Source organism: Somniosus microcephalus, chromosome 16, assembly GCF_052327205.1.
Source record: "Somniosus microcephalus isolate GS21.2 chromosome 16, FLI_Smic_1.0, whole genome shotgun sequence".
Classification (NCBI taxonomy): Eukaryota; Metazoa; Chordata; class Chondrichthyes; order Squaliformes; family Somniosidae; genus Somniosus; species Somniosus microcephalus.
The window spans coordinates 50,228,685-50,300,773 of record NC_141002.1 but is presented as its reverse complement, the minus strand read 5'-3'; the positions used below and the strand labels follow the sequence as shown (position 1 = coordinate 50,300,773).

Genomic DNA, 72,089 nt, shown 5'->3' with positions numbered 1-72,089 from the left:
GGAAATCCTGTCCCAGGAGCACATCACTGCATAGGTTTTTGAGCACCCCGAACCGGGTGGAGAAATAAGTGCGGCCATTGAGAATAAGGTCGACAAGACAAAAGCCGGAAGAGTTGGTGGTCAGTGTCGTCAAAGCCATGCAATTTCCCTGTCCGAGGGGTAAATACGCAGTTTTAACTTACTGACAGTCCGCTCACTAATGAAGCTGTCAGAGCTGCATGAGTCGATTAGTCGTGTCCATTTACCGAAACCTTCGTGGCTGCTTGGGACAGACTTTGGGGAAAAACAGCTGTGATGGGAGAGGAGCAGTTTTACCCTTGACAGCTGTAACCTTAGTAGTGGTTCTTGGGGGAGGAGCAGTTTATAGATAGTAGCTGCAAAACTAACCGGGGCTCTCGACCGGTATACCTTAGAAAAGTGGCCTTTCTTACTGCAATGATTGCAGGTTGCATTACAAGCAGGACAAAATTTCCTATAGCAGAATGCACCTCCACAGAAGAAACACTTCCTTCCAGATTGCCAAGATGCTGCTAGGGCAGGGTTGTCATCAGTGAAGGCTTCTAGGGTAGGGTTGTCATCAGTTAGGTTAGAGTCATCATCAGTGAGGGCTTCTGCCCGAGGCCTATCGAAGGTGTCACTAAAAGTGATAGCAGCAGCCCATGCACATGGTAAAAGATAGGTATCTGCATTCCTCTTTGCTAAGTCCAGAGAACATGCCTGGTCATAGGCAGCCTGTAACTCGAGGGTTTTATTCTCCAACAGACGCTGGCGTATGAAGGGTGACGCAATCCCATTAATAAAGGAATCACGAATTAACTTCTCCTGGTACTGCTCAGCTGTGAAAGCTTTAAGATTACAATCCTTGCTGAGCCTGCGAAGCTTTTGAAGGAATTCGTCAAGTGATTCCCCGGGTTGTTGTCGAGTTGTAGCCAGTAGATGCCGAGCAAAAATTTTGTTTGGGTCCTTAACCTATAGTCGCTGTAATATTAGGATAGCGCCGTCATAGTCTACACAGTCTTCGATATAGTCAAACACATGAGGAGATACATAATTGGCAAGTATCTCTAATTTATCAGGAACAGTTTCACCACACACCCTGAGGAAGTTGCTGAAGGTACGATACCAGTGTTTCCATACCTTAGCGGTTGTAGGTGAATTCGGGTCCAGGTCAAGACGGGCGGGTCTGAATAGTTTGTCCATGATGGATTGATTACTACGTCGGAGTTCCCTTCTGCAGTTGAAGTCGTAGCTGGCTGTTCCCGAAATCACTCAGAGTGTGGAGCCGATACACAGTTGATTAAATTGACGTAAGAAAACTACTAAGCACTTGGTTTGAGTATAAAACAAGGCTTTAATCAACTGTTTCACAACCATGAGTTTCTAGTTACATCACTAGTTCCTGGTTACAAAAACGTCCTGAGCAAGCTGGGCCCACGTCCAAGTATTTATACTTTTCTTGGACGGCGCCACCAGCTGGCCGCCCAGTGTTATCTCATGAGTCATTTCTACATGAATGGTAAGATTCATGACAGCCACTCTTGTACCTCCCTGCTTTCAGATGGTGATTCACCAGCTGAGGAGACGGGCCCTCAAGCTGCCAGTGGGAGTAAAGCTGCAGGCGAGGAGGAAGAGGAAGCCGGAGCATCAGTGCCACCCTCTCCCGAGGAAGCCCATGCCCACACTGGGAACACGTCTTTCCTGGAGGGGAGCAGGGGGGAAGGGTCTGATGAGGGTGAAGCTCCAGGACCCAGCGGGCTGCAGCAACGCGATGTGGCTAGGGAAGCTCGGGGGCCTTCTCCCCGGAGGGAGAGTAGGCCAGTGAGACCTGCTGCACTGGACGCAGAGGAGGAACGGCTCATGGCTGAAGTGAACACCCAGATGGTGGACATGCACACTCAGCTCATGGGTGCAGTGGGAAGGGTGCCCGAATGCATTGATGCACTGGCAAGGAGTGTGGAGCATTTCGCTGTAGCACAGGCGGATGCCACGCTAAAGCTTAGTGCTGCAATTCAGTCACTGGCTGCCGTGATCCAATCTCAGACTGCTCTCATGCAGACTCAGATTGAGGCCACGCGAGCACTGACTGCTGCCATTGTCGCTGGTTTGGACACATTTCCCCGGGGCTCTCACCGTGCCGCAGTAGGCCAGCAATCTGTGCTCCAGCAGATTTCTCCGGATGCTGAGGTGCTGCCCCGTGGGAGTGCCAGTGTTGGTCGAGCAGGGAGTTGCTGTCCTCTCTCAAGATGACAGCATTCCTGCTCCCACCACTGTCACATCCCCATTGTACATGCCACCGCCTGTAGCCCAGACTGCTGCCGCCCATGCAGAGTTGGTGAAGTCTGCAGCTGGGCCCTTCAGGCCTAGAGCTGGTCGAGGCCGTCCTTCAAGGGCATCTGCAGTCTCAGGTTCTGACAATCAGCAGCCTTCCGCCAGCCTTGCTGCAGCCACTGTGGCCCCATTACGGAGGAGCAGTAAGGTGGGAAGGGGGGAAGTGCGCAAGGGAAGGAGATCACCCTCGAAGGGCAAAAAGTAGGAGGTGTGACGAAATGTTGGTCAATTTTTTATTAAAGGCCGAGGTTCGCGTTCAAACTTTTGTTTAGTGTTTTGGACATTATCTCCAGGTTGTGAGAACCAGTTATGTTAATGAATGATTTTTTGTGTTTGTTTCTATTAGTTTGTCATGAAGAAATGACACACACAGAGTTGGTAAAATAAATAAGTTTTTGTATTCAAAATATACATGTTTGGTCTTTGGAATCATTGCTGCCTTGGCCGGCTTTGGGGTTGTGGGTTGGTTTCATTCATGTTGTTCTCCATGCCAGAAGCCATTTCCTCAGCAGGGGCCTAGAAGCGGCTTGTTATCAGCCGTTGACGGACGGCCCATGCAGTTTCAACATTGTGGGCCTCCCTCCCGCCTTGGTGCTGCTGATGATCATCCTCCTCCTCTTCCTCCTCCTGCTCCTCTTCCTCCTCCTCTTCCTCCTCCTCCTGTTCCTCCTCCTCCTCCGGTGGTGCTCCAAGGCCTGGTGACATTGGCTGGGCCCTGAGGATTGCCAGGTTATGCAGCATGCAGCACACAACTATGAAGAGGGAGACTCGCTCAGGCGAGTACTGCAGGGCTCCTCCTGAGTGGTCCAGACAGCGGAACCATTGCTTGAGCACGGCGATTGTCTGCTCAACGATGTTCCTGATGGCGAGATGGCTCTCGTTGTACCGCAGCTCAGCAGGGGTGTTGGGGTTACGGAGCAGTGTCATCAGCCAGGTGCACAGTGGATAACCCTTGTCCCCGAGGAGACAACCACTTGGCTGATGTGGTGCCTGGAAAAGTTCTGGCACAGCAGTCTGGCGCTGGATGAAAGCATCGTTGCTGCTGCCAGGATAGCGAGTATCAGCTGTCTGTGGTCACAGACCAACTGGACATTTAAGGAGTGGAACCCCTTGCGGTTACGGAAACCCTCTGCATTCTCATGCAGTGTACGCAATGCCACATGCGTGCAGTCAATGGTGCCGTGCACCATGGGGAAGCCCGCTATCCTAGCAAAGCCCAATGCGCGTTCATGCTGTTTGGCCCGGGTCATCGGGAAAGAGATGTACTGGCGTCTCCTTTTATAGAGGGCATTTGTGACCTGACGGATGTAGCAATAGACCGCGAACTGGGAGATATTGGCGATGTCCCCAGTAGCTGCTTGAAAGGAGCCGGTAGCATAAAAGTTCAGAGCCACTGTGACCTTCACTGCCACCGACAGAGACATCCTGGTCCTCAGTTGAGGCTGCAGATCTGGCTGCAGCAGGTGGAAGAGCTTAGTGACCACCTCCTTGCTGAAGTGCAGCCTGCATAAACACTGCTTCTCAGACAAATTAATGTATGAGAATTGTTGGTAAAATACCCTGGGAGGGTAAGGTCTCCTGTACAGAGGCCTGTTGGCCCTCCTCCGTCTGGCCATGATTGCCACTCTCTCTCTGCGTCTATGTTGCCTCCGATTCTGCAGGCGCAGGACGACGCCCCGAATCAGTGCAGTCCCCACAGTCTCTTGGTAATCAAAGTAATGAAGGTCAAATCAAAAAGTACCTGCAAAGTGATGCTCAGTAGCCAAAACTACTTCACACAGCGTTGACTCTATGCAGAAGTCTCTCCTCTCTCTCAGAATCTCTCTCTCTGTCAGAATGAGTGGTGCAAAAATGTCTACCACAGAAAAAGCCAGGAAGAGGCCGCCTTTAAATAGCGCCCCCCCCCCCCCAGCCCCTCACCGACTGGGAAACGTTCCAGCCTACCTGTCGTTGCTTGCGCCAGGCGGGAAGGAGGGGGGCGCCACTCAATATCCGGTCCGGGGCACCACAAGGGCGTTGCATGCTCGACTGACGTCAAGACCTGCGGGCGCAGGAGATCGGGGCGGTAGTGTTTAGCGCCGCTGCAAAATGTCTGGTCAATTTCACGAGCAGCGCAGACATAGCTGCGCCCGGGCGCTAGTTGCTTTGCGCCCTATTAGCGCCCTCTTCAGGCGCTAACGGGAGGTGCAAACCAACTGAATTTTTCCCCTTAGAGGTTTAAACATGTGACTCAAAAGGTGGTGTGGGAGGAAGGGGTTTCGGTTCATGGGGCACTGGTACCAGTACTGGGAAAAGCGGGAGCTGTTCCGTTGGGACAGGCTCCACTTAAACCAGGCTGGGATCAGTGTCCTGGCGAACTGAATAACTAGGGCAGTAGATAGTGCTTTAAACTAATGAGGGGGTGGGGCGGGAGGATTCAGGAAAGAGTCAATTTAAAAGTAGCGAGAGAAATGTCAATGCTCTAGAGCAGAGTAGAGTTTTGGGTAAAAATAAACAGAGTGGGTCAGGAAGGGTCAGAGAGAGTAACAAAGGTAATAAGGCATCAATGACTAAGGTGACATCAGGGGAAAAGACAATTAAGTCAAAGCTAAAGGCACTATATCTGAATGCGCGAAGCATTCTCAACAAAATAGATGAATTAATAGCGCAGATAGAAACAGGTTTGATCTAATAGCCATAACGGAGATGTGGTTGCAAAGTGGCCAAGGTTGGGAACTAAATATTCCAGGATTCATAACTTTTAGAAGGAATAGGCAAAATGGAAAAGGAGGAGGGGTAGCCCTGATAATAAAGGATGGGATAAAGATAGTAGAGAGAAAGGGGGAAAAATTTGTTTGCTTTGCGGCTCCCGTTGGCGCCCCAAGAGGGCGTTAATGGGGTGCAAAGTAACTAGTGCCCGGGCGCGGCGATGTTAGCGCCGCTCGTGAAATTGACCAGACACTTTGCGGTGGTGCTAAACACTACCGTCACGATCTCCTGTGATGTTAGTCGAGCATGCAACGCCCCGGTAGCATCCCGGACCAGATATTGAGTGGTGCCCCCTGCCTTACCGCCTGCCGCAAGCAACGACAGGTTGAGGGGAGCGTTGTGCAGTCGGGAAGGGACAGGGGGAGCGCTATTTAAAGATGACTGCTTCCTACCTTTTTTTGTTGGCGACATTTTTGCACCACGCATTCTGAGAGAGAGACGTCTGGAGAGATTCAACGCTGTGTGAAGGAGTTTTGGGTACTGAGCAGCATTTTGCAGGTTCATTTTGATTTGACCTTCCTTGCATCGATTTAGAAGAGTCTATGGGGGCTGCACTCTGAGCTCTTTCCCTGGGTCTCTCCATTGTTCTTTCCAGCTGATTTGATGTACAGGTCTCTCCAGGCTGAGATTCAAGGCTGCAATGATGGAGAGCAAGATCGACCCTCCCCTTTAAGAACTGGCCGGCGCCAGTGTGTCTGTGTTCCATTGCTAACTGACATCACATGAGTTTCGCCAGCTCTCTGAGGTAGCGCCTCGCTCCTCAGCGTTAGTGCCTTAAGAGAGGTGTGTTGTGCCTGATTTAGCACTCCAATCACCTCCAGGGGCGATAGAAGCCAAGTTTGCAGTCGGAGGCGATAATTAGCGCCAGGCGCTAAACTTTGCGCCCAGCCAATAATTACGCCCCAAACGGGGCGATACCGAATTTCTCCCCCAAAGGATCTTAGCTCCGAAAATCAAGAAGTAGAATCAATTTAAGTGGACCTAAGAAACAGCAAGGGGCAGAAAACATTGGTGGGAGTTGTTTATAAGCCCCCAAACGGTACTTGTAATGTAGGGCAGAGTATAAATCAGGAAATTAGAGGCGCATGTAACAAGTGTAATACAGTAACCATGGGGGACTTTAATCTACATATAGACTGGGCAAAACAAATTTGCAGTAATAGTGTGGAGGACGAACTCATGGAATGTATACAAGATAGTTTACTAGATCAGCAAGTTGAGGAACCAACTAGGGAACAGGCTATTTTAGATCTATTATTGTGCAACGAGAAAGGGTTAATTAATAACCTTGTAGTAAAGGGGCCTTTAGGGAAGTGTGACCGTAATATGATAGAATTTTATATTGAGTTTGAAAGTGACTTAGTTAAATCCAAAACTATCGGTGGATCTTCAGGTCCCGCTGCTGTGTGACTGGGAGTGAATTCTCCTGATTCTTCCTCTCACACACACACACTCACCCACACCTGACATTAGACACAGAAGCTGTCCCTCACGCCATGCAATTCCTCACTGGATCACCATGCTACATTATTTATAGACGCAGTTCCCTTACAAACTGTGCTGGCTTTCGCCTGTGCACTCCAAAAGTGCATCACTTCACACTTAGTCGCATTAACTTGCATCTGCCACATGTCTGCAGCATTTCACCAGTCTGTCTATGTCCTCCTGAGTTCTGCTGCTATCCTGCTCACTATTTATTACATTGACAAGTATTGTACCATGCACAAACTTCGACATTGTACTCCCCGGCCTGCAGTTTGCGCTGTTTTCTTCAGCGTAATTCGTCCAAAGTCAGCCGAACCAGCGCAAACGTTCGAGGAATTTCAAGCACAAATTGCATCCAGCGCAAATCGACTTTCCGCGATCTCTTGCACTACTTTAAAACCGTCCACAAAACTAGCCTCGCAGACAGATTGAATTAATCACCCTGGCGAGTTTCCGCTAATTGCGCCTGTTTGCGGGCCTTCAAGGAAGCTCTTAAAATTAAGCTTTTTTTAAAGGCGCAGGGACACTAATAGGCGCAATTTAAAAGCTTTTAAGTATTAAAAAATATTTGATTTACTAAGAAACGGACGACTGTACACCAATGAAACGTCAATGGTTCTGTGTAGTTTTTTAAATCTCTTTCACTTATTTAAAATCAGGTTACTCACAGGTGGTGGACCTTATTAAAAATGCTTATTTTTTGTGATAAACCCATTTCCAGCAGTATTAATTAAACTGCACCAGGTTACCACTCTTAAATATATCAAGGAATATTTTTAATGCAATAAAAATAAATTAAAAATACGTTATAAAACGCTGCCCGATTGCACGGGTCCAAGGAAGGGACACTCACCATTTAAAGGGATACTCACCATTTAAAGGGATACTCACCATTTAAAGGGACACTCACCATTTAATGGTCTTTGCTGCTGGAGCTGTGAAGAGGACCTCTGAAACACATCGAGTGACTTTCTGGGACACTTTGTCGAGACTTCACCAACACTCGAGCAACAGTTATTCTGCAAATTCTCTGAGGTCTTCACCTAAAAAGAGTGCGTGTTGTGCTATTCCACCTTATTGGACACCTTATAGGATTCACCAGGAGAAAGGGGTGCTTGGTCATCGGCACCTTGCCAGGGGTCTCCCTTGGTCTGGACGAGCAATGAGAGGAGGACATGAGGCCTGGCAGATCAGCACCGGCTGCTGCAGGAGGGAGGGAGAGGAGGGCGAGGTGGTGTCCTTGGAATTGAGAGTGGAGGGGACAGGGGAGAGGGGTTTTAAGAAGACTGTTGGTAGTGGAGAAGAGAAGCTGGGGTTATCTTTGCATTCCAGGATGATCAGTTTTAGCAGATCCTAACCCTAACCCTAACCCTAACCCAATAGAGCTTGATGTGGTCCAGCCAGATCTGGCGATAAATGGCTAAACGGGTTGTGCATCAGAGGAATTGGGAGGCTGAGGAGGGAGGCCGTGTAACATTTGCATATTGAATTATCATTGGCCCGTAGGCATCTGTAAGGAATACCTATTATATTCACATGTGATCACATGCTGAGTTGTCATTGGCCTGCAGGCATCTGTAAGGACTACTATTGTTTTGAAGACCCAGGCTAGGGGTCCTAATGCCAGGCTTTCCCCATGGTGCTGCTATGAATAAGATCACAGACCTAATGCTTAAATAAAGAGTTAAACTGTAATACTCCGTTGTCCTGCAATTTATTATTTTTGTACAAAGTGTGCAAAACAAGACATGGTGTCAGAAGTGGGATTTCAAATGGACATCGTTGGAGCTCCCTTGCCTCGAATGAATTGGGAATCTTTGAAATTACCTGGAGAATGTCGTAAGTTCAAGCAACACGTGGAGTTGATGTTCTCGGGTCCGCTGAAAAGCAAAGGGGAGGAAGAAAGATGCAGCTACCTACTCCTGTGGATCGGAGAAAAAGGGGGAGACATTTTTAACACATAGTCTCTCACCGCGGATGAAGCAAAGGTACTGAAAAGTTATTTTGACCGTTTTGAATCATATGTGATGCCCAAGACAAATACGATATTCGCTAGGTACAAGTTTCAGGAGAAAGTACAAGGAACTAGTGAGTCGTTTGAACAGTTCGTGACTGAGTTAAAGCTGCTGGTAAAAGACTGTGAATATGCAGATAAAGATGAGATGGTCAGAGACCACATCGTGTTTGGAATACATTCAGCTAAAGTGAGGGAGAAACTTTTCAATGTTGGGTCTGGGCTAACGCTGGACAAAGCTATGGACATAGCTAGATCGCACGAGATAGCCCAAGCACAGTTGAAAACCATAACCGGCGCCACGAGCAGCTCATGTGAACATACAGTGCACGCAGTTAATAGACACACACCAAAGAACACCGCCCAGAGAGCATGTTTCAGAACAGAAAGAACAGAGAGAGTTCTAAAAATGAGCGACACAGACATAAAACGCTTCAAAAACTGTGGATATTGTGGAAACAAGGTGCATGGGGAAAAGGGGCACTGCCCTGCCAAAGGAAGGCAATGTGCTAAATGTGGTAAACGGAACCACTTTGCTAAAGCTTGCAAGACTGTTTTTTGAAAAGCAGTACACACAGTGAGTGACAGCCAAATGCCAGATAGAGAGCCAAATGTAGAGGAACTGTTTATTGATTCTGTGTCACAAAAAAAACAGATTTCAGAGACTGAGCAAGCATTTGCAGATATTGAGATAGGAAAACAGGGCACAGAGCTTAAGTTTAAACTAGACACTGGAGCTCAAGTTAATGTAATTCCTCTGAGTGAGTATCACAGCTTGAAGGATGAGTGTGAGCTACAGCCCACCTCACGCAGACTGACCAGCTATGGGGGTGAGCAGCTCATTGTGAAAGGCACATGCATGATGAAATGCAAGTACAAAGAAAGCGACTTAATGTTGTTGGACTTTTATATTGTTGACACTCGAGCACCTCCAGTGCTAGGTCTAAAGGCATGTTTAGACATGGACCTCGTCAAGCTAGTGCTATCATTGACAGTACCAGTTGAGAAGTAGACAGTCATGGAGGAGTTTGCTGATGTTTTCAAAGGAATCAGACTATTCCCAGGTGAATGCACTATTCACCTTGACCCAGCAGCAACCCCTGTGGTTTGCCCACCGAGAAGGATAACTCTTGCTCTACGTAGTCGCCTGAAGGAGGAGCTGCAGAGCATGGAGAATACAGAAATCATCGTCCAGGAAACAGGACTGACAGCGTGTGTCAACGCGTTAGCAGTGGTTGAGAAACCACATACAGGCAAGCTCAGAGTTTGTCTCGACCCCAGAGATTTCAACAAGGCTATCAAATGCCCTCACTGCCCTCTACCAACGCTAGATGACATCACACCCAAGCTAGTGGGAGCACGTTACTTCAGTGTAATGGACGCACGATCAGGATACTGGACTATCAAGCTCACGGAAGAGTCATCTAAGCTAACAACGTTCAACACACCATTTGGACGCTACCGATTTCTGCGTTTACCATTTGGTCTTATCTCAGCTCAGGATGAATTCCAGCGGAAGATCGATGAAACCTATGAAGGCCTCGACGGAGTAGTTGCAATCGTAGATGACATCCTCATCTATGGCAGGAATAGAGAGGAACATGACAGGAACCTCCGTGCGAAGCTACAAAGATCATGGGAAAAAGGTATCCGGCTCAACCCCGAGAAAAGCATAATCGGATCCACCGAGATCAGTTATTTCGGGCATCGCCTCTCAACTGATGGCATTAAGCCAGATCCAGAGAAAATCTCCGCCATCAAGAAGATGGAGCCGCCGAAGAACCGCACAGAGCTAGAGACAGTACTAGGCATGGTTAACTACTTAGCCAAGTTTGCCCCAAGCCTCTCCGAAATCAACGCACCCATGCGTCAATTGCTCAAACAACCAATGAGTTCCTGTGGGACAAACAACATGACACAGCATTTCAGAAAATGAAAGTCCTAATCACCAGAGAACCAGGACCAGTTCTTGCCTACTTCGACCCCAACAAAGAGTTCAGACTACAAGTGGACGCTTCAAAGTACGGACTAGGCGCAGTATTACTGCAAGAAGGAAAGCCCATTGGCTACGCTTCCAGATCTCTCACAGGCAGTGAAATCAACTATGCTCAAATCGAGAAAGAGCTATATGCAATCCTGTTTGGATGTAAGCGTTTCCACCAGTACATCTATGGCCGACAAGTCATTGTGGATTCCGACCACAAGCCCCTCGAGTCAATCATGAGGAAACCACTAGCCGCAGCCCCACCAAGGCTACAGAGAATGATCCTTCAGCTACAGATGTACGACTTCACAATCATTCACCGTCCAGGCAAAGACATTCGTGTCGCAGACACGCTCTCCAGAAAGTCTCATAGCTACCAGGACAGCAGCCTCAGTGAAGGCATGGATGTGCAGATGCACATGGTGTACAACAGCTTACCTGTGAGTGATTCAAAACTGAAGGAGATCTGAGCAGGAACAGAGAAAGATGCACAACTCACACTGCTGAGCAAAGTCATACATGAAGGATGGCCTGAGGAAAGGAGGAAATGCCCTCAGAGCATATCTGAATTCTGGAACCACAGAGACGAACTGTCACAAATCAACAGAATTGTCTTCAAAGGGGAGAAAATCATCATTCCTACCAGTCTCAGAGAAGAGATGTTGACAAAAGTTCATGCTGGACATATGGGCATGGAAAAATGCAAACAAAGAGCACGTGACATTATGTTTTGGCCCGGAATGTGCAAACACATTGAGGATATTGTTGGAAAATGTTTCATTTGTCTAGAACGCCGCCCATCAAATGTCAAAGAGCCCATGATACCTCACCGTATCCCAGACAGGCCCTGACAGGTCGCAGCAATGGATCTGTTCACATGGAACCACGAGGACTACATAGTGACTGTTGATTACTACAGCAGATTTTTTGAACTGGACAAGCTTCACAGCACCACATCTGCAGCTGTGATCCACAAGCTAAAGGCAGCCTTTGCCAGGCATGGCATGGTAGAGACTTTAGTCTCAGACAATGGGCCCCAATACAAATCAAAAGAGTTCGAGTCGTTTGCCAAGGCATGGGATGTCACACATGTCACATCAAGCCCACATTACCCTCAAAGTAATGGCCTTGCTGGAAAAACTGTCCAGATTGCAAAAACACTCATGGACAAAGCCAAAGCAGACAAAAGAGACCCCTACATCAGTCTCCTTGAGTACCGCAACACTCTGGTTGACAACTTCAAGTCACCAGCACAGCTGTTGATGAGCCGCAGACTTCGCTCAATCCTTCCAAGCACCAACCAGCAGCTGCAGCCAGAGGTCGTCAGCTGCAAGCAAGTGCATGCAAAACGTGTACAGAGACAGCAACACCAAAAGAGATACTATGACAGGTCAGCTAGACTACTGCCGCCGCTGCACAATGGAGAATCCGTCAGAATCCAGGAGCATGACTACTGGAAGCCAGCAATCGTCATCCTGACACTGAGCGATCATATCACGTCCGCACCCCAGAAGGACAGGTGTACCGCCGCAATCGCAAGCACCTCCTGAACACCAAGGAACAACACCATCATTCCGACATGAGGATCATAGAGTCATAGAGTCATAGAGTTATACAGCACGGATAGAGGCCCTTCGGCCCATCGTGTCCGCGCCGGCCATCACGCCCTGTCTAATCTAATCCCATATTCCAGCATTTGGTCCATAGCCTTGTATGCTATGGCATTTCAAGTGCTCATCCAAATGCTTCTTGAATGTTGTGAGGGTTCCAGCCTCCACAACCCTTTCAGGCAGTGAGTTCCAGACTCCAACCACCCTCTGGGTGAAAAAGTTCTTTCTCACATCCCCTCTAAACCTCCCGGCCTTTACCTTGAATCTATGCCCCCTAGTTATTGACCCTTCTACTAAGGGAAAAAGCTCCTTAGTATCCATCCTATCTATGCCCCTCATAATTTTGTACACCTCAATCATGTCCCCCCTCAGCCTCCTCTGCTCCAAGGAAAACAAACCCACTCTGCCCAGTCTCTCTTCATAGCTGAAGCGCTCCAGCCCTGGTAGCATCCTGGTGAATCTCCTCTGCACCCTCTCCAAAGCTATCACATCCTTCCTGTAGTGTGGCGACCAGAACTGCACACAGTATTCCAGCTGTGGCCTAACCAGTGTTTTATACAGCTCCATCATAACCTCCTTGTGTAGTGTATGTACCCGTCTACCTTTAAGGAAACTATTGTATGTAACCGTTCACCTTTAAGAGAACTACTTTAGGTGTGGCACTACTTGTTTGGCTTCTGTATACTGTAATACCGACAGTGACCACACCAGTATATAAGTGTTGTGGCAGGATTGCTGGGGCAGATTCGCCCTGACCTTCGAATAGTAAAGACCTGTTTGTTTGTTACTCCTGAAGTCTGTGTCGTTATTAACAGTACAACCCACAGACTTTACAGTGGCGACGAGTCCGATCGTACCCTGCGGCAAGACTACCAAAGCAACTAAAGAGCGTCGAAGAGAGGCAACCGCCCTCGTCGTTATGCTGGGAGAAAACACGAGGCTGCAGCAATAGAAAGGAAGAAGACTTTAGCAACAAAAGCTTCCAGCAGCAACAGGCACTGACTACCCTTCTACCACGGTGCGGAGTGAGCCGATCAGCAGGAAACAAGGCGGCCGCGGAGACTGTGAGTAGGGGAAAGTGTAACGAAATCCGGAGGATAAGGGCTGTGCACTCGACCACGGTCGAGGGGGAGCAGAGCTGGTCAGGAAGTCGGGTCCAACGGCGTCGTGAGATAGCCGGACCGCGATCGGCGGGAAAAGCCGGGCAGCGACCGAAGCCACGAAGCGCTGAGACCGGGAGCAGGCGCGGGAAGAGAGAAACTCAGCCGCAGCCGGGGAGGGAAGCACCGGACTGCGTGAGGGCTGGGAGGCGAACGGGAGCCGAGCGTGTGGGAGAGGCAGAGCCGACCAAAGGAGGCTGCGCGAGAGCCAGTCCAGCGGCTGAACTGTTCTCCACCAACGGGGTACCCAGCGCCGGTAGAGCCGAACGTGTGGGAGAGAGACGGAGCCGAGCAAGGGGAGAGGGACTGCGTGAGAGCCAGTCCAGCGGCTGAACTGTTCTCCGCCAACGGGGTACCCAGCGCCGGTAGAGCCGAACGTGTGGGAGAGAGAGACAGAGCCGAGCAAGGGGAGAGAGACTGCGCGAGAGCCAGTCCAGCGGCTGAACTGTTATCCGTGAACGGGGTGTACCCAGCGCCGGTAGATCCGTGCGAGCGGGAGAGAGAGACAGAGCCGAGCAAGGGGAGAGAGACTGCGCGAGAGCCAGTCCAGCGGCTGAACTGTTATCCATGAACGGGGTGTACCCAGCGCCGGTAGAGCCGTGCGAGCGGGAGAGAAAGACAGAGCCGAGTAAGGGGAGCTGTGCGGAAGCCAGCCAGCGGCTGAACCTGTCCACTGTGGGGAAAGCGTACCCCTTCCACCAGGGAAGAAACGCGGGAAACCGCCATTAGGCGGAGAAGACGACAGAAGCGGGAAACCGCCATTGAAGTGGGCGGAGAGAGAAGGAAAGAGTGGGAAACCGCCATTTTCACGGGAAAAACCGCCATCTTAGAAATAAACAAATAAATAAGAATACTTACAGAAATACTTGTGCTGCTCCCAAGGAAAGAAAGATGCCTAAGCGAGGGAATATTAACGATTTTAATTCTGAGATAGAAGACTGGGCCACGTACGTGGAACGCATAGAGATTTATTGTGAAGCCAACAAAATAGAGGAAGACGACAAGGCGATAACATTGCTAAACTCGATGGGGGCAAAAACATACGGGCTCTTGAAGCATCTAATAGCACCAGATAAACCGGCGGATCAGACTTTCGAAGAGATTGTGGCTGTGCTGAAGGACCACTTGAACCCCACACCGTTGATGCTGGCTGAACGTTTCAAATTCTATGCAAGAACGCAGAGGAAAGACGAAAGTAACGCGGAATACTTGGTCGAACTGCGTAGGCTGGCGAAATACTGCCAGTTCGGAGGGAATCTGACAGAGGCACTGCGAGACAAGTTCGTATGTGGATTGTCCAAAGAAGGGACGCAAAAGCGACTACTGGAAGAGAACGACCTCACACTAGACAGGGCTGTTCTTATAGCTGCATCGCACGAAGCCGCAGCGAAAGGAACGGCAGAAATGCAGCTGAAGGCGGCGGCACTCGGGGTGGACCAAATTACCTCGAATACAACAAAATGCTATCGTTGTGGGAAGGCAACGCACGACCAGAATCAATGCTGGTTTAAGAACCAAGAATGTAGGAAATGTGGCAAACTGGGTCACATCGCAAAGGTATGCCGGTCAGGGAAGAAGACCAACAACCAAAGGAAGCCACCACAAGAAAAGTACAGCAAGGTACACAAGGTGGCTGAGAAGAGTTCAGACGAACAGAATTCAGACTCAGACCCAAACAACCAGGAGCTGGGTAGTCTGAGAATTCACAATGTGGGGAGGGAAGCTGATCTACAAACTATCTGGGTCATGCTAAGAATAGCTGGAGTCCAAGTAAGAATGGAGTTGGACACTGGATCAGCTCTATCAGTCATCAATCGAAGGGACTACCACTGGCTATTCTCTCACATACCCTTAAGGAATACCAAGTTCATATTACAGACATACACGGGGCATAAAGTATACCCCATGGGGAAGATAAGAGTCAAGGTGAGAGAGAGGGGTAAAGAACACCCAAGAATGAACTTGTACGTATTACCTGAGGGAGGACCACCACTTCTAGGACGGGAGTGGATTAAGAAAATAGACATGGAATGGCACTATCTAAAAGCCATCACGAGTGAGGACTCGGTACGAGCAATCAGCTCAGATTCTGGAACGGATGACGATAAGACTAACTCAAATATGGAAGACAAGGCTGAAATGGACTTGCCGACTATGGTGGAGAAAACGAAGACAGGCATAAAGGCTTATGCTACCGAGAAGGATAAAGCTTCAGAGCAGAACTCCAGGTTGACAGAGAATTCTGAGCCTGTCCAAGTTAAGGACTTATCCACGACGGAAGAACACAGAGCCCGGACTCAAACGTATCGCAAAATACAACAACAATTAGAACAGTTGAGTTACCGTCTCGTACAAGAGATGAAAACAATGGAACAATTCTGGGACACCGAATGGGAGAACCTGGAAAGACAGCAGAGGCAGCTAGCTCAAGCTGAGAGCGACCATAGGGCCATCATGGCTAAGTATCGATCACATCTCCCTGATGCTGTTCAAGAGTTAGAATATTTGCAGAACGAAACAAGTGAAGAGGAATCTTCAGGCAGCCAGGATTTTATCCCAGTTCCTCTCTACGACTCCTTACAAGCAGAGTGTAAGAAGTTGAAAGAACAGTATGAACAGGCCCAGGCTACAATTCTGGAGGGGGTTAACTCGGCAACCTCCGAAAAGCTAGTTTTAGTGAAAGCATATGAGCAACTAAAGGTTGAACATGAGCAAGAAGTCCAAAGGATGCAGGAAATGTTTGAGGAGCTCCAGGCCAAGACAGACTCATCGGTAGAGATTCCATCCATCGATGAAAAATTGGAGGTGGAAGACATGGCAGAACATGGAATCCAAGAGGTTCAAGAACTCATAAAAGTACTGAAGGAAACCCAAGACAAATATGAGGCGGAAATGACCAGGGTTCAACAACTTGAAGAACATAGTCAACTGGGAATCCGGGCAGTGGAAGGAAAGGCATCTGGAAGAGAAACAGAGACTGGAAGAATGGCCCCTGAACTGGAGCTAGAGAGCATCAAGGCGCAACTTCTTCGAGTGCTTAAAACCCAAGCACCAGAGGGAAAGGTGGATGAAATAGAGAAGAAGCTGATCCACAGTGTCCCCGGGGAAGAGTTAACGACCAGCCAACTCCTTCACAGGCGGAGTGACAAGACTCCACAAGGGGAACACGAGCTTCAGGCTTCAAAGGGAAGGAATTCGGAGCTTCCAAAAGGGATGGAGATAGCTGATGTGGCAACACAGCTTTTACAAGGATGCCAAAAGGACGCTGAATTACGTCAAATTGAACAGAAGAATGGGGAAACAGCTACTCCAGTAGAAGGAGTAAATAGCCGGATAACGCAATCCCCGATGGAAGGGAAGGTATTGAACTCACAAATGAGGACAGTAGTGAAGGAATGGCAGACAACCCAGGAAGAGCGTGATGAATATGAATGTATGAGGAAGTCTTTTCAAGAAAGATGTCTAGGGAAGGAACCACAGTTGGCTAACGTCCAGATGGGTAAGGAGGAAGTAGAAGGCCCTCTCGCTGGCCTAACTCAGGACGACCCCGAATATTACCATGACCTGTTGAGTGACACTGAATATTATGAGGATCTGGTCTGCCCAGTTTGTGAGGAAAACTCCCAAAGTGCTGAAATCAGGATGAAACACTTAAGGTCTAAGGAACATAGAGAGTTGGTGGCGCTACAGCTGGCAGCCGAGAAAGGAGCCCCGAGAGTCTCAAAAAGGCAGAAAAGAAAAAGAAGAGGCAGAAGACAATAACTATCTAAAATATTATCACTTCTACCAGCTCAGGAGGGGACCTACGAAAGGAGCCAAATTAGTTGAAAAGTGGGAAATTATCAAGACAGCCAGTTGGTTATAAAAGTCGGCACTGCCGGTTCAACAGGACGAAAGTTCAAGCTGTTACGTCAAGGAAAAGGCTATGGAGGAGTCACACTATCCATGTGAACCGGCTACACCAAAGAGATGTTGTTCGGACCAAGTCAAGATCGGAGACTGAATCTGTGAACTGTTCCCGCAGAGACTGACTTTGTGAACTGTTTCCCACCGAGATAATATCTGTAAAGTGTTTTATATGAAGTTGAAGATATGTATGTTAATGGGACTCTGTAAGTAATAAGCTAAAAAGGGAGGATTGTAGTGTATGTACCCGTCTACCTTTAAGGAAACTATTGTATGTAACCGTTCACCTTTAAGAGAACTACTTTAGGTGTGGCACTACTTGTTTGGCTTCTGTATACTGTAATACTGACAGTGACCACACCAGTATATAAGTGTTGTGGCAGGATTGCTGGGGCAGATTCGCCCTGACCTTCGAATAGTAAAGACCTGTTTGTTTGTTACTCCTGAAGTCTGTGTCGTTATTAACAGTACAACCCACAGACTTTACACCTTGCTCTTATATTCTATGCCTCGGCTAATGAAGGCAAGTATCCCATATGCCTTTTTTACCACCTTATCCACCTGTTCCGCCGCCTTCAGGGATCTGTGTACTTGCACACCCAGATCCCTCTGACCCTCCGTCTTGCCTAGGGTCTTACCATTCATTGTGTATTCCCTTGCCTTGTTAGTCCCCCCAAAGTGCATCACCTCGCACTTTTCCGGGTTAAATTCCATTTGCCACTGTTCCGCCCATCTGACCAACCCATCTATATCGTCCTGCAGACTGAGACTACCCTCCTCGCTATTTACCACCCTACCAATTTTTGTAGCATCCGCGAACTTACTGAGCATACCTTTTACATTCATATCCAAGTCATTAATGTAGACCACAAACAGCAAGGGACCCAGCACCGATCCCTGTGGTACCCCACTGGCCACAGGCTTCCAGTCACAAAAACAACCTTCGACCATCACCCTCTGCCTTCTGCCACTAAGCCAGTTTTGTATCCAACATGCCAAGGCACCCTGGATTCCATGGGCTCTTACCTTCTTGACCAGTCTCCTGTGCGGGACTTTATCGAAGGCCTTACTGAAATCCATGTATACCACATCCACTGCATTACCCTCATCCACACACCTAGTCACCCCCTCAAAAAATTCAATCAAATTAGTCAGACAGGATCTTCCCTTGACAAAGCCATGTTGACTATCCCTGATTAATCCTTGCCTCTCCAAGTGGAGACTAATTTTGTCCCTCAGAATTTTTTCCAATAATTTTCCCACCACTGATGTTAGGCTCACTGGCCTGTAGTTCCCCGGTTTTTCCCTACTCCCCTTCTTGAATAATGGAACTACATTAGCGGTTCTCCAGTCCTCTGGCACATCCCCTGTGGCCAGAGAGGTTCTGAATATGTGTGCTAGAGCCCCCGCAATCTCTTCCTTTGCCTCACACAGCAGCCTGGGATACATTTCGTCCGGGCCTGGGGATTTATCCATTTTTAGGCCTGCTAAAACCGCCAATACCTCCTCCCTCTCGATGTTAATATGTTCGAGCATATCACAGTCCCCCCGCCCTATTTCTATGTCTACATCGTCCCTCTCCATAGTGAAAACAGATGCAAAAAATTCATTTAGAACCCCTCCGACATCTTCCGGCTCCACACACAGATTTCCACTTTTGTCCCTAATGGGCCCTATTTTTTCCCTAGTTATCCTCTTACCCTTAATATACTTATAAAACATCTTAGGATTTTCCTTTATTTTGCTCGCCAGTGTTATTTCATGGCCCCTCCTTGATCTCCTAATTTCTTTTTTAAGTATCCCCCTGCACTTTTTGTACTCCTCCAGGGCTTCCTCCGTCTTTAGCCTTTTGTATCTGCCAAAAGCCCACCTTTTTTTTTAAATCCATTCTCGTATATCCCCTGACATCCACGGTTCCCTGTGGTTTTTGCAACCACCCTTGACCTTTACGGGAACATGTTGCCATTGTATGATCTCAATCTCCCTTCTGAAAGCCTCCCATTGCTCCGATGCGGATTTTCCTACAAGTAGCTGATCCCAGTCCATTTTGGCCAGATCCTGCCTTATCCTATTAAAATCGGCCTTCCCCCAATTTGGAACCTTTATTTCCGGCCCATCCCTGTCCTTTTCCATGACCACCTTAAATCTCACCGTATTATGGTCACTGTCACCAAAGTGCTCACCTACTAGCACTTCTTCCACTTGGCCGGCCACATTCCCTAGAATTAGGTCCAGTACTGCCCCCTCTCTTGTAGGACCTTCTACATGCTGGCTCAAAAAGCTCTCCTGGATGCACTTTAAGAATTCTACACCCTCTGTGCCTTTCACACTCTGACTATCCCAGTTAATATTGGGGAAGTTGAAATCCCCCATTATTATTACCCTATTATTTGCACATTTCTCTGAGATTTGCCTACATATCTGTTCCTCTATCTCCCCCTGACTGTTTGGAGGCCTATAGTACACTCCCAGCAAAGTGCTTGCCCCCTTCTTGTTTTTAAGCTCCACCCATCAGGCCTCATTAGAGGAACCTGCTAATATGTCATCCCTCCTTACTGCAGTAATTGACTCCTTAATTAATATTGTGACACCCCCTCCTCTTATACCCCCCCCCTCTGTCTCGCCTGAAGATTCTGTACCCCGGAATATTGAGCTGCCAGTCTTGCCCCTCCCTCAACCATGTCTCCGTGATAGCAACAATATCATACTCCCATGTGTTTATCAACACCTTCAGTTCATCCACCTTATTTGCAAGACTCCTTGCATTAAAATAGATGCCATCCAGCCTTGCCCTTGTATATTTGCCCTGTCTACCAAGCTGACTTGTTTTTTTCTCTATAATTGGCAGCACATCACCCCCTATTTCAGCTCCCCTCTGTATCCCATCCCCCTGCCAAGTTAGTTTAAACCCCCCCCAACAGTGCTAGCAAACCTCCCTGCAAGGATATTTGTCCCGCTCTGGTTCAGGTGCAACCCGTCCGACTTGTACAAGTCCCACCTTTCCCAGAAGCAGGCCCAGTGATCCAGGAAAGTAAAACCCTCCCCCCTACACCAACTCTTAAGCCACGCATTCATCTGCTCTATCCTCCTATTCCTATACTCACTAGCACGTGGCACTGGGAGTAATCCAGAGATTACAACCTTTGAGGTCCTGCTCTTTAATCTGTTACCTAGCTCCCTAAATTCTTGATGCAGGACCTCATCCCCCTTCCTACCTATGTCGTTGGTCCCAATGTGGACCACGACCTTTGCCTGCTCACCCTCCCCCTTAGGAATGCCCTGTAGCCGCTCAGTGACATCCATCAGTTCAACAGAGTGTGATGAACAGAGCAATACACAAAACACATCATACTTACCTGAACCTAAAACTGAACCTGATTTGTTGACCGATTCAGGAGCATGCTCAGTTTCATACCACACAAGGTCGGGACGAGAGGTCAAGCCTAGAGTTATCCTTGACTTGTGAACTGTCAAAGGCTGTAGGCGGATCGCTGCCCTAAAAAAAAACTGTACATTGTTATTGAAACGTTGAGATGTTTTCAGTGCTAGTTAAATGCTGAGTTTACTTACATGTTTATGCTACCAAGAACATTATGTAGAAGAAAGGTTTAAAATTAATGCATAACATTTTTCTTTTAAAAGAAAGGGGATGTAACATTTGCATATTGAATTATCATTGGCCCGCAGGCATCTGTAAGGAATACCTATTATATTCACATGTGATCACATGCTGAGTTGTCATTGGCCTGCAGGCATCTGTAAGGACTACTATTGTTTTGAAGACCCAGGCTAAGGGTCCTAATGCCAGGCTTTCCCCATGGTGCTGGTATGAATAAGATCACAGACCTAATGCTTAAATAAAGAGTTAAACTGTAATACTCCGTTGTTCTGCAATTTATTATTTTTGTACAAAGTGTGCAAAACAAGACAAGCCATACCAGGGGAAACAACCAGGGTGGAACAGAGTAAGGATTTTACTGGGGACAAGGCATCAAAGGCATTCAAGGGGACTTATTATTTAAATTAGAGCCAGGACATTCAGGGGTGAAATCAGGAAACAGTTTTTCACACAAACGGTAGCGGAAATCTAAAGCTCTCTCCTCCAAAGGGCTGTGGATTCTAGGACATTAGAGCTTTCAAGACTGAGATAGATAGAATTTTAATAGGTAAGGATATCAAGGAATATAGAGCAAAGGCGGGTAAATGGAGTTGAGGGGCAGATCAGCCGTGATGTATGTGAATGGCGGAGCAAACCCTAGGGACTGAATGTCCTCCTCCTGTTCCTATGAGAGAGTTTTTTTGCAGGGGTGGATGCAGAAGGAAGTAGGGTTGGAAAGAATTAGAGGGTTTTGGGTGATACAAGGAATTGGCCGGAGATGACCTTGTCAGTGATTGAGAAGTAGTGAAGCCAGGGGAGATGGCAAAGTTGAGGCAGTAGCCATGAATATGGGTAGGAAAGTTTAAAGGATGACAGGAGTGCAGTAAAATCAGAGGAGAGAGGGCAAGGGGAGCTGAAATGGAGATTGAAATGATCGAGGATGAGGAGTCATTGAGTCCAGAGGCTGAAGGAGGAAAGCAGGGAGGATGTGTGGGTGAGAAACCTGATTGGTTGGCAGTAGAGAACACGGATTTTAAAGGAGAGATGAGTGGAACAAGTGCTCTGATGTCACAATGGACTACTCTGATGTCACAACAACTTCCTCATGACATCATGAAGCAGCTTCAATCCCTTTAGAGTTTACTTCCTGTCAACAACAACAACTTGTATTTATATGGCTCCTTTAAAATAGTTAAAATATCTCAAGGCGCTTCACAGGAGCATTATAAAATAAAACTTGACCGAGCCACCAAAGGAGATATTAAGACAGATGACCAAAAGCTTGGGCAAAGAAATAGGTTTTAAGGAGCGTCATAAAGGAGGAAAGAGAGGTAGAGAAGCGGAGAGGTTTAGGGAGAGAATTCCAGAGCTTAGGACCTTGGCAGCTGAAGGCACGGTGACCAATGGGGAAATGATTAAAGTCGGGGATGTTCAAGAGGCCAGAATTAGAGGAGCGCAGATAAAGACAGTGGTGTGGCGGTACCACTGGTTGTCCCTTACATTGAGACACATAATTCCCTTTAACTTACCTTACTGTATGTTTAACTTACCTTTTGGGGCCGTTGCCCTTTTAACTTACCTGTTGGGGCCATTGCCCCTTTAAGACGCGCCCTAGCGCGCTGACGTCACGTCACGTACAACGTGATATGCGTGCGCCGGCACAGCCCAGCCTAGCGTCTTCGGCCTCAACGGCCAGCCGACGAGAGCGACGCGATCTTCCGCTCCCGCGGCAAGCACCGGCACAGCCCGGCCTAGCGTCTTCGGCCTCAACAGCCAGCCGACGGGAGCGACGTGATCTTCCGCTCCCGCGGCAAGCACCGGCACAGCCCGGCCTCCCGACTTCGGCCTCAACGGCCAGCGACGCAACGACGCGCATCACGTGACGCCCTAAGCGCGGGAAACGCGAACAACGTGATGACGTCACAACACAAACGCGATGATGTCATCACGCTCCCCACAGGACTGCGAACTGAGTCCTCGTGGAGTCCCCGCTGGGACAAGACCTACACCACGGTGCTCCTACAGTCAGCCATCTTACCTGCTATCTTACCTGCTGTAATTAGCCTGTTCCTGTAAATAAACAACTTATTTATAGTTTGTCGAAGTCAAACTCTCTTATTTAGTGGCGATCTACACGAACCGCTACAGTGGAATCATTTGTTTAGACAGTGATGAACGTACAAATGCACAACCATGTTTACTCATCCTTTCTAGTCAAATACAAATAGCATCAGACCCATTCCATATTATTTGAGACTATCCTAATGGAGTGAAGGAGTCTTATTGTTCTCCCATATAACCCTGGAATGATCTCATGAATTCAGATCTTTTATTTCTACTGTATTTAAAATTGATTTGAGCCACATGAACATCCCAATTTGGGGGCAATTCTGCTAGTAATGTTGGTCCTACACTCTCATTTCTACATCTTTTGTCACATGTACTTTGAGAGTCTGTGCTGCAGTGGGTGCTTTATTAGGAACAAACAGCTGCTCAATCCAATATGGCTGCCAAGGGTTGCAAATGTTGCCTTGTCCGTATGGTCTGTATCTCAGGTCTGGGCCTTCACCCCCACCACCCAACTTAAACTGCCACAAACAGCTGGCAGGACATATATGGTCACATGACCCAGGGCCACATCACAACTGAGGGGTTAGGTAACCTGGCGTCACAATGAAAATCATGACAACACAGAAACCACAGGGGTTGGACAAAACACAGCAAAGTGGCACAAACTGTGCATTTGTGCATGAGAGAGCAACAAGGGGAGAGCCTGAAGACAAGTGCATTCATCAAATCTATCCAAATATTGGAAGATCACCGATAGAAAATTGGAAACACTGTGGAAAGGAACAGTGCTAATTACTGGAGAGAAAGAAGTCAGAGAGCAAAGTGTTATCCAAGCAGAGATCTGATTTCACACGGTGAGTGAGTGAACACAGACTGTCTTTAATGGATCCTTACTTACAGAAATTCTTTGGTTAAAATGATGCTTCATATTGAAGAGTAGTAGAATTTAGAGTAAAGAGCAGGACGTAGCAGCTGAGAGTGTATCGGAGAGTTTAGTGAGAGGGCAGTAACAATAATACTGAAGTGAGCAATTCTAACTTTCCACTGAGCTCTGGAAAGACGGCTAAAATGGACCTCAATGTGGAACCATTCTCAGTGGCCCTTGGGAAGATGGTTGCTGAGGAAGATGAAAGTTGTCAGCAGAAAATATCAAAGAGCCTCCAGACACTGGGGCGTCAGCACCCAGAAACAGTGTGAATGAGCTGCCATGACTATCTGTGTCACCACACCACGCGGACAGCTCCACACGGTGTTGTAGTATTGGAGACCATGGCGATGATTATCAAGGATACCCTTGATCAAATTAGCCAAGCACTTGCTGAGCTAGTTATCTCTTTGGCTGCAATGTAGATGACGATGTTAACTGGCTGGCTTCCCACGGGTGCAGGGCTTCATCGACTGCACACATGTGGCCATCAGGGCACCCCCACATCACCCAGGAGTGTTTGTGAACCGCAAGGTCTTCCACTTCCTCAATATGCAGCTAGTCTGCAACCATAGAAAGATCATCATGCATGTGTGTGCGGAATTCCCTGGCAGCTGTCATGACCCTTTCATGCTGCACCAGTCCCCCCTCCCTCAGTTCTTTGCACCACCAAACACACTTACCGGCTGGCTGCTTAGAGACAAGGGCTATCCACTAAAGACATGTCTCATGACAGCCTTGAGGAGGCCAAGCAATGAGGCCGAGGAGCGTTATAATGAAAGACACATGTCCACCAGATCAGTCATAGAGCAAACAATAGGCATGCTGAATTTGTGCTTCAGATGCCCTTGACAGGTCTGGAGGAGCCCTCCAGAATAGTTGTTGTCTGCTGCTGCGCGCACAACATAATGCTGCAGCAAGGATTAGAACTGCATGAGGAACAAGGCGCAGAGCACACAGCCTCTTCAGAGGAGGAGGAGGAGGAGCAGGAGGAAGCTGATGTCTAGATGGCACCAGCAACGGAGCACATTACTGCCCGGGAGTTCAGGGATGGCCTCATCATGACCAGATTTATTTAACTTCCTACATTGCACCCATATGGCTTCCACATGCTATGCCAAGTTCTCTCCCTCAACAACACCATACAGCATCCCTAAAATGACCAAGCCATTCCTTTCACACTGACCCCCATTGCTGGAGGTTACGTAATGTCTCACCATTCATTCCAACTCACAAAGCCACTTCCAAGGTAGCAGACAAAAATAGGTCTGATCGGAAAGTGGTGAAAATAAATACTTTTATATGTGTGATAACATTAACAGAACCTTAACAATAATCTTTCTTTATACACCCATGTGCATACTCTTGTGCAATTAGAATTGTGGCTTTTTTCTTTTACGCGTGCTTCTACGTGGTGCTACCCCTGTGGCTGCAGCCAAGGTAGAGGCAGGCTGCTCACTTCCCTGCTATGACTGCGTAGACATTTTTGGCGGATGTCCTCTGGGTTTTGGAGCCTGTGAGTGCCCTCCGGAAGACTGCTCCTCCTGTGACTGTGCTGGGGCAGACTCGACCATCGCAATCCGAGGAAGCATTTGAGGCTCTGACTGAGGGGTAAGCAATGGGGGAGAAGTGGGAGCACTTTGAGAGGAGCCCCCACTTTCATGTCCCCTCTCACTATCATCCCTCTCATGGGCCACCCGCACTTCCCTGCTAGCAAGGAGCCGGAGAGCACCTTGCTGTACAGCAGTGGGGCTACGAGGACCCAAGTTTAGATCCCTCCTCGAGAGCGGGTATATGGGCCTCTGCCATCTGTTCTCCATAGTTTGTAAGTGCATGTGACTGGCGCATTAGTTGCTCTATACAGGTGGCCATCCTTTCCATGGAACAGCACATCATCGCCATTGCCTGTGACACGGTGTTGCTCATGTTGATTATAAAATCCTCCATTCTCTGCACATTTACAGACATTGCAGCTGCACAACCTGTCAGAGTCGCCTACATTTCTTCCTGCACCTCCAGGAACGCCCTCTTTCTCCATGGCCCCCGAGGCTCAGCATCTGCATGCAGCTGAGCAGAGCTGGGAGCGTCCTGTGCCCTCCGGCGAGGAGTCTCCAAAGCTGTCCCTGTCAACACCATCTGCTCTTGCTCACTTGTGAAGTGTAAGACACCTGGGTCTAGAAATTCGGTGCATTTGTGCCTCTCGTTAGCTTCCCTGGGCGGCACTAATGGGGCACAAACGAATTTTTGCCCGGGCGCGGCGCTGCTAACGACTCCCGCTAAATTGAGCGGGAGTTTAACGGTGGCGGTAACCGGTAGCGTCCCACTCCGCTGTGCAGGTGATGACAGTCATCACCATGCGCAGTGCCCCGTTTTCACCCCACCTGCAAAATTGACCCGCGCCCCCATAATCTGCGCCGGGTGATGACAGCGACCGATTCAGGGGGCGGGAACAGAGCGCAGGAGGCTCACGGGCTCTAACTAAAGGAGAGGTGGTGGGCGTGGAAATAAAAATGTCCGGCTTACTTTTTGCGGCCCATTGCGTCTTTGAACGCAGGCTCCGTGCCGCAATCTGGCAGCCCGGCTCTCCTCTTGAGTGCCGGGCTGCTGGCACGGCACCCCGCACCCCAGTGGTCCAGGTAGGGCCCCGCAGAGTTGTGGGCTTGGGCCCTCCCCTTTAATGAGGGGAAGAGCCCTTCCATGCGGCAGCGCAATGGGCCCAGTGCGTAGCGCTGCAGAACGCACCACCCCGATATTCAGGTTAACGCTCTGAGAAGGAATTGGAGCGCTTGAATTAATGCTCCACCTCCCTCTTGGGACGCTAAAACTGAAGTTAGCGATCACCAGAGCTATTTAGCGCCCAGGCGATGTTCGTGACCAAAACGGCCGCTAATGAATTTTTCCCCCCAGGTGACAACACTACTCTACCTCGCGTAGGACCCAAGAGGTGTACGTATCTGCGCTAGTGCTGGGTGTGCTTGGGTCTGCTAACACTGCACCCTCAGAGGCTGGAGGCTCCTCTGAGGAGTTGTCTTCCTCTTATGGCTGGACAGTGGGGTGGGGGTGTGTGGGTGTCACTTGACGGACCTGTGGGATAGTAAGGAGATGATTTAGAAATGTTATATTAACAATGGGTAACAATACCATTATGCACATGATGAACATTCACTGGCTGCGGACATCAGTCACCATATGAGTCACTGCTGTATGCCATGTGGCTGTATGAGATGTAATTCTGTCACCAGGTTGCTGAGAGGTACCCCTCTCTGTCTCCCACCGCCAGCTGCTCCGCAGCTCCTATCACCTCCAGGACCACCTCCTCTGCTGCAGTTAAAGTGGTGAAAGATGGAAGGCCACCTCCGGTTCTCTCCCTCTGTGCACTCCCAAAGTGCATCACTTCACACTTATCCGCATTAAATCATCTTTTTACTCTCCCAGAGGTCCATCAAGAGCCTCCCAGTCGGAAGAGGAAGATGGCTCCTTAGAGGAGACTCCAGTCTCTGAGGGTGCACCGTCACCAGACCTATGTGCACCCAGCACCAGCGTAGATATGCATACTTTGGTGGATCCTGCACAACATAGAGTAGTCTTGTCAGCTGGTGTCTCATAAGTCACAAGTGAGCAAGAGGAGATGGTGGAAACAGGGACAGCAGTGGAAACTCCTCGCCGGAGGGAGCAAGGCACTCCCAGCTCTGCTCTGCTGCATGCAGACGCTCAGCCTCGGGGGCCATCGAGAAAGAAGCGATCCTGGAGGTGCAGGAAGAAGTGCAGGAGGCTCTGACAGGTTTTGCAGCTGTGATGTCTGTAAATGTGCAGAGAATGGAGGAGTCCATCTCCAACATGAGCACCACCATCTCGCTGGCGATGGGGACGGTGTGCTGTTCCATGGAAACAATGGCCACCTGCATGGAGCAGCTAATGCGCCAGTCACATGAGCACATGCTATCTATGGAGAATAGATGGCAGAGCCTCATAGCCCTCCTCTCGAGGAGGGATCTAAAAGTAGACTTGTGTTCTCACGGCCCCACTGCTGTGAAGCAAGGTGCTCTCCAGCTCCTTGCTAGCAGGAAGTGCGGGTAGACCATGAGAGGGATGATGATGAGAGGGCAAGGAAATGGAACACGTAACGTTACGCATTCTTCCCATAAGACTTCTAATTCATGTCTTTACTCTCCCACAGGTCCATCAAGTGCCCCCCCCCAACTGTCCAGCCGGAGGAGGAAGTCGACTCCTCAGAGGAAGCTCTATTCTCTGAGGGTGCACTATCAGCAGACACATGCGCACCCAGCACTAGCGCAGATACACACACCTCGGTGGGTCCTGTGAGAGATGAGTAGTGTTGTCACCTGGTGTCTCTCACATCTCAAGTGAGCAAGAGCAGATGGTGGAGACAGGAACAGCAGTGGGGAGTCCTCGCTGGAGGATGCAGAACGATCCAAGCTGTGCTGAGCTGGATGCAGACGCTGAACCTCAGGGGCCATCGAGAAGGAGGGTGATCTTGGAGCAGCAGCAACAATTGCGCGAGGCTCTGGCAGCTTTTGCAGCCATGATGTGTGCAACTGTACAGAGAATGGAGGAGTCCATCTCCAACATGCAGGTGATGGCGACGATGTGCTGTTCCATGGAAAGGATGGCCACCTGCCTGGAGCAGCAAATGTGCCAGTCCAACGAGAACATGCTTGCTGTGAACAACAGATTGCAGATGCTCATTGACCTCATCTCGAGGAGGGATACTAACGTAGACTTGGGCGTTCATCACCCCACTGATATACAGCAAGGCGCTCTCCAGCTCCTTGCTAGCAGGGAAGTGCGGATGGCCCATGAAAGGGATGATGGCGAGAGGGGACATGGAAGTAGGGGCTCTTCTCAAAGCGCTCACACTTCTCCCCCATTGCCTCCCACACAGTCAGAGCCCCACATGCTGCCTTGGATCCCGATGGCCGAGTCTGTCCCTGCACGGTTGCAGGAGGAGCAGTCTTTGGCAGGGCCCTCACAGGCTCCAAAACCCAGAGGTCGTCTGCCAAAAGTGTCTAAGCAGTTGCAGCAGGGAAGTGAGCAGCCTGCCTTTACCTCTTTTTTAAAATTCATTCATGGGATATGGACATCGCTGGAAAGGCCAGCATTTATTGTCCATCCTTAGTTGCCCTTGTGAAGGTGGTGGTGAGCCGTCTTCTTGAAGTGCTGCAGTACGTGTGGTGAAGGTACTCCAACAGTGCTGTTAGGGAGGGAGTTCCAGGATTTTGACGCAGCTGAAGGGATCTTTACCAGTCCTAGCCCCTTTAGGACTGCCCCGGACCAGGCATATTTCTCAGACGTTCACTTTCAACTAAAGGTTGAGGTAGCCGAATCCTAAAGATGCTTAACTGGGTCTAAAGGTCCGGGCTATCTCTTCCTAAAGGAAAGGAACAACCCGAGAACGTTATCGTCCTCCAGATAGCGCTTTTAATAAGTTTAGCTAGACTGTAACGCCTGGATATTATGAGGGTCCGGTAAACTCCCCCAGAAATGTAACTCTTCACCAAAGAGTGTACAGAGATTGAGTTCGTGAGTTTTTGATACAGAAGACTTATGTGAGACTATTCAAAAAATATATAGAGATTTATTAAAAGAACCGACATGTAATTTACAGTTGGTGAATCAGTCAATCACAACATTAACAGTTCTAAAAAGAGAAAAAAGACACAGGGCTAGATTTTCAGTATAGACAGTTTTGGGGCGCTAAGCTTAGCGCCCGCCCGAAGTTATCGCCCGCCCCAAAGTAGCACCCCGTTGCCGGAAATTCAGTGGCTTCGCCCTAAGAGGTTGGTGGAGCGCTAAAAGAGGCGTTCCACTAGTATCTTTAGGCGCTAAGCCGGCGGTGGAGAGCGCAACACCCGAGCTCGGGCGCAGCGCACGGCAGACACTCTGGTGCCAGTGAGCTCTTAAAGGGGAAGGGTGCATGTATTTTTTTCAAATGCAAAGTCTGGGGGGAAACGGCGGGGGGGGGGGGGGGGGGAAGAGAGAGGAGGAGGAGGTGGTGGTGGTGGTGGTGGTGGTGGTGGTGGTGGTGGTGGTGGTGGTGGTGGTGGTGGTGGTGGTGGTGGTGGTGGTGGTGGTGGTGGTGGTGGTGGTGGTGGTGGTGGTGGTGGTGGTGGTGGTGGTGGTGGTGGTGGTGGTGGTGGTGGTGGTGGTGGTGGTGGTGGTGGTGGTGGTGGTGGTGGTGGTGGTGGTGGTGGTGGTGGTGGTGGTGGTGGTGGTGGTGGTGGTGGTGGTGGTGGTGGTGGTGGTGGTGGTGGTGGTGGTGGTGGTGGTGGTGGTGGTGGTGGTGGTGGTGGTGGTGGTGGTGGTGGTGGTGGTGGTGGTGGTGGTGGTGGTGGTGGTGGTGGTGGTGGTGGTGGTGGTGGTGGTGGTGGTGGTGGTGGTGGTGGTGGTGGTGGTGGTGGTGGTGGTGGTGGTGGTGGTGGTGGTGGTGGTGGTGGTGGTGGTGGTGGTGGTGGTGGTGGTGGTGGTGGTGGTGGTGGTGGTGGTGGTGGTGGTGGTGGTGGTGGTGGTGGTGGTGGTGGTGGTGGTGGTGGTGGTGGTGGTGGTGGTGGTGGTGGTGGTGGTGGTGGTGGTGGTGGTGGTGGTGGTGGTGGTGGTGGTGGTGGTGGTGGTGGTGGTGGTGGTGGTGGTGGTGGTGGTGGTGGTGGTGGTGGTGGTGGTGGTGGTGGTGGTGGTGGTGGTGGTGGTGGTGGTGGTGGTGGTGGTGGTGGTGGTGGTGGTGGTGGTGGTGGTGGTGGTGGTGGTGGTGGTGGTGGTGGTGGTGGTGGTGGTGGTGGTGGTGGTGGTGGTGGTGGTGGTGGTGGTGGTGGTGGTGGTGGTGGTGGTGGTGGTGGTGGTGGTGGTGGTGGTGGTGGTGGTGGTGGTGGTGGTGGTGGTGGTGGTGGTGGTGGTGGTGGTGGTGGTGGTGGTGGTGGTGGTGGTGGTGGTGGTGGTGGTGGTGGTGGTGGTGGTGGTGGTGGTGGTGGTGGTGGTGGTGGTGGTGGTGGTGGTGGTGGTGGTGGTGGTGGTGGTGGTGGTGGTGGTGGTGGTGGTGGTGGTGGTGGTGGTGGTGGTGGTGGTGGTGGTGGTGGTGGTGGTGGTGGTGGTGGTGGTGGTGGTGGTGGTGGTGGTGGTGGTGGTGGTGGTGGTGGTTGATTGGTGCCCGGAAACATAAATAGACCGTTCACAACAACACACTGCTTACTTCCACACAACACATGCAAAGTGCCTTTTGTATGAGTGCCCTTTAATTTGCGCTCCCCAGGGTGTGTTGCGTTCCATTTTACAAACGCTCTGGACGCCAGCCGCACAATGGGGCGGTCCGACTGAAGTTTGGATTCGGGGCGGCCAAAGGGCGTTGCACGAGGATGTGACGTCATTTTCTGCGCGCGCATCCGGGCGGCCGCTAAACTTTGCGCCGGCGCTAACGGGCAACTTAATTTAGGGCGGGGCGCAAACTGCGCTGCGCCCAGGCGCTACACGCATAGCGCCCGAAAATCACTTCTCTTAAGGCGCTAACTGCTGGCGCAAGCAACTGAAAATCTAGCCCTAACTTTTTAACAGAGAATCTTACTTTTAAATCTTAACTTTGCTACAGTATTACAGTTCTTAAAGTTCTCTTTACAGGATATCCATCAATATCAAATACCTTTGATCCCCGAGGTACAAAGCGTGATGGACTACAGAGCCACCTCTGTGGTCGAGAATCGCTTTGCCCGATTAAAGTGAGTCTGATATCTCATTTGAGAGTTCGATATTTATACCCTTTTCCAGTGGGATTTCCTTTAAGGTTTTCTGCTGATGCAAGTTAATTATTCCTATTCGTCTTTCTGCCGACCTCTGCAATTCTTACTGCTACATCAGCCAGAATCTTGTCTCATCTCCAGGCGTTCTAGGGTCACCATATAGAATGGTGTGAAGGGCAGGTGTTCCTTATTTTATATCATCTTTACGAGGTTTAAATTAGAACACCTTATCCAGGGTGAACCATTGTTTTGTTCCCAAAAGTTCAGCTTGTCGGAGCCATGCACCTTCTGTTTCAATAAGGTTATTTATTCAGGGTCAACAACTATCTTATCTCAATAGCCAGAATACTTGAATAACTATTTCATCGTTCGGTTTCTAAATTTCCAAACCCAGTTTGTCCTGTTTTAATAAGGCCAGAATTCTTTCATTGAATGGTGTATTTTTCTAAATAGGTTATTTCTTCACCCAGCGACGATGAAGGAACGGCGATATAATCCAAGTCAGGATGGTGTGTGACTTGGAGGGGAACTTGGAGATGGTGGTGTTTCCATGCGCCTGCTACCCTTGCCCTTCTAGGTGGTAGAGGTCGCGGGTTTGGGAGGTGCTGCCGAAGAAGCCTTGGCGAGTTGCCGCAGTGTATCTTGTAGATGGTACACACTGCAGCCACGGTACACCGGTGGTGGAGGGAGTGAATGTTTAAGGTGGTGGATGGGGTGCCAATCAAGCAGGCTGCTTTGTCCTGGATGGTGTCGAGCTTCTTGAGTGTTGTTGGAGCTGCACTCATCCAGGCAAGTGGAGAGGATTCCATCACAGTCCTGACTTGTGCGTTGTAGATGGTGGAAAGGCTTTGGGGAGTCAGGAGGTGAGACACTCGCCGCAGAATACCCAGCCTCTGACCTGCTCTTGTTGCCATAGTATTTATGTGGCTGGTCCCGTTAAGTTTCTGGTCAATGGTGACCCCCAGGATGTTAATGGTGGGGGATTCTGCGATGGTAATGCCATTGAATGTCAAGGGGCAGTGGTTAGACTCTTGCTTGTTGGAGATAGTCATTGCCTGGCACTTGTGTGGTGTGAATGTTACCTGCCACTTCCCAGCCCAAGCCTGAACGTCATCCAGGTCTTGTTGCAGGCGGGCATAGACTGCTTCATTATCTGAAGAGTTGCGAATGGCACTGAACACTGTGCAGTCATCAGCGAGCATCTCCATTTCTGACCTTATGTTGGAGGGAAGGTCATTGATGAAGCAGCTGAAGATGGTTGGGCCTAGGTCACTGCCCTGAGGAACTCCTGCAGCAATGTCCTGAGATGAATGACCTCCAACCACCACAACCATCTTCCTTTGTGCTAGGTATGACTCCAGCCAGTAGAGAGTTTCCCCCCCCGATTCCCATTGACTTCAGTTTTACTAGGGCTCCTTGATGCCACACTCGGTCAAATGCTGCCTTGATGTCAAGAGCAGTCACTCTTACCTCACCTCTGGAATTCAGCTCCTTTGTCCATGTTTGGACCAAGGCTGTAATGAGGTCTGGAGCCAAGTGGTCTTGGCGGAACCCAAACTGGGCATCAGTGAGCAGGTTATTGGTGAGTAACTGCCGCTCGATAGAACTGTCAACGACACCTTCCATCACTTTGCTGAAGCCACAGGGGTTGCACCTCGTAGAAGCACATGTAAACAAAAAAGACACAATTCTAGATGCACATGTGTGTGAAAAAATGTTAATGTTAAGTTCCAGTTATATTTCTGACGCACATAAATTTATTTCTTTGCACAACTTTCCCATCTTGTCTATTTTTGCCTGCTACCCGGGAAGTGGCTTTGTCAGTTGGAGTGAATGGTGAGACATTACTTAACCACGAGCAATGGGGGTTTGGGTGACAGGAATGTCTTGGTTATTGTAGGACTGCTTTGTGGTGTTGTTGGGGAGGGGGGGGAGTTTGTACAGCATCTGGGAGCCATATGGGTGCACTGGTGCACGTTAAATAAATCTGGCCATCCCGGGCCTCCTGGGCAGCAATGTGCGCCGCTGCTGGTGCCATCTCCACCTCAAGTTCCTCTTCCTCCTCATGTTCCACCTGTTCCTCCTCCTCATGTTCCACCTGTTCCTCTTTCTCCTCCTCCAAAGGCGCTGTGCGCTCTGTGCCTTGATCCTCCTGCAGCTTCAATCCTTGCTGCTGTGCCATGTTGTGCAGCGCACAGCGAACGGTGATGATTCTGGAAACCCTGGTTGGCGCATAACTGAAGGGCTCCTCCAGATCTGTCAGGGTATCTGAAGTGCATCTTCAGCATGCCGTTTGCTTGCGCTAGGACACATCTGTTGGAAATATGGCTGTCATTATAACGTTCCTCAGCCTCATTGCTTGGCCTCCTCAAGGGTGTTGTCAGCCAGGTCTTCAGTGGATTGCCCTTGTCTCCAAGCAGGCAGCCGGTAAGTCTGTTTAGCGGTTTGAAGAGCTGAGGGAGGGTGGATTGGCACAGCATGAAAGAGTCATGACAGCTGCCAGGGAATCTGGCACACACTTGCATGATGATCTTTTTATGGTTGCAGACGAGCTGCACATTGAGGAAATGGAAGCCCTTGTGGTTCACAAACACTCCTGGGTGATGTGGGGGTGCCTTGATGGCCACATTTGTGCAGTTGATGACGCCCTGCACCTGTGGGAAGCCAGCCAGAGTCGCAAAGCTGAGCGCCTGCTCAGTAACACTGGCTTCATCAGTGACAGTGTTTACATAACTGGCTGACTTGTGAAACGTGGCATTGGTCACCTGGGTGATGCATCTGTGGGCGGCCAACTGCGAGATCCTGCAAATGTCTGCTGCAGATCCCTGGAAGGAGTCTGAGGTGAAGATGTTGGAGGAGGGTGGTGAGGCGTGTTCACCAGGTCCCCTGGGCAGCAGGTCTTGTTCCAGAAAGCTACAAATGTCTGCGATGACCTGGCGCGATAGCCTGAGCCTCCTGAAGCACTGTTGTTCAGTCATGTCCAGGAAGCTCAGCCTCTGCCTGTATACCCTGTGTTGGGGCTATCGCCTCCAATGTGGTGCACCCCTGTTCTGATCCCATCTCTCCTGTGGAGCATCAGGTCGGTGAGGAGAAGGCTGCTATTGTGGTGGCTGCTACTGGTGGTGTGGCTGGTGTTGGGGCTCATCTTGGTCCGATCCTGAGGTCCAAGATGAGACAGCATAAGTGGCACCCATGCTGATGTAATAGATGGCAGGTAAAGTGGAGATTAGAGGGCCAATCCCTCAATACTGTGATAGTGACTAGCAATGTGGTGAGAGTGGCTTCTGAGGTTGCAGAAATGACCTGCAAACTCCTGAAAGCTAAATCTCTGCACAAAATGGTGTCAGCAAGAGCCTTTCCCTTAGGCAAGGAAGCAGGTGTAATGTGCGAGTATTTGTGTTTTTTCCCAGCTGTCACTTAATGGACTCGCACAATGGCCACTGTGCTTCCGCCTCCTCTTCACAGGCAAGGTTCCCGAGGTGCGTGAATCCCGTGCTCAACAAGTTAAAGCCAAAACCTGAGGTTAAAAAGGCAGTTAAGGGTCTATAAATGAACAGTTAAGTACTTCAATGAGGTTGCTTGCCTCTCCGTGCCGCTCCGTGGTGTGTCTCAAAACACGCCTGAGTTAAATGCAGAACATGAGGAGGAGGAACAGGTGGAACATGAGGAGGAAGAGGAACCTGAGGTGGAGATGGCACCAGCAGCGGCGCACATTGCTGCCCAGGAGGCCCGGGATGGCCAGATTTATTTAACGTGCACCCATATGGCTCCCAGATGCTGGATGACGGTGGGTTCCTGACATGGTCAATTTCTGTGCTTTTAACTGCCGACCCACTCCCAAACCCGCATGCTCTGCAATGGGAAAATTCTGGTCTATGTCTTTATTACCTCCTCCGAGTGCCTTGTTGCTGCAGAAATTTCATGGACTGTCACAGCCCTTCCTGCTGCTCACCCATCTCCTTTCTGCTGCTCAAAAAATGATGTCCCTCTTTAACAAGCTGCAGCATTTTAAAGTCTGCAGCAGCGCTACTGCATGATGGGATGATGCAGACATTGTAGTTAAGGAGGAGTTGTGTGAAATATTAGATGGGATAAACATAGAGAGAGAGGAAGTATTAAGAGGTCTAGCATCTTTGAAAGTCGATAAATCGCCAGGCCCGGATGAAATGTAACCCAGGCTGTTAAGAGAGGCAAAGGAGGAAATAGCGGAGGCTCTGACCATTATTTTCCAATCCTCTCTGGCTACAGGCATGGTGCCAGAGGACTGGAGGACTGCTAACATTGTGCCATTGTTTAAAAAGGGAGAAAGGGATAGACCAAGTAATTTCACGCCAGTCAGCCTAATCTTGGTGGTGGGAAAATTAATGGAAAAAATTCTGACAGACAGTATAAATCATCATTTAGAAAATCACAGATTAATGAAGGACAGTCAGCATGGATTTGTTAAGGGAAGGTCTGATTAACTTGATTGAATTTTTTGAGGCGGTAACGAGGAGATTCGATGAGGCTAGTGCATTTGATGTAGTCTGCATGGATTTTTAGCAAAGCCTTTGACAAAGTCCCACATGGCAGCCTGGTCAGAAAAGTAAAAGCCCCTGGGATCCAAGGGAAAGTGGCAAGTTGGATCCAAAATTGGTTTAGTGGCCGGGAGCAAAGGGTAATGGTCGACGGGTGTTTTTGTGACTGGAAAGCTGATTCCAGAGGGGTTCCACAGGGCTCAGTACTAGGTCCCTTGCTTTTTGTGGTATATATCAATGATTTAGACTTCAGTGTAGGGGACATGATTAAGAAGTTTGCAGATGATACAAAAATTGACCGAGTGGTTGAGAGTGAGGAAGAAAGCTGTAGACTGCAGGAAGATATCAATGGATTGGTCAGGTGGGCAGAAAAGTGGCAAATGGAATTCAATCCATAGAAGTGTGAGGTAATATATTTGGGGAGGGCTAACAAGGCAAGGGAATACACAATAAATGGTAGGATACTGAAAAATGTAGAGGAACAGAGGGACCTTGGAGTGCATGACCACAGCTCCCTGAAGGTAGCAGGACAAGTAGATAAGGTCGTTAAGAAGGCATACAGGATACTTTCCTTTATTAGGCGAGGCATAGAATATAAGAGCAGAAAGGTTATGCTAGAACTGTACAAACCACTAGTCAGGTCACAGCTAGAGTACTGCGTACAGTCCTGGTCATCGCATTACAAGAAATATGTGGTTGCACTAGAGCGGGTACAGAGGAGATTACGAGGATGTTGCCAGGACTGGAGAATTTTAGCTATGAGGAATGATTGGATAGGCTGGGGTTTTCTTTGGAACAGAGGAGGCTGAGGGGAGACTTAATTGAGGTGTATAACATTATGAGGGACCTAGATAGAATGGATTGGCAGCATCTATTTCCCTTAGCAGGGAGGTCAATAACCAGGGGGCATAGCTTTAAAGTAATTGGTAGAAGGATTAGAGGGGAGTTGAGGAGAACTTTATTCACCCAGAGGGTGGTGAGGGTCTGGAACTCACTGCTTGAAAGGGTGGTAGAGGCAGAAACACTCATCACATTTAAAAAGTATTTGGATATGCTCTTGAAGTACTGTAAACTGCAAGGCTACAGACCAAGAGCTGAAAAGTGGGATTAGGCTGGATAGCTCTTTTTCAACCAGCGCAGACAAGGTGGGCCGAAGGGCCTCCTTCTGTGCCATAAATTTCTATGATTCTATTATACACCTTCTCCTGCCTTTAGCATCCTTCTGTTTTCATCTCACCTCCAACCTCACTGTCCCTGCAATGGCAGTAACCCAACGAGAATGCTTAGGGCATAGGATCAAAGTTCAGCGGGTTAGCGGCAAAGTCACAGATCTGATCCAGTTGCTAACTCGCCAATGGAAGGAGAATTCAGTCCACTGTAGTCGATTTCTCAGCGAAGACATCTCTGAGCACATACTGTAAATTACAATTGCCCATGTTCCCTGAACAGGTGTCTATTCAAGAAGTTACTCGATCAATTCAAAAGTCCACGCTACACAGTACTACTACAACAACTTACATTTATATAGCGCATTGAACGGAGTAAAAACGTCCCAAAGCATTTAACAAAAGCCATATCAATAAAAACTGTTTTGACACTGAGGCACAGAAAGAGATATCAGGACAGATGACCAAAAGCTTGGTCAAAGAGTTGGTTTTAAGGAGCATCTTAAAAGAGGAGAGAGAGGTAGAGAGGCGGAGAGGTTTAGGCAGGGAATTCCAGAGCTTAGGGCCAAGGCAGCTGAAAGCACGGCCACCAATGGTGGAGCGATTAAAATTGGGGATGCTCAAGAGGCCAGAATTAGAGAAGCACAGAGATCTCAAAGGCTTGTAGGGCTGGGGAGGTTACAGAGATAGGGAGGGGCGAAGCCATGGAGGGAATTGAAAACAAATGGCATGCCCAGGTGTACAAGTACGTTCCAAGGAGCAAAAAGGAGAGAAAAAGTGAATTTAAAAAGCAGATGAAATTACATGGAATATAGAAAGTAATTTTTATCTCTTTAATATACCTTTAAACAATGAGATGGGAACTGGCATATGTCATGGCAGTTCTTCTAATACATATCATTGAACAGATTTCTATCATTTCCTTTTTCAGGAATGCTTTAATCTCTGGCTAGCTATGCAAGGCAAATGGTTGATGGAATAACCTGAAAAGCATGTTAACAGATTATAGTGGACTGCTGAATATTACATCACTTTCACATCCTTGTGTCTTTATCCCCTTTCCATTGGTTGATTCATATTAAGTGAACTGGAGACAATGAAATCATAAAACAAATTCTAATACTGAAACACTTGCTGCAAAATATAACACTGAATTTAACTCATAAAATCATTGCTCAAAGAAACTCATCCATTCAATCATCTTCAATGGCTTGAAAGAAGACAATCCTAATTTAGATAAGGTCCTGGGGGTAGAAATTGGTATGTGTTGTACCTGTTTTTCAGGTGTAAAACGGGTGTATTCTTCTGGTTTTGGGTGGTTAAACAAATAATCTGTAACTAAAATAACTTTAAATAAAACTTAACAAATTCAATTAAAATTTCATTGGCCGGGGTGATGATGCACTCCAGTTCCCGCGGCACCCACCGGTCGCGGAAGGCCTCAAATGTGCCGGCGGGCACCGCGTGCTCCATCTCCAGGGCCACCCGGAAGAGAGGCAGGCAATTGGGCCGAACGACCCCCTCGACCGCCCGCTGCCTGGACCAGTTAATGCCTATTTTGGCCAGGTCCAGGAGCAGTTCTACAAGCAGGTCCTCCGATCTGCCCGCTCTCCTCCACACCGGGTGACCAAAGATCAGGAGCGTGGGACTGAAGGGCAGCCAAAAATCGAGGAGCAGCCCCTTCAAATAATGAAAGAGGGGCTGCAACCTCTCACATTCCATATATACGTGGAACACGGACTCCTCCAGGCCGCAAAAAAGGCAGACGGCCTGGGAGTCCGTGAACCGACTTAAAACCATGTTGCACGGGACTGCTCTGTGCAACACCCTCCAGGCCAAGTCCCCAATAGATAAATGGAGGACTCCCGCGTAGAGAGCCCTCCATTGGGGTAAAACGGGTGTAACAATGACATATTTAGCAGCGGGACGGCCTGCGCTCCACCTGCACGTGCATACGGGCCACTACTAAATTCGTCGGGCCCTTGTTAAAGACAACCGCCTAAGGCAGGCCCCTTACATATGTTAATGAGGGGCCTCTGGGCAATCTGTCTGCGATGAGCGCAGCAGGTGCCGGGCCTGCTCCGCTCAGGATTCTTCAGCAGCCACTGCTGCCTAAGCAACGACTGCCAATAATAGGTGAGTTTTACAAAAAAATGTATAAACCGTTGCTTTGGACCCAGGAGGATCAGGAAAGCTCCCCCGACACATCTTTTTGGACGCTACTGGCAAGGCAAATGGACCAACATTTGATGCCTTCAAATGCGCGAGGTATTGGGCCCCTTGCATATGCTTTCGGGCTGGCCTTGGGAGGCTCCCTGTTGGTGTACGCCATTGGTTATGTGTCTGAGAACAGGCCAAATGCAGATTGGGTGACCGCTTTGCGGAACACCTCCGTTCAGTCCATAAGGGTGACCCCGAGCTTCCGGTCACCTGTCACTTTAATTCTCTGCTCTACTCCCACTCAGACCTCTCCGTCCTCGGCCTCTTACACTGTTCCAATGAAGCTCAACGTAAACTCAAGGAACAGCACCTCATCTTTCGAGTAGGCACTTTACAGTCTTCTGGACTCAACATCGAGTTCAACAATTTCAGGCCATAACCTCTACCCCATCTTTTTTTTCATTTTTTTTTCTCTCTCTCACATAGCAGCTGTCTTGTTTTGCACACTTTGTATAAAACTAATAAATTGCAGGACAATGGAGTATTACAGTTTAAGCATTAGGTTTGTGATCATACTGATAGCAGCACCAGTGGGTAAAAGCCTGGCATTAGGACCCCTAGCCTGGGTCTTCAAAACAATAGTAGCCCTTACAGATGCCTGCAGACCAATGACAACTCAGCATGTGATCACGTGAATATAATAGGTATTCCTTACAGATGCCTGCGGGCCAATGATAATTCAATGTGCAAATTTTACATCCCCTTTCTTTTAAAAGAAAAATGTTATGCATTACTTTTAAACCTTTCTTCTACATAATGTTCACGGTAGCATAAACATATAAGTAAACTCAGCATTTAACTAGCACTGAAAACATCTCAACGTTTCAATAACGATGTACAGTTTTTTTTAGGGCAGCAATCCGCCTACACCCTTTGACAGTTCACAAGTCAAGGATAACTCTAGGCTTGACCTCTCGTCCCGACCTTGTGTGGTATGAAACTGAGCATGCTCCTGAATCGGTCAACAATTCAGGTTCAGGTTTAGGTTCAGGTAAGTATGATGTGTTTTGTGTATTGCTCTGTTCATCTCACTCTGTTGAACTGATCTTCTCGTCAGAATGACAGTGTTGTTCCTTGGTGTTCAGGAGGTGCCTGCGATTGCGGCGGTACACCTGTCCTTCTGGGGTGCGGACGTGATACGATCGCTCAGTGTCAGCTGGCTGGATGACGACTGCTGGCTTCCAGTAGTCATGCTCCTGGATTCTGATGGATTCTCCATTGTGCAGCGGCGGCAGTAGTCTAGCTGACCTGTCATAGTATCTCTTTTGGTGTTGCTGTCTCTGTACACGTTTTGCATGCACTTGCTTGCAGCTGACGACCTCTGGCTGCAGCTGCTGGTTGGTGCGTGGAAGGATTGAGCGAAGTCTGTGGCTCATCAACAGCTGTGCTGGTGACTTGAAGTTGTCAACCAGAGTGTTGCGGTACTCAAGGAGACTGATGTAGGGGTCTCTTTTGTCCACTTTGGCTTTGTCCATGAGTGTTTTTGCAATCTGGACAGTTTTTCCAGCAAGGCCATTACTTTGAGGGTAATGTGGGCTTGATGTGACATGTGTGAAATCCCATGCCTTGGCAAACGACTCAAACTCTTTTGATTTGTATTGGGGCCCATTGTCTGAGACTAAAGTCTCTACCATGCCATGCCTGGCAAAGGCTGCCTTTAGCTTGTGGATCACAGCTGCAGATGTGGTGCTGTGAAGCTTGTCCAGTTCAAAAAATCTGCTGTAGTAATCAACAGTCACTATGTAGTCCTCGTTGTTCCATGTGAACAGATCCATTGCCGCGACCTGCCAGGGCCTGTCTGGGATATGGGGTGAGGTATCGTGGGCTCTTTGACATTTGATGGGCGGCGTACTAGACAAATGGAACATTTTCTGACAATGTCCTCAATGTGTTTGCACATTCCGGGCCAAAACATAATGTCACGTGCTCTTTGTTTGCATTTTTCCATGCCCAAATGCCCAGCATGAATTTTTGTCAACATCTCTTCTCTGAGACTGGTAGGAATGATGATTTTCTCCCCTTTGAAGACGATTCTGTTGATTTGTGACAGTTCATCTCTGTGGTTCCAGAATTCAGATATGCTCTGAGGGCATTTCCTCCTTTCCTCAGGCCATCCTTCATGTATGACTTTGCTCAGCAGTGTGAGTTGTGCATCTTTCTCTGTTCCTGCTCGGATCTCCTTCAGTTTTGAGTCATAGATACATAGATACATAGAAGATAGGAGCAGGAGTAGGCTATTCGGCCCTTCGTGCCTGCTCCGCCATTCGATGAGATCATGGCTGATCCTTTAATTCAGTATCCCGTCCCCGCCTTCTCTCCGTAACCCTTAACCCCTTTTGCCCGTAGAAATATATCTAATTCCCTCTTAAATATATTTAATGAGCTGGCGTACACTGCCCTCTGTGGCAATGAGTTCCACAGGTTCACCACTCTCTGAGTGAAGAAATTCCCCCTCATCTCTGTCCTAAATGGTTTAGCCCTTATCCTTAAATTATGTCCTCTAGTTCTGTTCTCACCCGCCAAGGGAAACATTCCTTCTGCATCCAGTCTGTCTAGACCTGTCAGAATTTTATACACTTCTATGAGGTCCCCTCTCAATCTTCTAAACTCCAGTGTGTACATCCCTAAACTACATAGTCTCTCCTCATAGGTCATTCCCGCCATTCCTGGTATCAGCCTGGTGAATCGCCGCTGCACCCCCTCCATGGCAAGAACATCCTTCCTCAGATGAGGCGACCAAAACTGTACACAGTACTCGAGGTGTGGTCTCACCAGTGCCCTGTACAGCTGCAGCAAGGTATCCCTGTTCCTGTATTCTAACCCTTTTGCTATGAAGGCCAGCATACCGTTTGCCTTCTTGACCGCCTGTTGCACCTGCATGCTCGCCTTCAGTGACTGGTGTACAAGAACACCCAGGTCTCTCTGTACTTCCCCCTCTCCCAATCTATTGCCATTTAAATAATAATTTGCCCTCCCGTTCCTGCACCCAAGGTGGATAACTTCGCACTTGTCCACATTATAGTGCATCTGCCATTTATCCGCCCAATCGCCCAGTCTGTCCAAATCGCTCTGGAGCTTCCTGGTCTCTTCCTCTGAGCCCACCCCCCCTCCTAGTTTAGTGTCGTCTGCAAATTTGGAAATGCTGCATCCGACTCCCTGATCCAGGTCATTAATGTAAATTGTGAACAGCTGGGGGCCCAGGACAGATCCCTGTGGTACCCCACTTGTTACTGCCTGCCATTCAGAAAATGAGCCGTTTATTCCAACTCTCTGTTTTCTATCTGACAGCCAGTTCCCTATCCACGCCAAAACTTTCCCCTTTATCCCATGAGCCTCAATTTTCCATGCTAATCTTTTATGTGGGACCTTATCGAAGGCCTTTTGGAAGTCCAGGTACACCACATCTACTGGCTCTCCCCCATCTATTCTACCAGTTACTCCCTCAAAAAATTCCAATAGATTAGTCAAGCACGATTTACCCTTTGTAAATCCATGTTGACTCTGTCCTATCCTGTCCCCATTTGCTAAGTGCTCTGCTATTTCATCCTTAATGATGGACTCCAGCATTTTGCCCACAACTGATGTAAGGCTTACAGGTCTGTAATTACCTGCTTTTTCCCTACCCCCCTTTTTGAATAGTGGGGTAACGTTAGCTACCCTCCAATCCATCGGCACTGTTCCCGAGTCTAATGAATTCTGAAAAATCATCCTTAGTGCATCCGCTATCTCTAGGGCCACCTCCTTCAGTACCCTAGGATGCATGTTATCAGGCCCTGGGGATTTGTCCACCTTCAATCCCTTTAGCTTCCTTAACACCATATCCTTAGAGATATTGATTTGCGTCAGTTCCTCCTTTGCCAATGTCCCTATTTTTCCCGATATCCCAGGGAGGTTTTTTGTGTCTTCCTTCGTAAAGACTGACCCAAAGTATGCATTTAGTTGATCTGCCATTTCCTTATTTCCCATTATATATTCCCCCGTATCTGACTGCAATGGACCAACTTTGGTTTTCACCAGTCTTTTCCTTTTGATATATTTATAAAAGCTTTTGGAGTTAGTTTTTATATTTTCCGCCAGCTTGTTTTCGTAAGCTATTTTGCCCCTCTTGATCATGCCCTTTGCCCTCCTTTGCTCTATCTTAAACTGTTCCCAATCTTCCGCTCTGGCGCTTTTTTTGGCTATTTTATACGCCCTATCTTTGGATTTTATGCTGTCTCTAATTTCCCCTGTTATCCACGGTTGAGTCACCTTTTTAGATTTCCTTTTATGCCAGATTGGTATAAACAATTTTTGCAATTTTGTCATTCTATCTTTAAATGTTTGCCATTGTTTATCTACCTCCAGTCCTCCCAGGAACGTTGTCCAATCAGACCTACTCAGTTCCCGTCTCATGGCATCATAATTCCCCTTGTTTAAATTCAGGACCTTAGTCTCTGAGTCAATTTCTTCGCTCTCCATTTCGAGTGAGAAATCGATCATGTTATGATCGCTCTGACCCAAGGGTCCCCGTACAACAAGATTACTGATTAGTCCCTTCTCATTGCACAGTACCCAGTCCAATATAGCCTGTTCCCGAGTTGGTTCCTCGACATATTGATCCAGATAACCATCCCTTAAACACTCAAGGAATTCCTCCTCCTCATTATTTTTACTGATTAGGCTAGTCCAATCTATATGTAAGTTAAAGTCACCTATGATGACAGCTGTGCTCTTATTGCACGCTTCTCTAATTTCCCTCGTGATGCCCTCCCTAACCTCTATTTTACTATTTGGAGGCCTATATACCACTCCTATTAATGTTTTTCGCCCCTCGCTATTTCTTACAGGTAAGCTGTTGTACACCATGTGCACCTGCACATCCATGCCTTCACTAAGGCTGCTGTCCTGGAAGCAAAGAGACTTTCTGGAGAGCATGTCTGCGACAGGAATGTCTTTTCCTGGATGGTGAATGATTGTGAAGTCGTACTTCTGTAGCTGAAGGATCATTCTCTGTAGCCTTGGTGGGGCTGCGGCTAGCGGTTTCCTCATGATTGACTCGAGGGGTTTGTGGTCGGATTCCACAATGACTTGACAGCCATAGACGTACTGGTGGAAACGCTTACATCCAAACAGAATTGCATATAGCTCTTTCTCGATTTGAGCATAGTTGATTTCACTGTCTGAGAGAGATCTGGGAGCGTAGCTGATGGGCTTTCCTTCTTGCAGTAATACTGCACCTAATCCATACTTTGACACGTCCACTTGTAGTCTGAGCTCTTTGTTGGGGTCGAAGTAGGCAAGAACTGGTCCTGGTTCTCTGGTGATTAGGTCTTTCATTTTCTGAAATGCTGTGTCATGTTGTTTGTTCCACAGGAACTCATTGGATTGTTTGAGCAACTGACGCATGGGTGCGTTGATTTCGGAGAGGCTCGGGGCAAATTAGGCTAAGTAGTTAACCATGCCTAGTACTGTCTCTAGCTCTGCGCGGTTCTTCGGCGGCTCCATCTTCTTGATGGCAGAGATTTTCTCTGGATTGGGCTTAATGCCATCAGTTGAGAGGCGATGCCCGAAATAACTGATCTCGGTGGATCCGATTATGCTTTTCTCTGGGTTGAGCCGGATACCTTTCTCCCGTGATCTTTGTAGCATCGCACGGAGGTTCCTGTCATGTTCCTCTCTATTCCTGCCATAGATGAGGATGTCATCTACGATTGCGACTGCTCCGTCGAGGCCTTCATAGGTTTCGTCGATCTTCCGCCGGAATTCATCCTGAGCTGAGATAAGACCAAATGGTAAACGCAGAAATCGGTAGCGTCCAAATGGTGTGTTGAACGTTGTTAGCTTAGATGACTCTTCCATGAGCTTGATAGTCCAGTATCCTGATCGTGCGTCCATTACACTGAAGTAACGTGCTCCCACTAGCTTGGGTGTGATGTCATCTAGCATTGGTAGAGGGTAGTGAGGGCGCTTGATAGCCTTGTTCAAATTTCTGGGGTTGAGACAGACTCTGAGCTTGCTTGTACGTGGTTTCTCAACCACTACTAACGCGTTGACCCACTCTGTCGGCTCTGTTTCCTGGATGATGATTTCTGTATTCTCCATGCTCTGCAGCTCCTCCTTCAGGCGACTACATAGAGCAAGGGGTATCCTTCTCGGTGGGCAAACCACAGGGGTTGCTGCTGGGTCAAGGTGAATAGTGCATTCACCTGGGAATAGTCTGATTCCTTTGAAACCATCAGCAAACTCCTCCATGACTGTCTGCTTCTCAACTGGTGCTGTCAATGATAGCACTAGCTTGACAAGGTCCATGTCTAAACATACCTTTAGACCTAGCACTGGAGGTGCTCGAGTGTCAACAATATAAAAGTCCAACATCATGTCGCTTTCTTTGTACTTGCATTTCATCACGCATGTGCCTTTTACAATGAGCTGCTCACCCCCATAGCTGGTCAGTCTGCATGAGGTGGGCTGTAGCTCATACTCATCCTTCAAGCTGTGATACTCACTCAGAGGAATTACATTTACCTGAGCTCAAGTGTCCAGTTTAAACTTAAGCTCTGTGCCCTGTTTTCCTATCTCAATATCTGCAAATGCTTTCTCAGTCTCTGAAATCTGTTTTTTCCGTGACACAAATCCAATAAACAGTTCCTCTGCATTTGGCTCTCTATCTGGCATTTGGCTGTCACTCACTGTGTGTACTGCGATTCCAAAAACAGTCCTGCAAACTTTAGCTAAGTGGTTCCATTTACCACATTTGCACATTGCCTTCCTTTGGCAGGGCAGTGCTCCTTTTCCCCATGCACCTTGTTTCCACAATATCCACAGTTTTTGAAGCGTTTTATGTCTGTGTCGCTCCTTTTTAGAACTCTCTGTTCTTTCTGTTCTGAAACATGCTCTCTGGGCGGTGTTCTTTGGTGTGTGTCTATTAACTGCATGCACTGTCTGTTCACGTGAGCTGCTTGTGGCGCCGGTTATGGTTTTCAACTGTGCTTGGGCTATCTCGTGCGATCTAGCTTTGTCCATCGCTTTGTCTAGCGTTAGCTCGGACCCAACATTCAAAAGTTTCTCTCTCACTTTAGCTGAATGTATTCCAAACACGATGCGGTCTCTGACCATCTCATCTTTATCTGCATATTCACAGTCTTTTACCAGCAGTTTTAACTCAGTCACGAACTGTTCAAACAGCTCACTAGCTCCTTGTACTTTCTCCTGAAACTTGTACCTAGCGAATATCGTATTTGTCTTGGGCATCACATATGATTCAAAATGGTCAAAGTAACTTTTCAGTACCTTTGCTTCATCCGCGGTGAGAGACCATGTGTTAAAAATGTCTCTCCCTTTTTCTCCGATCCACAGGAGAAGGTAGCTGCATCTTTCTTCCTCCCCTTTGCTTTTCAGCGGACCCGAGAACATCAACTCCACGTGTTGCTTGAACTTGCGCCATTCTCCAGGTAAGTTCAAAGATTCCCAATCAATTCGAGGCAAGGGAGCTCCAACGATGTCCATTTACAATCCCACTTCTGACACCATGTCTTGTTTTTCACACTTTGTATAAAACTAATAAATTGCAGGACAACGGAGTATTACAGTTTAACTCTTTTATTAAGCATTAGGTCTGTGATCTTACTCATAGCAGCACCAGTGGGGAAAAGCCTGGCATTAGGACCCCTAGCCTGGGTCTTCAAAACAATAGTAGTCCTTACAGATGCCTGCGGGCCAATGATAATTCAATATGCAAATGTTACAAATCATTCTGCCAATACCATTTACATTTCCTCTAGAGTCATCTTTAGTTTCTTAACTTGTCCCATTAACATCTCCTTTTGCCTTGCATGATCATCCCTTTTGTCCCTTAATCTCTCCTGCCTTCCATCCTGTCACAGTCCTTCCCTTTTGTTCTTTCCTCTCCTCCCCCCTTTCCCTGCCCCAAACACTTGCTTAAAAACCTGTTCCATCTCCAACTTTTTCCAGTTCTGATGAAGGGTCATTGACCTGAAATGTTAACTCTGTTTCTCTCTCTGCAGATGCTGCCTGACCTGCTGAGTATTTCCAGCATTTTCTGTTTTTATTACCAATTTCTACATCCTTGTTTCAGTCAAGTGCTGTTCTTAAGAACTGAATTAAAACATTAAATAATACATCAGTGAAAAGTCAGAAAGAATATAGAGGATGAAGCTATTATTAACCTGAAGTCAATGGCTGCCTATTATTTCACAGCCCTGTTGCGTTTAATGGAACAATGTGGAAAGGAAGGTAATATTAGTAACGGTTGTTCCATCCTGTTTAACCTCTAACTTCATGGGGATTTCTGTTTGACTGACCACAATTCAGTTACTGTATTTGTAAGCAGTGGCCATGTTAACTCATTTCTAAACGTGGATACCTACATGAAAATATCTTAGTCTCCTGATTTTAAACAATTAAAATATTTCTGGAAATGACTGAGTGCTCAGAGTGCAATTGTGGCAGCTGGAAAGTAGACTTGTGAGTTGTATCAGGAATGATTTAGATGTTTGAGACCAGATTAAATCAGTGGAGTAAATAATGGATTCGGCTTAAAGTTGGTTTTTTGTCAGTTACACAGGATCCACTGAGCTGGAATAGATCAAAGCTGCCAAAGGGGATTCCTTTCATTTGCCTGTAAGTCAGGCACATTTTCATAATGGATGCTTGTACATATGATGCTTAACATGAAATTAAGTGGTTAAAAGGGCGGGTTCTGGAATGATATTAATTTATGACAAACAGGGCTTGGAATAGGATGGACATTACTATAAATATAGCATAGGTGACAATTATACTTTGTATGGTGACTGAAAGGTTTAAGGTAATGGTAAGATTTCTCAAAATTTGATGTGTATTTCAATTTTACTTATTAATAATCCTGCTTGTTGTGTTTTGTTTAGAGTGATTGAAAGCAAATGTCAGCAACATGTTGGCTGCTATTGTCCTACTAGGAATCTTCTTCAAGGGAGCTGCTGCTGTTAATGTTTACAATGATGGTAATTTCAGTTTCTAATCCTGTAGATTAATGTAATAATGAATAATTACAAATGATCACAATGTGACAATTAAATTAATCTCAATTTCTGCTATGTAGTTATACTTGCACTTAAGATGGATGGATAACAGCCAGGCTCACAATCTTGAGCTGTACAGGAATAATTTGCTCTTTATTGAAAAGTCCCAGCCTTCAATCAATGTTCCTCTCCGTTCTAACCTGCAGCACTTCTGTTTGTCCATTGCTGTTTAAGGAATGGCTTGTTCAACTAGAAACAATGATTGCATAGGACAGATAATTCAGGCAACACACAGTACTCACTTTAAACAGCCAATGCTTCCTTCTGGAATGCTTTATGCTTTTTTACTCAGTCCAACAGCACCCCAGCTCAGGAGCGTAAACCAGACACAAGCCAGGGGGGTGAACCTGGGATCAAATCAGTCTGTATAGTTCAGTATAAGCCACACTCTGTATGTAATCACTAACCCATTAGCTTGTATTCGAGTTCATGCCCCAATTTGTTATGTTCATTAATAAATAGACATTCTTATTATGAACACAGCTAGCTTTTGCTAGACCTTTTATTGAGCACATGTGGACTAGGTATCTGTAGAGGCTTCCATCTTGACTGCTGCCTTGTGGGTAGCCTAGTGCCTCATGGGTAATGTAGTCTTAATATATATACAGCTGGGTAGTGTAGTCTTATACATACAGCTATATGCAGCTCTACACAGCTCTACGGCTCCACCTAGTGTCCACTATAGAATGACATGTTATTGATCATTACATCCCCCTTTCTTTGAGGTTTAACAAAATCAATATCAATCAACTTTCAAGAAACCAATAAAGATAATATCAGTAACACTTTTGTTAGTGCTCTATAAACATAAACATTTTCAAAACAGTCAACACATTTTCAAAGCTTTACATTGTACTCAAAGATTAAGTCTATCAGGCTTTTTTACTTCACGTGTGGATCTTCTCAACACGGGTAAGTCTGATGTGTCTTCATGAGATTGTTCTGGCAGTGAATGACAAGATGCAGTTGCGGCATTGTCATCAATCTGCTCTTGTATAGATCGAGGTCTCCTTGCGATCTTTGCTTGGAGAGGGTTTCAGTGTTTCCTTCACTTTTCATGCCATAACTCTCAATGTAGTCAATGCACTCTCAAAAAACTGCTGGCAGCTGGATCCCATCATACAGCATAGTCCTCTCAGCAGCCTCGGCTAACGGAACACCAAAGATTGGCCTGAGGGAAGAAGGAGTATCCACCGGAACTGCTTCCTGCTCTGGTGCAGGCTTCTTCTTTTTCTTTTTCTCTTTCCACTGCTTAACAACATCTGCTGCGGTTATATCTTTGGACTTTTTCTCCTTGTGTTTTTCCTCTTTGTGCTTTTCTTCTTTTGGCTTCTCTTTGACCTTAAAGTCTTTTTCTTTCTTCTTGGAGAAACTAGGCTTTTTGAAGACATGGATACCCTTTGGCCTTTTCATCCTTGATGGGCTCTCTGCTTCATCACCTGAGTCATCTGGTCTGCTTATGGCACAGTTTATATGGTAGACTCTCTTGACCAGTTCTAAGTCTTCACAAGCTTTGTCACCTAGTATCGAATCAAGTCTTTCAGCCACAACAGAAAACATGAGATGATGCACTTTGTCTTTGACTGTCACTTTAAGTCTGCATACACCTAAGCTATCCATTTTCTGTCCATTATAGCTCTTCAGTAGTACTGACTTTTTCTGTATTTTGGGCTTTTCTTTCATATTTTTTATGTCACTCATGCTGATTAAGTTTGCTTTTGCCCCAGTGTCCAGTTTCAATGTAACTAATGCTCCATTTATCTGCAGTGGGATCATCCATTTGTCCACTTTTACTGCATTGACTTTATGTTCAGCATTGTCCATTTCTGAGGGCTGCACATTTTCTGTATCTTTTTTGATATCGTCACATGACACCATTCCTACAAAAAATGTCTCACTTAAATCAGTGTCCTCAATCACATTAACTTGTTGCCCTTTCGTTGTTTTTACTTTTGAAAAGCATTGTTTGGCAAAGTGATTGTTTCCATTACACTTTGTGCACATTTTTCCAAACGCTGGACATTGTCTTAACTGGTGTTTGTAACCACAGCGTTTACAATTAAAAATGTCATCCTCCGATTGCTTTTCATTTCTGTTCTGCCCATGTTTCTTCCCCTTATAGGACACAGCACCGACAGCAGCATTATCACTCATTACAATCGCATCATTATTGATTTCACTGAAAGTCTTCGCGTGCTTTCGAGCTAACTCGCTGGCTTGGCATATTTTCACTGCATTTTCCAAATTTAGTTCGGTTTCTCTCAACAGACGTTCCCTGACTTTTTTATCATGAATACCAAACATAATCTGGTCACGAATCATGGATGATTTCAGCTCAGGGAAATTACATGTCTGTGCTTTCAGTTTCAGATCAGTTATAAAGCTATCAAGAGTCTCATTTTGTTGCTGTGTCCGAGAATGGAAGATGTATCTTTCATACGTCTCATTCTTTTTGGGAGAACAATGTGCATCAAATTTCTGTAGCACATTGTCTAATTTGTCTCTGTTCTCCGCTGGATTAAATACAAATGTATTAAATACCTCTATCGCCTGTGGGCCTGCAACCGTAAGCAGCAATGCTATATTTCTTGCATCTGGCTTCGTACTGAATCCGATGGCAGCAATGTAGAGTTCGAATTGTTGTTTCAAAATCCGCCAATTGTAGTCGACATTTCCCTCAAGATTCAAACGCTCTGGTGGCTTCAAATTCTCCATGTCACTTTTCACAATTTTTTAGCAGATATTTACAACTCTTGGTATCCTGGTACCATGTTATGTTCATTAATAAATAGACATTCTTATTATGAACACAGCTAGCTTTTGCTAGACCTTTTATTGAGCACATGTGGACTAGGTACAGTATCTGTAGCGGCTTCCATCTTGACTGCTGCCTTGTGGGTAGCCTAGTGCCTCATGGGTAATGTAGTCTTAATATATATATACAGCTGGGTAGTGTAGTCTTATACATACAGCTATATGCAGCTCTACACAGCTCTACGGCTCCACCTAGTGTCCACTATAGAATGACATGTTATTGATCATTACACAATTGTGCAAATTGTCAGGAGGGAGAGAAGGATAAATTGTGTAAGTGAAAGCATAAGTTGTCTAACATCAGTTGTGGGCAAACTTTTAGAATGCATAATTTGAAATCAATTTAGTGAGCATTTAGAAATGCATTGGATTCTCAAAGATGGCAAGCACACATTGCTAAAAGCAAGTTGTGTTTTACAAATTTAGTGATATATTTTTAAAAGTTGATGAATTGGATCGGTAAAGGGCATGCAGTAGGTGTGATGTATGTGGATTTTCAGAAGACATTCAATAAGGTGTCTCACTGAAGGCTTGTTACAAAAGTTCAAGCATATGGTATCAGGCATAAATAAATCTAGCAGCATGAACAGAAAATTAGTTGACAGGCAAGAAATAAAAGATTTTGGTTAATCAGTGCTGTTCTGATTGCATAAGGGTTGGAAGTGATGTATCCAACGGGTCAGCCCGGGCTCTTTTTTTGTTGCCAGTACATATAGATGATTTGGGCTTGGGCATAAGGAGCATGATATTGAAATTTGATGACAACACAAAAGTAAAGGGTTTGGAACTGTGAAGAGCACTGTAAAAGACTTCAGCACGATATAGATTTGTTAGCCAAATGGGGAGATAGATTGTAGATGCACTTTAATGTGGAAAAGTGTTAGACAATGCAGTTTGGGAGGAAAAACAAGGAATGGGAGTATAGACTTAATGGAAACATGCTGAAGAGTGTGGATGAACAAAGAGATCTAGGGATTCAAATACATAATTCCTTGAAAGTGAGACTGCAGGAAAATAAAGTCATTAAAAAGGCCAACAGCATTTTGGATTTTCTAAATCAGGGCATACAGTACAAGAGCAAAGAGGTTATGATAAATGAGAGAAAAAGGAATAGAAAGATATGCTGAAAGGCTGAGATCAGATAAAGATCAGATAAATGGAATGGGAGGAGACTAGTGTGGAGTATAAACACCAGCACAGACTAGTTGGGTCGAATGGCCTGTGTCTGTGCTGTATATTCTATGTAAATTTGTACAAGGCAAATGGTTGGGCCACAGTAAAAGTACTGTGTGCAGTTTTGGATGCCCCATAATGGAAAGGACATAAGGGGGGAAAAATTAGGTTCGGGGCGCAAACTTCGCGCCCCGAAAAAATTAGCCACCCCCGCGCCCAAAATTCACTGGTAGCGCCCCAAGAGGGAGGTGGGGCGCTACTGGAAGCGCCCCGCCTCCCTCTTGGGGCGCTGTGAGTGAATATCACGGCGCTACGTGCCGCAGCGCCACAATCTGCGGCACGTCACGCTGCGGTACTGCAGGCTTTCCTCCCCTTATTAAAGGGGAGGGGCCTTGCGCAATGCGATCCGGGGCCCAGCTGGGCCACCAGGGATCGGAGTGCCGGCAAAAGAGCCCGGCACTCAAGAGAAGTGCCGGGCTCACGTAGCGCAGCCAGCACCCCGCGGGGCTGCACAGAAGGCCGGGGACAGCAACGAGGGCAGGTGCTGGCAGGCGGCCAGCAAAAAAATGGCCGCCCGGCACCTTCCCTTTAATTTGCGCCGCCCTGGCCGCAGGTAGGCCCCCCGAAGATCGCGGCCGGGGCGCGAGTGGGGCGCTGTGCATGGCAATGATGTCATCGCCGGCAGCACAGCGCCATGGGGCGCTAACGATTACCGCCGCCGCTAACCTCCCGCTGAATTTCGCGGGAGGCGTTGGCGGTGCCACGCCCAGGTGCTAACGGGAGGCGCAAATCAACTGAATTTATCCCCCTATAGCTTCAGAAAATATATAATGTAGATTCACAATGATGACACAGAATGAGAACCTGTAGTTCTCAGGAATTACTTAAGATATGGGGACTATTTCCACTTGAACAGAGAAAGGTTAAAAGGAAATTTAATTGAGGTTTCTAAAATTCAATAGAGTAAAATGTTTAAGTCTATTGCCTTTAATTAGGAGTAACGAGTAACTTTATGCAGAGCCTGGAATGCTTTGCCACAGGGAATAATTGGGGCAATGCCCAGTGCATCTTTTAAGGGGATAGACATTTGAAGTTATGAGGAGAAAGCAGGTCAGTGAGATTCATTTTGGATTACTCTAGCAAAAAGATGACATGTGCACAATGAGATGAATGACCTTCTTCTGTTGTGTAAACACCTGTGGTTCTATGATTTCACAGATTTAATTCATTGGTCAAGCACCAGTCAATTATTGACACTGAAATTTATTTTCCTGCAGAAAGGTGAAGATTTATATCTAGTCTTTCTAGTAAACTGATGGGAACCTGCTCATTTACTGCTCAGGACATCTCCCAGATAAAAGGCCATGGTGTGGAGATGTCGGTGTTGGACTGAGGTGGACAAATGTAAGAAATCACACAACACCAGGTTATAGTCCAACAGCTTTATTTGAAATCACAAGCTTTCGGAGCGCTGCTCCTTCGTCAGGTGAAGTGGAGAGATGCATAAAAACACAGCTTATATAGTCAGAGAATAATGTCAGATGTTTACAGGTAATCTTTCTAACTGCCATTTATCACACCTCGGCAGAGAGATAATCACAGCAATCAAAGGTGTAAATGGTGTCCAAACAGGTCAGTCAGGAAAACATTACAAAGAACAATGAGGTGGGGTCACAAGGGGTCAAATGTTGCAGATGCTGGGGTCTGTATGAAAAACAAAAAAACAGACAAGAAACATTTTTTTTGCTGGAAATCACAGCAGAAAAAATGTTTCTTGTCTGTTTTTTTGTTTTTCATACAGACCCCAGCATCTGCAACATATGACCCCTTGTGACCCCACCTCATTGTTCTTTGTAATGTTTTCCTGACTGACCTGTTTGGACACCATTTACACCTTTGATTGCTGTGATTATCTCTCTGCCGAGGTGTGATAAATGGCAGTTAGAAAGATTACCTGTAAACATCTGACATTATTCTCTGACTATATAAGCTGTGTTTTTATGCATCTCTCCACTTCACCTGACGAAGGAGCAGCGCTCTGAAAGCTTGTGATTTCAAATAAAGCTGTTGGACTATAACCTGGTGTTGTGTGATTTCTTACATTTGTCCAGATAAAAGGGGCAGCGATTCACTGCATATTCGGAACTGAAGAAATAACTGCAAAAAATTTACACTGAAGTTCAGCGCAAATTGTCAACAAACGAGAATCTCAAGACACAAAGAAAATATGTCAAAAACTATGTGTACTAATTACCTGTCTGATATGCTCATAATATTAACTGCTTCTATATTTCTTCAGAATATGGTGAATATCAGAAAGATGCAGATATATATGGTCCACCTATAGAAGAATTTAAACCTATAATTGAAGATCCATTAATGTATGGAGACTATGGCAAACCTCATGTTTTTCCTAATGTACCTGAAGGCAAAGCAACTTCTTATGGCTCAATACCACTGGATGCGGTGCCTGTGGAAAAATCCATTGCCAGCTAATCGTGTTTGCAAAGGCCCCCATAGAGAAGGTTTCAATAATGTGTGCTACAAATAAATCTACCGCAAAATGGACTTTGCCAGTGCAGAGGTACTTATTTCCATTAAAAGATTAAACTGTTTTACTCTTTGTACATAGCATCACTGAAGAACTCAGGATGGCCTTAGATCAGTCTTTGCAGGTATCTCAGTGTAACGTATCCTTATTAGGAAGGTTGGACTGAGAGAGATGGGGAGAAAGTAATGGAAGATACCGGAAGAGAGCACAGAGCTTTGTGGACATATTTGAGAATGACTGGGACAGACATTAAAAAAAATACATCAAAAGGAGTACAGTAAACTCTTGTTTAAACAGCACTCTATCATCTGGAATACTTTTAATAACCGGCAAAATAGATATATCTCAATACAAAACAACACCTCAATAACCGGTAATCTTGCCGAATCCATCCAGCACTCGTTTTGCCGAGTCCGAGTCTCCCGCGGTGGCCGAGTTAGTCAGTGGTGATGGTGAGTGGAAAAGCAGCACCGTGGTAGGTATACCTCTCTGTTATCCAGAATTTTATCATCAACCGGCACCATCCTGGTCCCATAGGTGCCGGATAAGAAAGAGTTTACTGTACTAAGTAACCTGAATCAAGATGTAACAGGTAACTATGAAGAAAACTAGAAAGACTGCATGGGATCGCTAAAAGAGAGGGTGAAAAACATTGAGAGAGAAATGAACTGTAAATACTCAGAAGCTCTGCAGATTATAGAGAAAGCTGGGGATGCAACAAAGGGCAGAATGTATTGAAAAACATAAGTAAAAATAATTAAAATATAACTTCATGGTACAGAATAATTTAAAGTACAATTGGAAAGGTAACGACATACACACTGGGAAGAAATGACAGCAGATCACAAGAACTGAATGAAGAGAGTAACAATGCATTGGAATTTATATATGTGTAATTGATGTGATCTTGTGATAATTAAAGACCATTCATTATGATCTATTTCCAAATACCCCTCAGAACCAGTAATGACTACAGATATTGAGATGAAGAAATCTTACTCGCTAATATTAATGTGCCCAATAAGGCCAATATAATCCATTGCTTAATGAATGAAGTTACGCTCTTGACTAGATAGACCATGACAAGCTATTTCATCTTGTCCCGAACAATAGAATCACAGGACACGGCCTACACTTGAAGGGGAGTAAATTCAAAACTAATCTGCGGAAACAATATTTCAGTGGTCAATCTATGGAACAGACTCCCTCGGGAATGGTGGAAATTGTTAGCATTGATTCATTCAAATGTAAATTAGGTAGATTACTTTCAGAAAATAACATTTTGGGATATAGTATATATGAGTCCTCTACCAACCTGCCCCTGCCACACAGTACTGCCCCCCCGATTATCAAAATCCACGACAAGGCCTTGGACAACGTGGACCACTTTCCATACCTCGGGAGCCTACTGTCAACAAGGGCAGACGTCGACGACGAAGTCCAACACCGCCTCCAGTGTTCCAGTGCAGCCTTTGGTCGCCTGAGGAAGAGTGTGCTTGAAGACCAGGACCTCGAACCCAGCACTAAGCTCATGGTCTACAGAGCAGCAGTGATACCCGCCCTCCTGTATGCCTCAGAGACATGGACCATGTACAGCAGGCACCTCAAAGCACTGGAGAGGTACCACCAATGCTGCCACTGCAAGATCTTGCAAATCCATTGGCAGAGTAGGCGCACCAACGTCAGTGTTCTTGCTCAGGCCAACATCCCCAGCATCGAAGCTTTGACCACGCTCAAGCAGCTTCGATGGACGGGTCACATTGTCCGCATGCCCAATATGAGACACCCAAAACAAGCGCTCTACTCTGAGCTCCGGCATGGCAATAGAGCCGCAGGTGGGCAGAGGAAATGCTTCAAGGACACCCTCAAATCCTCCTTGAAAAAGTGTAACATCCCCACCGACACCTGGGAATCCCTGGCCCAAGACCGCACAAAGTGGAGGAGAAGCATCCGGGAAGGCGCTGAACACCTCGAGTCTCTTCGCAGGGAGCAAGCGGAAGCTAAGCGCAGGCAGCGCAAGGAGCGCACGTCAACCCAAGCACCCCACCCACCCGCCCCTTCAACCACCGTCTGCCCCACCTGTGACAGAGACTGTAGGTCCCGCATTGGACTCATCAGTCATCTGAGAACTCATTTTTAGTGTGGAAGCAAGTCATCCTCGGTTCCGAGGAACTGCCCAAGAATAAGAAGAATTTGAGGCATGCCATGTGGTAAGTGTAGTATGCTTAGGAGGAAAAAGGTGACTTTGGACTGATGGTTTCCGAAGCTAGTGGTGGGAAATAGATTAAAGGCAATTACCTGCCTATTAACAGGTACTTGTCAGCAGTTTTCAGCCCGTTTTTGGATTTTCCCGCTTCTGGGTTGGGTTTCCCGATGTCCAGACACCACGCCAGGTAAGTGTTGTGAATCTGGTGTAATGTTTGTGAAAAGATGACAGCTGCAGAAGTGGTGCCAAGGATGCAATGTTGCACATGGTGAGTTTCAGAGCAAAGAAAATGTTGGTTACTGCATTTTTAAAACATATACAGATTTCTTTAGCTTACAAGTTTTTAAATCCAACTATATGTCCAGTGCCACCTCATTGAGAGAACCTCTCTCACCAGTGACCGATTGCTTCTGTCATCTCACCTGCAGCTGCCATCTATTCCAGCATATGGAGGGAGTCATTGGAGAGCCTGGGTACAAGGGTTCACCTTTGTGCAGTGATTGTCAGTGTTTTCAGCACCTCAATGCTGTGAAACACTGAGAAATCAACTGTCAAAATAAAATTGTGCATGATCCCTTTAAGGAAACCGGCAGATGACGCGTCATCAAATGATGTCATCAGACCCGCTTCCTGTTAATTGGCCTGGAAGCCTGCAAGGCGGGCTTAACAAAGTCAATCAAGGGAAATCATGTCTGTGGAGCGGAGGCAACTGGGGGCGGGACCGGAACCCGGAAACCAGCTGACCCGCACCCATCCCGACACCGAACGCAAAATCGTGGCCATGAGCTCATATCCCACCATACCACAGCAGCTGGAGAATTTAAATTCAGTTAATTAAATAAATCTAGAATTAAAAACCTAGTATCAGTAATGGTGACCGTGAAACTATCGGATTGTCGTAAAAACTCATCTGGTTCACAAATAGAAGGAAATCTGCTGTCCTTACCTGGTCTGGCCTATATGTGATTCCAGACCCAAAGCAATGTGGTTGACTGTTAACCGCTGCAAGCCACTCAGTTGTACCAAATCGCTACAAAGAAGTATCACCAAATGGACTGCAGCGGTTCAAGAAGGCAGCTCACCATCACTTTGTCTAGGGCAATTAGGGATGGGCAATGAATGCTGGCTTTGCCAATGATGCTCACATCCCATCAATGAATTAACTCGGCCTACAGCTGGAGTAGGTGTAGACCTAGTAAGATCAGAGGAGGAATTCCTGGCCTCTCAAGCCTATAGCTGTACCCCAAATTCCACTATAAAGCTCTATTAAGGGGTGGACCTGTGCTGGGTGCGCAAGTGCAGGTAGCCTGGGACAAGTAATTTTAACACTCCTCTCCTCACAGATGCAATACAATTTTTTTAGACACTTTTTGGAATTTGTTTAGACACTTTTTTGAACTAAATTTTACATTGGCCCAGAAATTCAGGTCTCCACGGGTGAGTACGTGTTGGGTACTCACCCGTAGGCCGAATGGAAGTGCCGGTTTTCTGCATGCACTGCGCATGCTCGGGAAACCAGCACTTCCATTCCTCTGAACGAAGAGGTTCAGAGGTCGAACGCGCGCGCAGGAGAGGCTGCGCGTGCGCATCAAACTTACATTTTTTTTGCAGGATTTCCCGGGATCGTAAGCCTGCAGGATTTAGAAATGTAAAAAGCAGGCGTAAGGCCTGCTTTTTACAAGGTAAGTGGTCAATTAATTAAAATTAAAACATTTTTTCCACAGGTTTATTATTTTTAAATAATTTAAAGCAAGGTAAGTTTATTTTTAGCCCCGTTAGAATATAAAATTATTTTTTCAAAAATTTAAATTATTGTTTAAAATAGTTATTTAATATAATTTATAGTTTATTTAAAAAGTGTGATTTGTTTTTAAATTTATTTGAAGGTTTACTGCTATTTTGGGGCCGTAGTATTTATAAGTTTTGACAGCTCTTCCTGTCAATCTTATGAATGGGCTTTTCCCTCCTCCGATTGGCTGCCCATGGCCCACGTGATCCCAGGGGCCGCATCGCACTAACTGCGCCCCTGGGATACGCAAGCACTGCGCGCCGGCAGCTGGGCCAGGCCCCGGATCGGAATTCCACGGGAGCCCAGAGCTCAACGGCCGGCGCGCAAAGTAAGTGCAGGTCGGGGGCTTACACCCGCGGGAAGCCCCCGACCCGAATTTCTGGGCCATTGTGTGGTGCCAATGTTCTCAGTCTTATCCCTGGTGCTTTATAAATATTCATTCTTGGGATGCAGGTGTCGCTGGCAAGACCGTGATTTATTGCCCATCCCTAGTTGCCCTGAGAAGGTGGCGGTGGGCCTCCTTGAAAGTGTATAGCAGATGGTCCCAGAGGTTCGAACGCTTACAGTCCTGGGTCTGCAGGCGTACGCATGCATAAAGGCCCATGTATCCCAGGGGCGCAGGCGGTTCGCGTGCGTCCCAGGATCACGTGGGCCAGGCCAACCAACTAAAAAGGAGGATCCCTATTATGCTTATTAGGATTCCATTTACGTGCGGAATCCCCATAAACATGAATAGGAATCCCCTAAAAAACACAATTACACACCAGTTAAAAAAAATAAATAATTACATGTTCAAAATTAATTAAAATACAATTTAATTTAACAGTTAAAACAAAAATTAAAGTTTTGAAAAATAAATTTAAATGTTTTAAAGGGGCTAAAAATAACCTAATTTTAAAGGTTTTTAAATTATTTTATTATTTATGATTTACTATTATAAGGCCCTACGCCTGCATTTACCAGGCGTAAGAGTTTCACGAGCATTCGCTGGGCAGTCTCTGCCAGCGAATGTCCATTTCCCGGGGATGCGGTGATCTGTCAAGCTGAAACTTGACAGATCGCAAGTTCCGGGTTTTCACACATGCATCGCATGCCCGAGCTAGGCACCGCCCGTCCCGCTGGCCCCGCGATCGCCGCCATCTTGGTAAAGGCTGGCGAGGCAGGGCTGAGCCGAGCGTAGCCATCGCCGCCATCTTGGTAAAGGCTGGCGGGGCGGGAGACAGCGCGCGCGCGTGAACGTCGGCGGCGGCCCGGAGCGTGACCTGAGCTAAGGTGAGTCCGCCCGGGCCTCACGCGCTAGGCTGTGCACCGGCCGGCACTGAGGCACTGATCCGCACAAGGGGGCTTCAGGTCACCGCGTCCGGGCTCTGAGGAAAGGCAGAGAGAGAGGAAATCAGGGAGAGACGGGGGGAGGGAGAGGAGAGGGGGGGAGGGAGAGGAGAGGGGGGGAGGGAGAGGAGAGGGAGAAGGGAGAGGAGAGGGGAGGGAGGGAGAGGGGGAGGGAGGGAGAGGAGAGGGGAGGGAGGGAGAGAGAGTAAAGCAGGGGGAGGGAGAGAGGGGGAGGGAGAGAGGGGGAGGGAGGGAGAGGAGAGGGGGAGGGGAGGGGGAGGAGAGGGGGAGGGAGGGAGAGGAGAGGGGGAGGGAGGGAGGGGAGAGGAGAGGGGGAGGGAGGGGGAGGAGAGGGGCAGGGAGGGACAGGAGAGGGGAGGGAGGGAGAGAGACTAAAGCAGGGAGAGACAGGGGGAGGGAGAGAGAGAGGGTGAGGGAGGGAAAGAGTGAGGGGGTGGGAGAGGGAGGGAGAGCTCGCCTTCTTCCTTCCTTCCTTCCTTCGCAGGGGTCCATCGGGCCAGGCCTGAGGCGCTCCTTCCCCCCCTTTCTCTCCAGGCTAATCCCGAACTAAATCCAGCAGTCTCTCTCTCTCTCTTCTCCCCCCAGTCTCTCTCTCTCTCTCTCTCTTTCCCCCCTGTCTCTCTCTTCCCCCTGTCTCTCTCTTCTCCCCCGTCTCTCTCTTCTCCCCCCAGTCTCTCTCTCTCTCTCTCTCTTCCCCCCATCTCTATCTTCCCCCATCTCTCTCTTCTCCCCCGTCTCTCTCTTCTCTCTCCCCCGTCTGTCTCTTCTCCCCCACTCCCCCGTCTCTCTCTCTTCCCCCCAGTCTCTCTCTCTCTCTCTTCCCCCCAGTCTCTCTCTCTCTTCCCCCCAGTCTCTCTCTCTATCTCTCTTCCCCCAGTCTCTCTCTCTTTCTCTCTCTTCCCCCAGTCTCTCTCTCTTTCTCTCTCTTCCCCCCAGTCGCTCTCTCACCCCCAGTCTCTCTCTTCTCCCCCCAGTCTCTCTCTCTCTCTCCCTTCCAACAACAACATGCCCTTAAAAAACCCTCGGCACCGCCGGGCACTCCAGCTAGTATGGGATAAAAGGGATGTAGACTATAAGAGGAAAGTGACAGAAGATGTTTGCCACACAAGTGCCCAGGTCACCAGCCACCTTAGGTGAATGTATAAACATAAAGCTTTCAGGTGCTGCGTGTTGGCAGTGGACTTGGTGCTTGGCATATTTAACAGGCCATAAGATAAACACATTGATTTGGCTACATTACACAATTCCCTTGTAAAACGTGAGTCTACCTGTGCATTTCGGCAGGATGTGAATGGTTGGCAGTGTAGTACTTTCAAATTCTGTAACGGTGCCCAAGTTTAGATTGAAGCACAGTTAAGATGCATGTTAGCACACTTATTTTGGCAACCTTGTGTAGCCCAGCAAATTTCTTCTTCACCTGCTCCCAGGTTCTGGCCACAAGTAAGACAGTGTTCACTCTTTCACCTCCCTGAATGCTGCCCTGATGCTTCTTTTTATTGCAGAGTGCTGCTCACTTCCAAAAAGCACCATTTTTCCATCGAGGGACCTCCGGCAATAAGACCTCCAAATTGAATGGTGCAATTATCTGCCTCCAGCCAATTTCCCTCTCAGTAGCAGGACATCTTTAAAAGTGGGTAGCAGCCTGCTTAGAGCTGCTGGTGCCATGATGCCCACCACTAATCCCTTGGCCCTTACAGCACATGATGTGCTGAATGACGAGATTGGCAGTTAATGAGTTAAATGTGCCGACCTTGCATTCCAGTGCGAGGTGAGCAGTAAGCACAACAGACACCTGTGGTGTGCAAAGAGCAACAGTGCCACTGCCCCAGCACTGTATCGTCCGTCTTCGCTGTTCTGTAATTAAGCTTTTCTTTCCAAGTAATCTTGCTATGTTCAGAGGCAATACAAAAGATAATATATTTCTGACTTAATGTAGGAGGGATACTTCCTTTGGACCGACGAAACAAAACTGGATCACACCGCATAGTGTAAAGGCAAGCCATCTGACCTGAGTAACAAGGAAAATTGCGTGGTGCTTGACGGCAAAGGTATGTTACCTTTACAGAAAGTTATTTTACGTTGGTTTTCACAAACTTTATATCTACAGCAGTGACCTTTATGAGTGATTTTTTTCTAGAAATGAAACCGTAAAGGTACAGAGTTCTGACCTGACATCAGCACGCCTGCTGTTGTTTATAAAGACAAACTATTTTTTTCCCTCCTCCCTTATTGGCCTGGGTTTCTAATCTGGTTTTTCACCTCTCCCAGGAGTTTACACGGCTCCAGGTGGGGTGGGAAGTGTATGTATTGTGATGGATAAGGCATCACAACCATATTGAAAACAAACAAGCAAGTAATGTCTTTGTTTCCATTTGTTCTGCTCAATGCAATCTGCATTTGTTGCTAATTTTTTTTGGAAATATTAATTTCAAATAATTCTGAAAACATCACAACCCAGGTATAAATTTGTTGTCCAAATAAACACTCAAGTTGGTGTGCAATAACTAGCTGCATTTATTTCCAGACCCTCTGGAATCTTCCATCAAAGAATAACAAAACCAATACCAGAGATATCTTAGGGTGTAATTGCTACAATGAGTTTGCTCCCAACAGGGAGGCATCTAATGTTCAGCTAACAATATGCAAGTGCATATCAAAATCTACCTAAAAAATTACATTGGCATAATATAAAGTGAGTGTGAGGAGCCACTCCCAATCCCTGCAACACCAAGACAGCTGAACATGTCCTTTCTCTTGTATAACAATCAGGTAGATGGTGTCAGTATTACAACTGACAAGTAAATGGAGGCTTTGTTTACCTATTGCTACAATGAGAGACTGCTTGAGATACATTTCACCTTCTACAATGTGTTCTGTTTCAGGTCATTTCCTCTGGGCTGATGAAGACTGTAGTAAAAATGTAAACTTTGTCTGTGCATATGTTTTACCCTGTAAAGAAAAGTGTGGCAATTAATGCTGAGAAAATTAGTTTAATTCCTGTATAATTCCACTTAGCATGTGTAGTCACTTCTTGGAATTGCATGTTTAACCTTTTCTTGAAATTATAGAATCAAATAAAGTAGTAAAGCATTACACTGTGCCAATTGATGTCTAGACTGCGGCCTAAAGTACGAAGGATATCACATAAAAGGCTTAATATTTTCCAAATGTTGTTCAGGCATGACTTCAACAAGAAAATATTAAAACCCGTATCCTATGACGAAGCTTCAAACTAACAGACCAAACATCATTACACACAGCCAGAAAGACTAAAGTGTATTAACCATGGAAAGTTCTCATGACTGGACTTTGGAAAAATTAGCTGCAACATTGTAGAGAAACATAATTCCTTGGGATGGATATTTGTTGGTCTCAAAGGTTTTTTTCGGTAATACTGGTAGACTTCCCATGGCATCAATTATGGATTTAATAGAGCAGCTTTAATGGTGCAGCTACCAATTCAAAGTTTGTAAATACAGTAGCCAATTTGTGGATTCATTGTCGTGAACCCTAATGACCTGATTTATTTGTGGTTTGATGTAATTTTAAAGAGATTTGTCTGGTTGCTAGTAACTACATATCCATTGGAGTGGGACTGGAGTTGTAAAGTCTGTGGGTTGTGCAGTTAATTACGACACAGACTTCAGGAGTAACATACAACAGGACTTTACTATTCGAAGGTCAGGGCGAATCTGCCCTATAAATCATGCCACAACACTTATATACCGGTGTGGTCACCGTCGGTATTACCGTATACAGAAGCCAAACAAGTAGTGCCACACCTAAAATAGTTCTCTTAAAGGTGAACGGTTACATACAATAGTCTCTTAAAGGTAGACGGTTACATACACTACAATCCTCCCTTTTTAGCTTACAACATACGTATTCCCCATTAAACATAACATATATTCAACTTCATGTAAAACAATTTACAGATATAGTCTCTGCAGAAAACAGTTCACAGGTTCAGTCTCTGTGGGAACAGTTCACAGATTCAGTCTCTGGTCTTGACTCGGTCCGAACAACATCTCTGTGGTGTAGCCGGTTCACATTGCTAGCGTGACTCATCCAATAGTCTTTCCCTTGACGTAACAGCTTGAACTTCCGTCCTGCTGAACCAGCAGTGCTGACTTTTACAAACAGCTGGACTGCCTTAGTAATTTTTCCCTACTTTCCCATTAGAAGTGATAATGATTTAGATGGTTATCATCTTCGGCTTTGTCTTTTCCTTTTTTGCTTCTTGGAGACTCTCGGGGCTCCCTTATCAGCTGCCAGCTGTAGCGCCACCATCTCCCTATGTTCCTTAGACTTTAAGTGCTTCATCCTGATTACTGCACTTTGGGAGTTTTCATCACAAGCTGGGCAGACCAAGTCCTCGTAATATTCCGTGTCACTCAACAGGTCATGGTAATATTCGGTGTCATCCTGAGCTAGTCTAGCGAGAGGGCCTGCTACTTCTTCCTTACCCAACTGGACGTTAGCCGACTGTTGTTCCCTCCCTAGACATCTTTCCTGAAGAGACTTCTTTATGCGTTCATATTCATCCCACTCTTCCTGGGTTTCCTGCAAATCCTTCACTAATGACTTCAATACTTCCCCTTCCATCGGAGATTGATTGATCGGGCTATTCAATCCTTCTACTGGAGCATCTGTTTCAACATTCTGTTGTTCCCATTGACGTGATTCAGCGTACTTTTGGCATCCCAGTAAAATCCGTGTTGCACCCTCAGCTATATCCGTAACTTTTGAGAGCTCCGAACTCCTTCCCTCTGAAGATTGAAGCTCGTGTTCAGATTGTTCCCATTGCAGAGTCTTGTCCCTCAACATATGAAGGAGTTGGCTGACCGTTAACTCTTCCACGGGAACACTGTGAATCAGAGTCTTCTCCATTTCATCCACCTTTTCCTCCAATGCTTTCACCTTCTTTTCCTCTTGGACTTTGGCTTTCAGCGCTCGGAGAAGTTGTGCCATGATGCTATCTAGCTCTTGTGCCATGATGCTCTCTAGCTCATGTCTTACAGCCTCTGTGTTTCTTACAGTTTCCTTTTCTTCCACTGAAAGGATTCCCAGTTGAATCTGTTCTTCAAGTTGTTGAACCTCGGTCATTGCCGCCTCATATTTGTCTTGGGTTTCCTTCAATAATTTTCTGAGTTCTTGGACATCTTGCCTTTCATGTTCTGCCATGTCTTTCACCTCTAATTTCTCATCTATGGATGGAACTTCTACCGATGAGCCTGTCTTGGCCTTGAGCTCATCAAGAATTTCCTGCAGCCTTTGGACTTCTTGCTCATGTTCAACCTTTAGTTGCTCATATGCTTCTACTGAAACTAGCTTTTCGGAGGTTGCCGAGTTAACCCCCTCCAGAATTGTAGCCTGGGCCTGTTCATACTGTTCTTTCAACTTCTCACACTCTGCTTGTAAGGAGTCGTAGAGAAGAACTGGAATAAAATCCTGGCTTCCTGAAGATTCCTCTTCATTTGCTTCTTTCGCAATTTTCTGTTGGAGTTCAGCCAAGGCTGCTATGCTATCTGCCTCTTGAAGTCTCACTGCCATCAAATCTTCTTTATTCTTGCAGTCTATCTCAGCCATTTTCCCTTTACTTTCATTTAACTGAGTGAGTAGTCCCTTATTCTGGGCTGAGAGATATTGCACCTTCTCCTGTAGACCATTGCACTCCTTCTCTGCTCGACATAACTGGTTACTGCTGATTTGGTTCTGTGTTTCAAGTTCCAACATCCTTTGCTTAGCTTCTTTCAGTTTCGCCCCTATAAGCTCCTCTTGCAACATGGCCACATTATTCTCATCAGGTAAAGAAGCGTTTCTCTTTTCTATGTCCAAGATTTTTTTCTGCATCTCTTTAAGTGCACACTGCGATTCAGCTTCTCTTAACCTTGCCTGCACTAGCTCCGTCTCCAATTGCAGAACAAAATCCTCAGTGTAGCGTGGTTTGCCTTTATGCTGTATCTCTAGATCATGCAAATATTCTAACTCCTGAACATCATAAGGGAGATGTGATCGGTAATTGGTCACGATGGCTCTATGGTTGCTCTCTGCTTGAGCCAGCAGGTTCTGTTGTCTTTCCAGACTCTCCCATTCGGTGTCATAGAACTTTTTCATTGTTTTCATCTCTTGTACGAGACGGTAACTCAATTGTTCTAATTGTTGTCGTACTTTGAGATAACGTTGAGTTCGAGCCCGGTGTTCCTCCGTAATGCATATGTCTGTAACTTGAACAGACTCAGAATTCTCTGTCTTTATACACGCCATCGTTTTTCCAACCTTAGTCAGTGAGTTCATGTTAACCTTGTTTTTCATACTTGGGCTGGACTTATCGTCTTCCAGCTCAGAGTCTGAGCTGCTTGTCTGCACCGAGTCCTCACTCGTCATTGCTTGTAGGTAGTGCCATTCCATGTCTATTTTCTTGATCCACTCCCGTCCTAGAAGTGGTGGTCCTCCCTCAGGTAGTACGTATAAGTTCATTCTTGGGTGTTCTTTACCCCTATCTCTCACCTTGACTCTTATCTTTCCCATGGGGTATACTTTATGCCCCGTGTATGTCAGCAATACGAACTTGGTATCTCTTAAGGGTATATGTGAGAATAGCCGGTGGTAATCCCTTCGATTTATGACTGATACAGCTGGTCCAGTGTCCAACTCCATTTTCACTTGGACTCCAGCTATTTTTAGCATGACCCAGATAGTTTGTAGGTCAGCTTCCTTACTCACATTATGAATTCTCAGACTACCCAGCAACTGGCCGTTTGGGTCTGAGTCTGAATTCTGTTCGTCTGAACTCTTCTCAGCCACCTTGTGTACCTTGTTGTACTTTTCCTGTGATGGCTTCCTTTGGTTGTTGGTCTTCTTCCCTGACCGGCATACCTTAGCGATGTGACCCAGTTTGCCACATTTCCTACATTCCTGGTTCTTAAACCAGCATTGGTTCTGATCGTGTGTTGTCTTCCCACAGCGATAGCATTTTGTTATACTCGAGGTAATTTGGTCCACACCGAGTGCCGCTGCCTTTAGCTGCATTTCCGCAGTTCCTTTCGCTGCGGCTTCGTGCGATGCTGCTATAAGGACAGCCCTGTCAAGTGTAAGGTCGTTCTCTTCGAGTAGTCGTTTTTGCGTCCCTTCCTTGGACAGTCCGCATACGAACTTGTCTCGCAATGCCTCTGTCAGATTCCCTTCAAACTGGCAGTATTTCACTAGTCTACGCAGTTCGACCAAGTATTCCGCGTTGCTTTTGTCTTTCCATTGCGTTCTCGCATAGAATTTGAATCGTTCAGCCAACATCAACGGTGTGGGGTTCAAGTGATCCTTCAGAACAGCCACTATCTCATCGAAAGTCTGATCCACCGGTTTAGCTGGTGATAGTAGATGCTTCAAGAGCCCGTGTGTCTTTGCGCCCATCGAGTTTAGCAAGGTTATAGCTTTGTCGTCTTCTTCTATTTTGTTGGCCTCACAATAGATCTCAATGCGTTCCACGTACGTGGCCCAGTCTTCTATCTCCGAATTAAAACCGTTGATGTTACCACGCTTAGGCATCTTCCTCTCTTTGGGAACAACACAAGTATTTCTTTAAATTATTATTTCTTTTTTTTTCTCTAAGATGGCGGTTTTCCCGCGAAAATGGCGGTTTCCCGCTCTTATCTTCTCTCCCCGCCCACTTCAATGGCGGTTTCCCGCTTCTGTCTTCTTCCCCGCCTAATGGCGGCTTCCCGCGTTTCTTCCCTGGCGGGAGGGGTACACTTTCCCCACGGGCGAGGGCCGCTGGCTTTCAGGTTCACAGCCTGCGCGTCGGCTTCAAGGCTTTCCCTTTTTTTTTAATTTTATGGCAGGGCGACCGGCTCTGGGTACCCCGTTGACGGCGAACAGGTTCAGCTGCTGGGCTGGCTCTCGCACAGTTCCCCTTGCTCGGCTCTGTCTCTCTCCCGCTCACTCGGCTCTACCGGCGCTGGGTACACCCCGTTGACGGAGGACAGTTCAGCCGCTGGACTGGCTCTCGCACAGTTCCCCTTGCTCGGCTCTGCCTCTCTTCCGCTCGCTCGGCTCTACCGGCGCTGGTTACACCCCGTTGACGGAGGACAGTTCAGCCGCTGGACTGGCTCTCGCGCAGTCTCTCTTGGTCGGCTCTGCCTCTCCCGCTCGCTCGGACCCCAATCGCGCCTCCCAGCCCTCTCGCAGTCCGGTGCTTCTCTCCCCGGCTGCGGCTGAGTTTCTCTCTTCCGGCGCCTATGCTCCCGGTCGCAGCGCTTCGTGGCTTCGGTCACCGCCCGGCTTTTCCCGCCGGTCGCGGTCTCTCACGACGCCATTGGACCCGACTTTTTGTCCGGCTCCTTTTCCCCCTCGACCGTGGTCGAGTGCCCAGCCCTTATCCTCCGGCTATTCTTTTCACTTTCCCTTACTCACAGTCACCGTGGCAGAAGGGACAGTCAGTGCCTGTTGCTGATGGAAGTTTTTGTCGCTAAAGTCTTCCTCCTTTCTATTGCTGCAGCCTTGAGTTTTCTCCCAGCCAAATGACGAGGGCGGTTGCCTCTTTTCGACGCTCTTTCGTTGCTTTGAAAGTATTGTTGCCGCAGGGTACGATCGGACTCATCGCCACTGTAAAGTCTGTGGGTTGTGCAGTTAATTACGACACAGACTTCAGGAGTAACATACAACAGGACTTTACTATTCGAAGGTCAGGGCGAATCTGCCCTATAAATCATGCCACAACACTTATATACCGGTGTGGTCACCGTCGGTATTACCGTATACAGAAGCCAAACAAGTAGTGCCACACCTAAAATAGTTCTCTTAAAGGTGAACGGTTACATACAATAGTCTCTTAAAGGTAGACGGTTACATACACTACAGGAGTCACACATAATCCAGACCGGGTAAGGGCGGCAAGTTTACTTCCCTAAAGGACATTAGTGAAACAGCTGGTTTTTTTAACAACAAGCCAACAAATTCATGGTCACTTTTACGGAGACCAGCTTCTTATTTCCAGACTATTTTTTTTAAACTGAATTCAAATTCTCAAACTGCTGGATTTGAACTCTGTTCTCAGGATTATTAGCCCAGGCCTCTGGGTTACTGGTCCAGTAACATAACCACTAACATGGATCCAAACACCACTTAAGTGTTGATCAGCACTGCCACCACTGCTTCCTCAGCTCGCCCCATGGGCAGTGCTGGTTGGGAGGTAGTTAATTGTAGCATTACATAAAGGGATCATAAACTGTGCTTGGATAAAGCTGGATGCAGGTCAGCAATTACTTTTAAGGCTTAAAGGCTCCCCTAAGTTCAACCCCTTGCTGTTTGCTGTGTTTTTTGCCACTTTGGTCTGCTGCTCCATTGACCCCCACCCCAATCATTTCAGCCCTCCCCTTTAAGGTGCTGCTGCAGACCCGCTTCCGTCTCTGCCGTGCCAGATTTCCTGCCCTCCCAAAAGGTGAGCTGCCTATAAGCTGTGCGATTAGTGCTGGCAGCTTGCCTTCTGTATTTAAATAAGGCCCCATGAAAATCGATCGGGCCTCCTACCAACATCATCGGGCAGGTGGAGCCGAAGCCCCACTCACTGTCTGCCTGATGTAGGCCAAAAACAAAGATCGACAAGGTTTAAGCAAAAATATTGCTGCAGAGCCATGTGGTGGCCAGAGTGAGGAAATGCAGACTCAGATTACCAGTACGATAGCAAAATACTGTGGATGTTGGAAATCTGAAATAACAACAGAAAATGCTGGAAAAACTCAGCAGGTCAGGCAACATCCATGGAGAGAAATTTGAGTTGACGTTTCGGGTCGAACCCTTCTTCAAAACTGGAAAGAAAAGAAGATAGATCGGAGGCAGGGCTGCGATCGGACAAAAGAATAAAAGAAACAAAAGAAGTAAAAGAGACAATAAAAGGTATTAGAAGCTAGACGAGATGGTAATAGGCTGAGATTAGGTGTAAAGTGTACTGGCAGGGCAAGAGATAGCTGCCAGGTGTGAGAGAGAAACAAAAGGAAAGTGGGGGGGAAAGGAGTAGAAAAATTACAAGAAAAAATGAAATAGGGGCCGTGGTTATGATCTGAAATTGTTGAACTCGATATTGAGTCCGGAAGACTGCAGAGTGCCTAATCGGAAGATGAGGTGCTGTTTTCGTGGGCTATGTGGAACAATCTTTGTTCCAGTCCTACTCAGGTCCCCTCCCTCACCTCTTTTTCCGATACATTGATGACTGTATCGGTGCTGTTTCCTGCTCTCGTCCCGAACTTAACAATTTCAAAGGTGTTGCCATGGGTACCCGCATGGGTCCTAGCTATGTCTGTCTTTTCGTGGGCTATGTGGAACAATCTTTGTTCCAGTCCTACTCAGGTCCCCTCCCTCACCTCTTTATCCGATACATTGATGACTGTATCGGTGCCATTTCCTGCTCTCGTCCCGAACTTGACAATTTCATTCACTTTGCCTCCAATTTCCACCCTTCTCTCACCTTCACATGGCCCATCTCTGACTCTTCCCTTCCCTTCCTCGACTTCTCCGTCTCCATCTCTGGGGATAGGTTATCGACCAATATTCACTACAAGCCCACTGACTCCCACAGCTACCTGGACTACACTTCCTCCCACCCCGCTTCCTGTAAGGACTCTATTCCATTCTCCCAGTTTCTCCGTCTCCGCCGTATCTGCTCCGACGATGCCACCTTCCACACCAGTGTTTCAGGCATGTCTTCCTTTTTCCGCAACCGAGGATTCCCCTCTACCGTGGTTGACACTGCCCTCGACCGTGTCAGTTCTATCTCCCGCACTTCTGTCCTCACCCCTGCCCCACCCTCCCGGAACCACGATAGGGTTCCCCTTGTCCTCACCTTTCACCCCACCAGCCTCCACATTCAACGGATCATCCTCCGGCATTTCCGCTACCTCCAAAGTGATCCCACCACCAAACGTATCTTCCCCTCCCCTCCCCTTTCAGCATTCCGCAGGGACCGCTCCCTCCGAGACACCCTAGTCCACTCCTCTATCACCCCAAACAGCCCTTCCCCTTCGCCTGGCACCTTCCCGTGCAAGCGGAGGAGATGTAACACCTGCCCCTATACCTCCCCCCTTCCCACTGTCCAGGGCCCCAAACACCCCTTCCAGGTGAAACAGCGATTTACTTGTACTTCTCGCAATCTAGTATACGGTATTCGCTGCTCACGATGCGGTCTCCTCTACATTGGGGAGACCAAACGCAGATTGGGTGACCGTTTTGCGGAACACCTCCGTTCAGTCCATAAGGGTGACCCCGAGCTTCCGGTCGCCTGTCATTTTAATTCACTGCTCCATTCCCACTCGGACCTCACCGTCCTTGGCCTCTTGTATTGTTCCACGGAAGCTCAACATAAACTCGAGGAACAGCACCTCATCTTCCGATTAGGCACTCTGCAGCCTTACATAAGAACATAAGAAATAGGAGCAGGAGTAGGCCAATCGGCCCCTCGAGCCTGCTCCGCCATTCAATAAGATCATGGCTGATCTGATCCTAACCGCCAATCCACTATCACAGAACCAGCTCCTGAATCTAACAGAATTAGACACACGAAATAGGAGCAGGATCAGGCTACACGGCCCCTGGGCCCGCTCTGCTACCCACAGGGCCATGACCGATCCGAACCTAGACTCATGTCCAAATTCCTGCCCGCTCCCCGTAACCCTTAATTCGCTTT

The 72,089-nt window shown here is 47.4% G+C and overlaps 1 long non-coding RNA gene across 1 annotated transcript; it reads left to right on the top strand.

Moving 5' to 3' along the window:
• The first annotated feature begins 23,582 nt into the window (after positions 1–23,582).
• Positions 23,583–63,508, top strand: LOC147106158 (uncharacterized). The gene is made up of 4 exons (XR_015081472.1): positions 23,583–23,757; positions 48,359–48,454; positions 62,352–62,463; positions 63,298–63,508. It is a non-coding gene; the product is annotated as an uncharacterized LOC147106158 (long non-coding RNA).
• Positions 63,509–72,089: the final 8,581 nt, after the last annotated feature.